Here is a 72089-nt window from a genome sequence, read left to right on the forward strand (position 1 = left end):
CTCGCTCGGTGTAACATAGTACGAATGAGCTTGCCAAATATATCAGAAGGGCTGGTAGTGGTACGAATGAGCTTGCCAAATATATGGGTTGAACAGGAATGGGTCAAGAGCGACCAGAAAGTTATTAAGCAGGCTCATGAAATACCCTCCCACCAGTTGGGAAGAAATTTACAATGCCTACTGCGCCGAGGTGAGAGCAGACGAGGATGACCTTAACGGTCTAACCCAACGGTTAACGTTGGTCCAAACAGAGTCGAGGAAAGACCGTCGTAATGATGGTCGAAGAGACCAATCAGGTCCACGCCTCAACCGGGACAGGCATCAACCCTATGTCAGAACAGCCATCCCACCATCTCCTCGCCATGCGGAAGGGCCGTCCAGGCCGCATACAGGGACTCAGCGAAACAAAAGAGGTATGCCTCCACTCTTATCTGCTCACAATTTTTGTGTTTCCCCTTCAAAAATAGTGTACGCACTAGAGAAGCTCGGCCCGAAGGTGAAGTGGCCACCACAGATGAAGTCCGACCCAAGTACCCAAAAGTCGAACGTCCTCTGTGAATTTCACCAGGAGCCGGGTCACAAAACCGAGGACTGCATAGCCCTACGGCAAGAACATGCTTCACCAAGGGCACCTAAGGGAGCTAATGAGCGACCGAGGAAGAGCCAACTTCGGCCGTGGATGAGAACAACACCAAGGCCCTCCAAAACCACTCTCCTCCCCCCACACCATCCAAATGATCATCGATGGGGGCGATGAAGCAGCAATCAACCATGTGAAGTTTACCACCACACATAAACTGAAGCGGTCGATCATCCACGAACGGTATGATGACCTCGAAGACAATATCATCTTCGATAAGTCAGATACCCACGGTTTGACCTTTCCTCACTTCGATACTCTTGTCATTACTTTACGTATTTCAGATACCGGTGTGAAAAGAATAATGGTAAGTGGCGCGTGCATTATTCCTCTCGAGTTCTAGCACAAATGAGACTCGAAGACAAGATAGTACCACGCTGTATAACACTAACAAGTTATAACAATGCAGTCGAGCGAACCTCAGGAGAGATAACACTGTCCGTTCTGGCCGGGGGCGTCACCCTAGAAAGAATGTTCCATGTCATGAACCAGGACACAGCTTACAACGCCATCATAGGACGACCATGGATACATGCCATGAGGGCCATCCCATCCAGCCTTTATCAGGTAATCAAGTTCCCTACTCCGTGGGAGATATTCAGTATCCGAGGCGAACAGCGCGCATCCCAAGAATGCTATCTCATCACCCAAGATTGTACATACACTCAACAGCTAAAGGGAACAGACTCAGAAGCATAGCGATTACCAAAGTCGGGATCCGAACGCAACGAACAAAAAGACGTCATCAAGGACCCCGACGTCGTTGAAGCCGCAGGGTAAGCGGTAGATGACCTTGACCCCATCCAACTAGACAACAGCAACAACAGCAAAAGGGATTACATAGGCCATAAACTCTCAGAACCAGGTAAATTTCATAAGCTTCTAATCAATAACGTCGATCTGTTTGCTTTCTCCCATGCAGATATGCCAGGTATCCCGAAAGATGTTGCCACGCACAAGTTGAACGTCGATCCACTCTACCCTCCAGTACGACAAGTAAGAAGAAAATTCAACGCCGCAATCAACGAGGCTATCAGTGATGAGGTGGATAAACTACTCGTTAGCGGCTCCATCCGAGAATCAAAATATCCCCAATGGGTCGCTAACGTAGTCATGGTGAAAAAGAAAAACGGGAAGTGGCGGATGTGCATGGATTTCACGGACCTAACTAAGGCCTGCCCGAAAGACTCTTTTCCGTTGCCTCACATCGACCAACTCATCGACGCAACGGCAGGGCACGAGCTATTGAGTTTCTTGGATGCCTACTCAGGTTACAACCAAATCCTCATGGAGGAGGAAGACCAGGAAAAGACTACTTTCATCACCCATCAAGGAACGTACTGATACAGAGTCATGCCATTCGAGTTAAAGAACGCAGGGGCGACTTATCAAAGGCTAGTCACCAAGATGTTCAAGGACCAACTCGGGAAAACAATAGAAGTTTACATAGACGATATGTTGGTCAAATCAAAAAGGAAAGAAGACCACATCAACCACCTGAAGGAAGCCTTCGGTATACTAAGGCAATAGGGTATGAAACTGAACCCCGAAAAGTGTGACTTCGGCGTAACTTCGGGCAAGTTCCTCGGCTTTCTGGTGTCACAAAGAGGCCTCGAGGTCAACCCCGACCAAATCAAAGCCACCCAGGGAATACCCGAAGTATTGACCAGCAAGAAACAGGTACAAAAACTGACAGGCCGTATAGCTGCCCTGTCGAGATTCATCTCACCATCCTCCGACAGATGCCACAAGTTCTTCAACGTGCTTAAAAAGGACAATGGACTCCAAAGGAATTCAAAATGCATCGAGACCTTAAGAGAACTAAAGGCATATTTGACCTCGCCCCCACTGCTCGCCACAGCGGAACCCGGCGAATGCCTCCTGATATACTCGGTCGTATCAGAGGTCGCAGTAAGTGCAGTACTGGTTCGTGAAAACAAAGGTACACAATCTCCAATCTATTACATTAGCAAAACCCTGGTCGATGCCGAAACAAGGTACCCCACCTCGAAAAATTAGCCTTGGCATTGGTCGTAGCTTCATGAAAGCTTAGACCCTATTTTCAATGCCACCCCATATCGGTGGTGACGACCTTCCTCCTAAGGAGCATCCTACATAAACCCGAACTGTCGGGGAGATTGGCCAAGTGGGCCATAGAATTGAGCGAGCACGATATAACATATCAGCCACGAACAACAATAAAATCGCAGGTACTCGCCGACTTCGTCGCCGATTTCAGTTCAAAAATAATGCCCGAGGTAGAGAAGGAAACTTCTCGTACCTCTCCCGGGCTACCCGACCTATGGGTCTTATACACCGATGGCGCTTTCAACGCGTCAGGATCTGGGCTGGGACTCGTACTTGAGGTCCCAACAGGCGAAGTCATCCGCCAATCCATACGGTGCCCCGATATGACTAACAATGAGGCCGAGTACGAGGCCGTAATTGCAGGACTAAAGCTAGCTCTCAAATATGGAGCACAACGAGTCGTTCTCAGATGCGACTCACAACTCGTTGTCAACCAAGTCACAGGGACTTTCCAAATCAAAGAGCAGAGGCTACAAAAGTACCAGGTAGCAATTCATAAAGTACTACCAAAATTCGACGAATGTCAACTCGACCAGATACCTCGAGCACAAAACATCGAGGCAGATGGCCTCGCCAAATTAGCAGCAACCACCAAGAACATTACAAAAGAAAACGTGGTTACCCTCCTCCACTCGTCAATATACCAACTTGAGGTACACTCTGTAAATTTGACTTGGGACTGGTGCAACCGTATTATAACATATTTGCAGGAGGGAGTACCCCTATCAGACAAAAAGGAAGCCAAAAAGCTTCAAATGCAGGCGGCCAGGTACAGCATCATAAACCATGACCTATACAAATGAACGTTTGGAGGCCCCTTAGCGAAATGCCTAGGGCCGAACCAAAAAAGACGCGTCTTCGAGGAAGTACACGAAGGCCACTAGGTGCCCATACCGGCAACCGAGCCCTCATTAGATGCCTCATACGAGCGGGTTATTATTGGCCCACCATGAAGAAGGAAGCTGCCGACTACGTCAAGAAGTGCGAGCAGTGCCAGAAATAAGCTCCTATGATACACCAAGCGGGCGAGCACCTCCACTCGGTCACATCGCCATGGCCGTTCATCAAATGGGGAATGGACATTGTCAGACCCCTTCCAGCAGGGCGAGGTAATATACGATTTCTTTTGGTTTTAACTGACTATTTTTCCAAGTGGGTAGAAGCAGGTGCATTCGCCCAAATACGGGAACAGGAAGTTATCACCTTCATATGGAGAAACATCATATGCCGCTTCGGCATCGCCAAAGAAATTACCTGTGACAATGGACCCCAATTCACCGAAAAAAAGACCGTCAAATTCTTCGAGAAATGGCACATCAAGCGAATACTATCCACGCCATATCACCCTGCCGGTAACAGCCAGGCCGAATCCTCCAACAAAACAATACTAAACATCTTGAAGAAAAAGCTTGAGGATGCCAAGGTACTGTGGCCGGAATTGCTACCAGAAGTGCTGTGATCATACCGCACCACACCAAAAACAAGCACAGGAGAAACGCCATATTCACTAGTCTATGGGACTGACGCCATGATATCGGTCGAGGTCGGGGAACCTAGTTTGAAATACTCCAATGAAAGCGGACCAAGCAACGACGAGAACAGGAAACAAGACCTCGACGAAGCAGAGGAGCGAAGAGACATGGCTTACATAAGAATGATAGCCCAAAAATAGCAAGCAGAACAATACTACAACAAAAAGGCCAAAGTACGGCCACCCAAAGTCGGAGACTATGTACTCAAGGCCAAAACACAAGCGAGCAATGACTCAAGAGAAGGTAAACTAGGAACCAATTGGGACGGGCCATACAAAATCACGGCAGCAGCAAACAAATGATCATTCCAACTAGAAACAATGGAGGGAAAGCTTCTACAAAACAATTGGAACGTCGCCCACCTCAAATACTTCAACTTCTAAAAGCGGACACCGTCCAAGTCGCACTCTTTTTCTCTCACCCGAGTTTTGTCCCAATCGGGTTTTCTTGGGGAGGTTTTTAATGAGGCGACGAAGGGGGCGTCTTAAAGTTCAAGTATAATTCATCGCTCCGCCTATCGACTACTTCTCCAGGCCGAACGATGAAGGGACTAGGTAGACTGGAACTTCTCCAATATATGTATGGAACAAACAGAAATATGTAATACTCTCAAATGAATGAAAATAAACAAAGCAGCATCTTTGCACAACTCCAGGTCATTTTACACTTTACATTCGACCTCGCTCAAATTACTTTACATTCGACCTCGCTCGAGTTACTTTACATTCGACCTCGCTCGAAGTACTTTGCGTTCGACCTCGCTCGAATTACTTTACGTTCGACCTCGCTCGAATTACTTTACGTTCAACTACGCCAAAACACTACATGCAAATGGCCGAAACCCCCCCCCCCCCCATAACAAACAAAACAAGGAAAGAGAAAAGAGAACGAGAATTCGGAAATACATAGCAAAAAGGCAATCGTTCCATTTCAATGAATTACAACTTTTTACAAAGGGCTCAAGAACGCCCTCACAAAAATAGCAAAAACAAAAAAAAACTAACTAACTAAGTACAAAAGCTTCACACCACATCGTCCCCACCAGCATACTCGTCATCATACCAAGGATCAGAGGCAAGCCCATCCGCGGCATCGTCATCATCATCCCCGCCGGGTGTACCAGGGTCGTAACCACAAGCTTCACCCGTAGTCCCCGTGTACGTGCCTTGACACGGACGCCCTCAAGATCCGCCTCGGAAACCTTCCCGGCAACCTACAAAGATTTGTACACGTCAAGTTGAGCCTCGGCATGGACCCACATTTCGTACAACTCCCATGACACACCGGGATCGGCAGAAGTACGAGATGTAAATGGCTGTGCCTGCTGTTGTATCTTCTCGGCCCTCAGGGAAACGACTTGCTCATTTAATTCAGATAGCTCAGCCTCCAAACCAATGATCCGCTCCAACCTCGCCACCTTGAGCGCCGACGTCTCCGCCTCATTAGTCCGCTCGGACCTACAAACACGGAGAGCATCATCTAGGGCCGTCGCTTCAGCCATAACGGCCATTCTACCTTTCTCGGCCCGGCCCAATTCTTCGATCTTGGCACTCAGCTCATCCTTCAGACCGACAGCCCTTGCCTCCCTCTACCCGAGTTCAGCCTTTAAGGACGCCACCTGCGCCTGAAGGTCAGCGTTCTCAGCCATCACCCCCTTACTCACCTCGAGCTCATCCTCCTTGGCCTTTAGTGCTGCCTCAAGATCGCTGCACCTACTGATGGCCCTCATGAGCTCATCGTCCCTCTCCCTCAGCTCTTCATCTTTCTTCGTCAGCTCATCATCCTTCTGTTTGAGCCCATTACGAAGTGACTGAAACTCGCCATCCTGGCTGAGGAAGTCGGCCAACGTTCGGTGCTTGGTACGGTACTCCTTGTACTTAAAGGTCACCTTCTTAAAAATGGTCGTCCTCCGCTCCTCCCGTTGGTCACGCTCAATCCCCATAATAAGAGTCTGGCATGCAAAAAAAGAGAGAAAGAGTCAGTGTAAGCATATTACACATACGAAACAAATCCTAACATGGAAAAGCACTCACTCGCAGGGCCATGCCAGATATACCCAATGACAGATCCACATCATTCATCGCCTGTAGAGTCGTATTCTCGGAAGTCGCGCACAGGGGAGCAAAGGCTGGCACCGCCCTTTCCGAGTTCGCCAAGAGGTCGTAGTCCGTGGGAATGACTATATGCCAATTAGGACCCTCCGTCCTTATCTCCACACGAGTAGTCCTCTCCATGAAGGTCCATACCTCCTCGGGGTCGATGTCCGAGCCAGAGTCGTCGTCCCCCACAGGGACAGCTCTATTTCCCCCAGACGCTGATGATGAGCCACCTTCTGCGGCCCGAGTAAGCTCCTCGCTACCACGAACCCCCTCAACCACAGAGGGTCTCCTCTCCATGACGACATCCGTCGTAGAAACGGTCTCAACGTCTGGTATAAGCACAGGTTCGGCTTCCAAAGCAACGAATCTTCCCGGCTCAACGTCAGCAACAATGGCCTTCCCGGTCTCCGCCGTACGTCTTTTCCTCGACGGTGTCTCCTCTCCATTAGATGGCTCGTCTACAAGGTGAAAGATAGGCTGGGAAGAGATTTCATCCTGCATGGCAACAGTTTGAGGGGCGGATTCCCTCATTGGCGGAACTTGAGTCCAACCTTCTCGAGCAGACTCAGCTAAAGCAAATTGCATTCCAGCCGACACAATAGCTTGGTGAAATGCAGGTACTGAAGCCTTCGCCTTTTTGGAAACTCACCGACCTATCACCAAAAGAAGGTCGCGTCAAAAGGCAAGAGTAAAACGGCAATAAGTTAAGGTAGAAATAACACTCACGGGACGGAATGTTGGGTCCAAAGCGCTTGTGAAAGGACGCCCAGTCACGAATTCGCACGTTGTGGGGTAACACGCGAGTCACACAATTTTAATATCAAAGACGGGAGAAGGTGCACGCCTCTCAGCTCAAAACAAGGAAGCCATGAGATTTGAAAACAAAAGAGAAAGAAAATAACGAACATACGGCAGGACGCTTACGATTATAATTCCATTGCTCGGGAAACCCGGTCGGATTCGCCACCAGGTGCTCGATCTTAATGAAGAAGTATTTACACCAGAATTGCCGACTCGTCTTATCATCCATCCCGACCACCAAACCCTTAACCCCACGATGGCGCAGATGTATCAACGTGCCTCTATAAAAGCTGGGCGAGAACAGATGCAGCAGATGGCAAATATTGACCTCGCAGCCGGCCAACTCTGCATACTTTGCCAACAATAGAAAAGCTTTGTACAGATAAGGGGAGAGCTGCGCCGGGCAAACGTTGTAAAAGCAGTAAAACTCCTCCGCTAATGGGGGAGAGGAAGAGAATAACCGATCAAGAACGGGTAAACATAAAAAGCACAATATCCAGGTCGGTGAACCTGTACTATGTCATCTCCCGCCGGGATAATCTCGACGTGATAGGGAATACTGTACTTGGACCGGAGGTCGGCTATTTGACGTAGCCCCGTCTCAGAAAGCTCTTGAACAGGAGCAGGAGCGGGTTCCTTTGGGAAATTGTGTCTAACTAAAGGATTCTTAGGAACCACCTCCTCCACGGTAGGAAAACTATCTTCCTCCTCAACCGCAGATTCCTCATCGCCGGGAGGAATGGCCACCGATAAAGGAGTGGCATCGGTGACTCCGTCGTGAATGTGAGGGGAATTTGACATATTTCAGTAGTAGAGTGTATACAGCAAAGTCGGAAAAAAAATATGTCAGCCAGAAAGGAAATCAGGGACTGATATTGAAGAAATTGCAAGAAAACAGAAGTGGAGATCCGAGAAGAAGATCAAAGAAAAATCGATATGCATGCAACAAGGGGAATGCTGAAAATTTCAAAAACGAAACCCCTCCTCTACTTATAGGGTTGGGTAACACCGGAATCACGAAGAAGAGCCGTCAAAGGCACCAAAACCGAAGCGACAGAAGCACAGACACTGCATTGGGAAGATGCGTAATAATGACGTGCGTGGCATGACGTTATCCTACGATAGCCACACCAACCGCAGCCCCGCCTCCAGTTCGACCTCGGCCGATTCGATTCAATCGTTACGACCAAATTTCCTCTAAACGGTTGCAGACAAGATCCGCTTATCAAGGACGTCCAAGATCACGACTTCAACAAGCGGAGGGACTAACTGTATTGGTCAAAATTTGGATTAGACTTAATAGCTGAAAATGGACGTGGTCGAGGATTAAGCCGACCACGGCATAAGGGCGGGAGTCGTCTTAAGAGAGATTAGCGCCGAGGTCGAGCAATGGGCGTATGAAAGCAACGGTAGGATAAGTTAGAATGGAAAGAAGGAACATTCTATTGAATATTCTTTCAGTTGTACTTTTTTTAGGGTTTTTCAGGGATTACCCCAATAAATAGGAAAAGATAAAGAACAAAAAGGGGATCTTCACCTTTTGATAAGAACACATTGTAAATGGTTGACTATAAGGAATATACAAAAGCTTGTCTTGATCACTGACTACACTGTTCAACATACGTTGTTCATTCTTTGTTTACAAGATCCAAAGATTCCTTATCTATCCCTACTTGTCATTATTCCACGTGCTGTCCGGAAGAAGAATCACCCAAGTCATCTAACATTTGGGTGATAAATACCTCCTTATTACATTTATTGCATGCTTCTATTACTATATTCATGGACAATCATTGAACAAATACTTGATATTTATTGCTCGAACACGGTCTCATCCCACTGATTCCCTACAATCTTAGATCTAGGATTTATTATGTTTAACTAGGATTCACCCTCTATTTCCTCATTAATTGGTTTAACAAAAAGCTTGACGCTTTTTGGTCAAACAACGACAGGGATATATTTGGACTCAAAGTATAACGAGGGGTAAATTTAAACCTTTTCTGATAGAAAAGTACAGTGATATAGTTAACACTTTTCCGTAGAATTAAAATAACTAAGATAATACTAAATCTACATGAGAAATATGTGTCGATCACAAAAGTCATGACTCTATAGACTATACAATGATCGTCAATTTTTTTGGTTATAATTTGCATCGTCGGAGGGATTTATTTTTGTTGCCTCACATTAGGACCTCCAGCCAATACCTTCGTTATATTTCGTCAAGCTAACATTTATCACTTGAATCAACTAATAGAAAACCAAAAAGGATAAAATGGGATAGACATTAGCTTAATTACAATAACCTAATTGTCGAAACTAAAACTTAAATTTAAGTCCAAAGGCTCTCTCTCCCTTTCTCTGTCTCTCACACACACATCCTTAAAGGATGGACGAATTATAGCTAAGGATAATCTATACGATATGCCCATAGAAAACATCAGTTTACACCATATATAATTAAAATATTTATTTTAATGAAGAGTACAATATTCAAACTAAACATGCCATAATATTCTAATTTGAAATATAATATTCAAACTAAATATACCACAATATTCTAATTTAGAAAATCCGAACCTAGCTTACCATAATTAATATTCTAATAAAGAATACAATTTCCAAACCAAACGTACCACATTATTGTAATGAAGAATATAATATTTAAATAAGATATACTATAATATTCTAATTTGGAATACATTATTCAAATTAAAAATCCACAATAGTCTCATTTGGAATACAGTATCCAAACGGAACATACCATAATATTCTAATTTGTAATATAGTATTCAAACCAAACACACCACAATATTCTAATTTGGAATACAATATTCTAACAAAACATAATGCAGTATTCTAATTTGGAATACAATATTCAAACCAAATATACTACAATATTCTAATTTAGAATACAGTACCAAACCAAACATACGATAATTTTTTAATTTGGAATACAATATTCAAACTAAACATGCTACAATATTCTAATTTGGAATACAATATCTAAACCAAATATTTGGAATATACAGTATTATATTTTAGAATACAGTAGGTATACATGGTAAAATAAATTTATAAAGTAGGTATACAGAGTAAAATAAATATTTTAATTGTATATGGTATAAAGTGATGTTTTTAATGGACATACCGCGTAGATTATCCTATCTATCTATTAAAGAGAAAAGGCTTGCTGGGCCGGGTGAGCGAGATTTGCGGATACCGTTTTTTGCTTGTTGCTAATTTTGTAACTATTTTACCGCTCCTTTTGTTTATTAAGTAATTGTGCCGGGCTTGTGTATTTAATTCTTAAATATTGCCCGAAACTGCCTCAATTAAAAATTGGTGTAATTTTAGCCATTTATTCAGCCTTAACAACACGAAGAAAACTTAGACCGAAAGAAAATTAGTGCAAGCAGCCTGATGAATGTAAATGAGAAATTCAATGGAATTACACAAACTGACCGCAAAGTCGAAGATGAATGTAAATGTGAAATGCAAAAGAATTACACAAATTGACCACAAAGCCGATCCTATCCACCTTAATACCATGACAGAATGAGAAAGTCGATGGAAACTCAAAATCACCGTGAGCACAAATGAGACAAAGTGGCTGTGGCTATGGGGTGTACAAACGAAACCGACAAATTGCACCAATCCGATAATCCGAGTCAAACTGAGAAAAAAATTCGATTATGGTTTGGTTTGATTTGGTTTGTGTTGGATTTTGTTATTGATAACAACAGAGGTGTGAATGCAAAATGGTGGGAAAAGAAATGGAGGGAAGTGAAATTTTGAATTAGTTCACTTTACTAATGCACTTTGTCCCTCATTGGAAGAAGGAAAGAAAATCTTTGTGTATATATAGAGAAGTTCATCTTTTAGCTCTTAAAGAGTTAAGAAGAAGGCAAGCCTCGCGTCGTCGTCGCTCGGCTTTGGCTTCGGCTTTGGTCAAAGATTGATTGATTAATCTTTTTGGACAAAATTCTTTTCAATTAATTAATTAATTAATTTAATTAATTAGCAAAAATTCAATCCATAATAACCCATGACCCGCGACCCGGTCCGGTCCGGTCCGTTTTCAGAAATAGTGCCAAATGGGCTATAAATATGCGTTGAATCCCAGAATTTTTACTTACTAAAATTATTTGATTATCTTCTTCTTCTTCTTCTGCACAATATTTTCCAGTGTGTTTTACGACCATTGAGTGGTTCGCCGTTCACCAGAGTTTTTTGTACCAATACGCTGGTGAGTTAAATCGTTCTATCCTGGGAGGATAATATTCTAACACCTCGGGTACTTGAGGGGAATAATTTTCTTAAGGACACACTGTGCATTTACTGGGCTCGATTTATTTCTATACTGTTTTTCAGAATTTATTTCGTTAAACTGGTTCTACTAATTTTCTGTTTCTGATTTTATTTCAGAAAGTTTAATGTTTTATTGGTTTTACAGCAATACAGATTGAATAACAATCTTAAGAAAATTATTTTATTATATTCTGTATTCTGTTTGTAGAGATTAAAACCTGTGTGGTTTTCTACTCCTTCTGAATTTTACTATTCTGATTTGAAGATATAAAAGCTTCATCAGAGTATTGAAATTCAGAAACGATTTGAAGAACATAAAAACTTCATCGTTTTCTGTGAAACAGTATATAAAAACTTCAGTTTTTATTTATCATACGTACTGTTTATTGATTACAGTATCGTTTACTGTTCTGGTTTTGCCATTAATTGAACTCTTCTATGTTGACAGTGAGAAATGGCACTTGATAACGCAAATTCTTCTGCGACTGTTGCTGCAACGACGATAGCCTCGTCAAGCCGCACTACTGTTCCTCCGACAGAGAAACCGGGAAAATTTTCTTGATCCAACTTCAAAGGATGGGAACAAAGGTTGTTCTTCTGGCATACCATACTTGGTATGCAGAAATCCACTAGTGAAGAGCCTCCAGTGCCTGCTGCGGACATGCTGGACAATGAGAAGTTCATGATTGTTCAGGCGTGGAAGCAGGCAGATTTTCTTTGCAAAGGCTATATCTTAAGCGCTTTAGAGGATGACTTGTACAATGTGTACAGTGCAATGAATACTTCGAAAGAATTATGGGACGCACTTGAGAAGAAGTACAAGACGGAAGATGGATGCTTGAAGAAGTTCGTGGTTGCCAAGTTTCTAGACTATAAAATGATAGATAGCAAAACTGTGGGAACCCAAGTTCAGGAGTTTCAACTTATTTTTCACGACCTTATTGCTGAAGGTATGGTCGTGAATGAAGCATTTCAAGTGGCTGCAATGATTGAAAAATTGCCTCCTTCGTGGAGAGATTTCAAGAACTATCTTAAGCACAAACGCAAAGAAATGAAGTTGGAAGATCTTGTTGTGCGTCTAAAGATTGAGGAAGACAACAAAACAGCCGAGAGGAAGTCTCATGGAAATTCAACGATCATGGGAGCTAATATCGTTGAGGAGACTGCTCAAAAAAGTAAGAAGAGGAAGAGGTCTTCTGGACAGACTAAGGAGCAGAACAAAAAGAAATTCAAGGGCAACTGCTACAATTGTGGAAGGGTTGGTCACAAAGCCCCTGATTGTCGTCTCCCAAAAAAGGATAAGAAGAAGGGACATGCCAACATGGTGGAGAAGAATGATGACATTGATAATCTTTGTGCAATGCTTTCGGAATGCAACCTAGTTGGAAATCCGAAAGAGTGGTGGATTGACTCTGGAGCCACTCGACATGTTTGTGCTGTCAAAGAAGCATTTGCGACTTACTCTACTGCTGGTCCCGAAGGAGAGATTTCCATGGGAAATAAAGCAACAGCCAAGATTGAAGGTTATGGGAAGATATTCCTGAAGAAGACTTCCGGCAAGATGTTAACGCTCAACAACGTTCTTCATGTTCCTACTATTAGGAAGAATTTAGTTTCTACTTCTTTACTTGTGAAGAATGGATTCAAATGTATATTTATTTCTGATAAAATTGTTGTAAGCAAGAATGAAATGTATGTTGGAAAAGGCTACCTCACGGAGGGCCTTTTCAAACTCAATGTAATGGGTATTGATTGTAAGAATAAAATTTCAGCTTCTTCTTATTTATTGGAGTCAAATGATTTATGGCATATTCGTTTAGGACATGTCAATTATAAAACCTCGCGGAAGTTAATTAATTTAGAAGTATTGCCTAAATTCGAGTGCAATAAATCAAAATATCAAATATGTGTTGAATCTAAGTTTGTAAAACATCCTTATAAGTCTGTTGAAAGGAATTCAAATCCTTTAGACTTAATTCATACTGAAATTTGCGATATGAAGTCGACACCATCTCGAGGTGGGAAAAAGTATTTTATTAATTTTATTGACTATTGCACTCGATATTGTTATGTTTATTTGCTTAATAGTAAGGATGAAGCAATTGAAGATTTAAGCAATACAAGAATGAAGTGGAGAATCAATTGAATAAAAAGATCAAAATGATTAGAAGTGATAGAGGTGGAGAATATGAATCTCCGTTTGCAGAAATATATTCGGAATATGGAATTATCCATCAAACTACTGCACCTTACACACCTCAATCCAACAGAATTACGGAAAGGAAAAATCGGACATAAAAGGAAATGATCAATTCTTTATTAATATGTTCCAGATTACCGCAAAGTTTGTGGGGGGAAGCTATCCTTACAGCTAACCGAATACTCAACAGAGTACCCCACAGCAAAACGCAATCTATTGCATATGAAAAAATGGAAAGGAAGAAAACCCAACTTGAAATATTTCAAATTGTGGGGGTGCCTAGCAAAGGTACAAGTTCCTTTACCTAAAAAGGTTAAAATCGGACCAAAAATAGTAGTTTGCGTTTTTATTGGATATGCTACAAACAGTAAAGCATGTCGGTTTTTGGTTCATAAATCCGATAATCCTGAGATTCATGTTAATACGATAATGGAATCAGATAATGCTGAATTCTTTGAAAGCATCTATCCGTATAAAACTGAATGTGAGTGGTTAAGTGAAAGGCCTAAACGACCTCGGGAAGAACCAAAGGAAAATACTCCAAGCATAGAAGATCCAAGGCGTAGCAAACGTCAAAGAACATCTACTTCCTTTGGACCAGGTTTTGTGACATTCTTGCTTGAAAATGAGCCTCAAACTTTTAAAGCAGCTATGTCGTCTTCTGATTCAGCATTTTAGAAAGAGGCAGTCAATAGTGAGATTGGATAACCATACATGGAAATTGGTTGATCTTCCTCCGGGAAATAAGCCTTTAGGTTCGAAATGGATCTTTAAACGAAAAATTAAAGCTGATGGCACTATTGACAAATATAAGGCAAGACTTGTTGTCACAGGTTATTGACAAAAGGAAGGCCTTGATTACTTTGACACTTACTCGCCAGTAACAAGGATAACATCTATTAGGGTGTTAGTGGCACTAGCGGTCGTGTATGGTCTTGAAATCCATCAAATGGATGTTAAGATAGCTTTCTTAAATGGAGAATTGGAGGAAGAGATTTACATGGAACAACCTGAGGGTTTTGTGGTTCCAGGTAAAGAAAAGAAAGTGTTCACTTGTTAAGTCGCTTTATGGACTTAAACAAGCACCCAAACAATGGCATGCAAAATTTGACCAAACAATGTTGGCAAGTGAATTTAAAATCAACGAGTGTGACAAATGTGTTTACATTAAAAATACTCCAGGCCATGAAGTCATTGTTTGTTTATATGTTGATGACATATTGATAATGAGCAAAAGTATGGTAGATATAAATGCTACAAAGTGTTGGCTAGCAAATTCGACATGAAAGACTTATGAGTTGCTGAAGTGATCTTAGGAATCAGAATTCACAAGACTCCACAAGGTCTAGCATTATCACAGTCTCACTACATTGAAAATGTACTTGACAAGTTCAAGTATTTGGATTTCAAAATTGCCAAGACTCCAATTGACGTGAGTTATGCACTTCAAAAGAATGAAGGTGAAAGTGACTCACAACTGGACTATGCAAGAGTATTGGGAAGTTTGATGTATATCATGAATTGTACGCGACCAGATATAGCATGTGCTATTAGCAAATTGAGTCGGTTTACAAGTAATCCCAATCAAATACATTGGATGGCAATGAAACGAGTTTGGGTTATCTGAAACATACCCAAAATTATGCTTTGCATTATAACAAATATCCCTCCGTGATCGAGGAATATAGTGATGCAAATTGGATCACCGAATCATTTGAAGTTAAATCCACGAGTGCATATGTTTTCACAATTGGGGGTGGTTCAGTGTCTTGGAAATCATCCAACTAAACGTGCATCGCCCGTTCTACAATGGAATCTGAATTTATAGCTTTAGATAAGGCTGGTGAAGAAGCTGAATGGCTCCGAAATTTCTTAGAAGATATTCCATTTTGGCCCAAACCTTTGGCACCTATTTGTATACATTGTGATAGTCAAGCGGCAATAGGAAGGGCAGGGAGCGTTATGTATAACGGAAAATCTCGTCATATATGACGGAGACACAATACCATTAGACAACTACTCTCTAGTGGTGTTATCACAATTGACTACGTAAAGTCAAGAGATAACGTGTCGGATCCACTTACAAAAGGCCTATCTAGAGAGGCAGTTGAAAGATCATCAAAGGGAATGGGGTTAAGGCCTAGGACAAGTCATCATGGCGGTAACTCTACCTAGCAGACTGGAGATCCCAAGATCTAGGTTCAAAGAGATCAAACAAAGTTATGAATGAATGTTCAACATTGTCAAATAACTCAACCCATTCTCGTGATGAAGACAATGTTCAAAAATTGAGGTAAAGCATTAAGGCTTTTTGATGAGTCAATAAAGCTTAAAGCTTTTTAATGATTTGCTAAGTCTGGCAGGATATGAGCAGATAGTGTGTCTTTAAGATTACACGTTTAGGAATCACATATGTGAGTGTCAAGGGGAATGAAAGTAAAGGCCCATTCTCTAAGCACTCATGAAACCAGGCGGTGTTCATGGCTGAAACGAACACAACCGTGAGAACCATAGATGGTTAAGAATTGATTGTGTGACTTATGTTGTCTAGGTATGCAACAAATCTCGACGGTTCAAAGATATCAAATCTACCGATTGACCGGGTATATCCGATATAAGTTCACTACGGAAAGTTCAAAGGGAAACCTACTTATCCAGATGCAATTATTTTTTGCATGTAAAACACACACGCGTCCGTGCATTCCTTTATTTTATAGCCATTCCCCATTCATGTGGGGGATTGTTGGGTTTAGTTATTAATAACAAAAGAGGTGTGAATGAAAATGGTGGGAAAAGAAATGGAGGGAAGTGAACTTTTGAATTAGTTCACTTTACTAATGCACTTTGTCTCTCATTGGAAGAAGGAAAGAAAATCTTTGTGTATATATAGAGAAGCTCATCTTTTAGCTCTTAAAGAGTTAAGAAGAAGGCAAGCCTCGCCTCGTCGTCGTCGTTGCTCGCTCGGCTCGGCTTCGGCTTGGCTTCGGCTTCGGCTTCGGCTTCGGCTTTGGATTTGGATTTGGATTTGGTCAAAGATTGATTGATTAATCTTTCTGGACAAAATTCTTTTCAATTATTTATTTAATTAATTAAATTAATTAACAAAAAATCAATCCGGAATAACCCATGACCTGCGACCCGATCCGATCCGGTCCTTTTTCTTTCCCGGATTATTTTAAATCCGTTTGTTGTTTCCCGCAATTTTTTTCCACCTGTTCCAACAGCTATGGCTGTTCTGAAAGGTTGCAAACCTTTTCAGAAACAGTGCCATATGGTCTATATAAATATGCCTTGAATCCCAGAATTTTTACTTACTAAAATTTTCTGATTATCTTCTCCTTCTTCTTCTGCACAATATTTTCCAGTGTGTTTTACGACCATTGAGTGGTTCGCCGTTCACCAGAGTTTTTGGTACCAATACGCTGGTGAGTTAATCGTTCTATCCTTGGAGGATAATATTCCAACACCTCGGGTACTTGATGTAATTTATAAATATTTCTTAAGCTTTTTCATAATTTTATCATTTAAGGTATTATTATTTCAAGGTTGGACTTAGAACTTTTGAATATTCCAATAAGTTTTATAGCCATTAATATTAGTAACTTAAATAATGCTAACAAAAGCCCAAACCAAAATCAAATCAATACTAATGCTAACAAAAGATATTCAATTCAATACTAGGAACGACAATGTATTGAATACCTATTTTTTTTAATTTGCAATGATTTAGATAAAAATGCATAACCTATTTTTATTTTTCTTTAGCGTTTAGTCATATAATTAATACTCCCTTATTAGTCTACTTATTTTAGCATGACTTAGTACTTTTAGATTATATTTATTTTTATTATGGATTTTTAGTTAGCAATATCTATATTACATAATTTTATTGTCTTTATTGTTGAATATTTTAGGATAATGCCATGACACATCTCATATTTTATAATTATTTTCTTGAAAAATACCTTATATAGTTGTATCTTACTAGGATTAAAGAAATATTTTGAGCACAAGTTATGTGCTACGAAGATTTTACTGGAAAAAAATCAAAAAAACCCAAATAACCCGAAAACCCGAGATTAAAAAACCCGAGTTTTATTGGTTTGGTTTGGTCTTTAGATTTAATAATCTGACACAATTGGTTTGGTTTGGTAATTGCAAAACCCGAACCAACCCGACCAATGTACGCCCCGCGCTGTGGCTATAATTTTTTTTAAAGTGTAATCAACTTTTAAATACAGGCACAAAAAAAAGGTGGCGATATTATAATCGCGCGTGGGCAGACGAGATGAAACGGTTCGGGCTGGTCAATGTAATGGACATAAAGCTGAGAGAAGAACCACCTGGTAGTAAATTTCGGTGCTCAGCTAGAACAACCATGGCTCAAGCCTCTTCCAACAATGGCGGAACCGATCAGGTGCAATACCAATGTGCTCTCAATACTCCAGTTCAAGTGTTCACTGGTTGTTTATTTAATTGTTTTTTGAAAAAAAAAAAAATTAATGTTACTTTTGGTTGTCAGGTTTTGGTGGAGGAGACATCATCAAGTGTTAGAACGTTCATATTAAACAGGCCTAACAAGCTCAATGCACTTTCTTATGAAATGGTATTCCAAATATGATGTCACTGAAAATGGTGTTTGAATGACTTGGATCAACAAAAAAAAAGAAAAGTTTTTAAAAAAAATATGATGTCACTATTATTTTGTTGGGCTACTTTTCATTCTTTTTGTTTCCTTTACAGTACTGTTCTCAAATAATTATATTGTCTATAGTTTGTGTTTCATTTAAATATTTAATAAATATCATCTTATTTCTTAAGTCCGATCTTAACTAGTTTGTTATTGAAGGTAGATCTAGGATTTTTAATATATGAGTGCACTATTTAAAAAAATGAGTAAAAAATGTACTAAGTGGAAATAGATCCCTTTTCCTTTTGGTAAATAACTCATCAATCTTTAACTAAGTGTACCATTCAACCTTCTTGGCCAATAATTAATATTATATTAATTTTAAAAAATATGCTAATAAAATATTTAATTTTACGGATAGAACATGGCGTCTTTCCCTGTAAATCCGCCCCCGCTGATATCTCAATAAAGCAGAGAAATAAAAGTTGATTTTACCCTAACTTTCATTATTAGAGTGTTTTTTTTTTTGGGGTGAAAATAGGTAACTATCTATCTATCATGAAAAAAAAGGAAGAAGAAAAGAACAGAAAATAGAAGATCGTATTCCTTCTTAGCTTGAGAATTTTTTCATTGCTATTGTTGATTTTTTTAAGGTGAAGTACAATTTTTTTCTGTCAGAATTGTATTTGCTTAAAAATGTGTAATTACCTCACTGATCAAAAAATAAAAATAAAACAGTGCAATTACTTCTTATTGATCGTCACTTTCACCCGTCCTAATGACATTGAGAGGGTGTTTGGCTAAGCTTATAAGCTGGTCAAACTAGCTTATAAGTACTTTTTGGCTTATTTATGCGTTTGGTAAGTTAAAAGTGCTTATAAGCCAGGTGCTTATAAGTCAAAAATAAGCCAAAAATCATAAGCTGGTCACCCGAAGCTTATAAATTTTTAGCTTATTAGCACTTTAAGTTTGACCAAGACTTTTACTATTTTATCCTTAAAATATTCCCTCAAGTATTTTTTCAACCTAACCCTCACCCCCCCCCCTCCCCTACCCCCCTTTCTCTTCAAATTTATAAATAAGGACATATCAAATTTTTTATGTATTGCTTTCTAAGTGTTGTGGTGATGAAGATAGTGTTTGTTTCTCTTCATATATTTTGTCCTATTAGGTTTATTTTTTATTGAGAAACTTTTGTTAGTTTATTAATTATTATAACTTATGATTATATGCTTATCATAAAATAAATTATATTTATTATAAAAATTATCTTATCTTAGCACGGTTGTATTTAAAATAAAATGACAAATAGAATATTTTGTATTTGAATCGATCTGAAATCTAAAATTTTGAAGAAATTATGCCTTATAAGTGTAAACAGCTCTAAGGTTATTTAAGTCATTTTAATAAAAAAAAGCTTTTCAATCAAATAGTGCAGCAACTTATTATCAATTTCAGCACTTGTATCCAAACGCTTTTTAGCACCTAATGAATACAAGCTAGTTCAAATCAATGGGCTCCGAATAAATGTGGAACTTGATAAAGCAAGCTCAACCAGTATTTATAGTTTTATGCTACAGGTAGAGTTGGGTAGATTAGACTCATGATAAGGATTGCTACAAAACTAATTTGATATTTGATTCGCGATCTTCTGTCTTCTCATGCAATTTCTGGATTAGGTTATTCTTATTATATATATTTACTTGGTGAACATGTGGGCTTTTCAATCATGCCCATCTGATGAAAATGATTTGGAGTGTAACGATATCTTATAGTAAGTGATATATAACTATCCTCTCAAACTTGTTTGTTTGTCCAGCTATCTCGGCTTTTGGAACTTTTCTATGCCAGTGAACAAGACTCTAATGTGAAGATGATTATATTAAAGGTATATTCAGTAGGAAGAGTAGGATCTTCTGTGATAATTAAAATGAATTCATAGCTTAACAGAGGGAATGTCGTATCTTGCCTGCAAGAATATTTACAAACTATGAGCGGGCAGGTTTGCTTAATTTTTGAGTTGCTTTGTTCAAATTATGAACAGCTGATCATTTTTCTTAATTTTGTTTGTAATGCGTCACGCTGCCTTTGGTTGTACGCTGCACAGTTCTATAAATGTACAAACATCAATGCACAAATATCTCAATTTTGTGTCAAGAAATCTAACTCCTTTCCTTGTATCAATATTTTCCAGGGAAATGGAAGGGCTTTCTGTGCTGGTGGTGATGTTACAGCTGTTGTTCCTCTTGCTCGCCAGGGTATGTGATTTGCTAAATTGGTGACAGCTTGGATAAATACAATCTTGAATGGAGCAATGCTAGACTACAAATATAATAGGCAAATAAGTGTATTAGTTGTTAAGGAAAACAACATGAATGAATTTGTTAGTTTTCTCTTAAATTATATATATATATATATATATATTTTCTTGCATTGCGCCTTTTTTTAACTAAAGCCCACACTTAAATTGCGCTTTGCGCTTAAAGCCCCAACTGACGTAGAGCACTTTTTAGAGCTTTTCGCCTTTGACAACACTGGTTAAACCAATTGATACACCTATCGATTCTAATGTCAATTGTATTAACTTCTTTTGAGAAATTTTGGACATATTTAATCTGTGGTTGCTTTTATCTTATGAATTTTTATGAGTGAGTCTGAGACTGGTGACAACTGTGATCTTTCTGGATGATATTTAAGTTTTTCAATAACTTAATAATTTTAAGTGCACATAGCTTAATGTCCCAAGTCATATATTTAATTATTTATTTATGCTTATCAGGTAACTGGAAATTTGGTGATAATTATTTCCAAGAGGGGTACATACTGAACTATGTTATGGCAACATATAGCAAACCCCAGGTTAAGCTAGGTTATGTGTTATTTTAGTTTTGTGATATAACTTTCTTTGATGTACTCCTTAATCTTATTTGGACTGCCCATTGAAGGTTTCCATTCTTAATGGAATCGTCATGGGAGGCGGGGCTGGTGTTTCTGTACCTGGTAGATTTCGAGTTGCAACAGAAAAGTCGGTATTGCCTCTACCTGAAGTAGATTTTATTTTGTTGTCTTCTTTCCCTTTGCCACATTCTTTGGCATTTGCTTGAAATTTGTCTCTTTGTGTCCTCTCTTATGGAGTGCAGCAATATATGAATGTTCCAGTGGAATAGCACTAGCCAAATAAGAGCAAAATCTTACAAACTGTATATTTTCATGAGCTTTAGTTGGTACCTCGGATTTGCATTGAAGATTACACATAACCCCTTTTCTAACATGATGTTGGTTGATGTGATACCAGAAATTTCATGTCCAACATATTCTTATGTTTGTTTGCCTGTAGGTTTTTGCAATGCCCGAAACAGCTTTGGGATTCTTTCCTGATATAGGTGCCTCTTACTGTTTATCAAGACTTCCAGGATTCTTTGGTAATTTCACTTGCCACATTGTTTATATTTCTGAAGGAATTTACTGCTGTTGATGTAATTCATTCAAGTTTTAGTGTGAAGTTATTTGCTACTTGTCGTTGGAAATTAAAAGTCACTACCTGGCTGCTCACTAGTTTAGACTATCTTAAGAGCAATAGTCTGCTCAGCTACTTTGCATTTAATGCTGCTTCTAATTCCCCGATATCCTTGAAATCAAAAGTAAGAAAGAGTCGGAAACAGTAAATCGATCCTTAGTTCCTGCAGAAGGGGTTCAAAAGGTTGTGATACACACCTTTTGGTGCATCTTCTCTTATAGTTTCCGAATTCTCTGGACATTCTTGTTTTCTGTTTTCCACCATTAGGCATTCATTGATCATGTGTTTCCTCATTTTAAAAGTAAGTTTGCACTCATTATTTAATCATACTTAGGTCAATCCTCTTCACATGAAAGTCTCCAAAATATATTTTCCCTACAAATATTTGGACAGTTAGCTGGATCTCAGCCTTAGTTTTCACGTGATGGCTGAATTTGTCAAGTTTAAATTATTACAAAAATCAGCCCTTGTTTTCATATGAATTTCTTAGGTCATTACAAATGTAAGATAGCCTTTGAAGACATGTAAAAATCGTGACATGTTTGAATGAATGATACCCGATTTTATCTAGAGATATGATCCTTTTCTTCCCTGATTTCCTTATTCTGATTATGTTGCTATTATTGGGGAAGGCTAATTTGTAGGTACAGATGTTAAGTCTCGTTCTTTCTCAACAAAAAAAAAAAAAAAGCGAATGTTAAGTCTCGTTTCCCCTTGGCTAATTTCTAATTTCTTGTACTCTTTGGCAGGGGAATATGCTGGTCTTACTGGTGCTAGGTTGGATGGTGCTGAAATGCTTGCTTGTGGCCTAGCAGCCCACTTTGTATCATCAGCGGTATAATACCTTAATTTTCAGCATGTTCTGTTTCGATTGCTTCTATAGGAAATCAATGTCTGTTACTAATATGCCTAAACTGATTGGATCGCGTCTATAGGAAATCTGTGTCTATTACTAATATGCCTAAACTGATAAGTATATAATTATAATGGCAACACTGATATTGCCCCCTTTGCATGTGATAACTAAATTGCCAATTGCCAGTCCACTGTCTGTTGGAAGATGTCAGGCTACGGTGTTAGGACGGTAATCTTATCTGCCACTTGTTATATAGGTTTGATTAATTGTTCTAGTTATTTTCTCTTAAGACATTTAATCTTATCCATGGGACCATGATTCTTAATCTTGGGTGTGCACTTTGCCCAAATATATTCTAGTTAAGGTATGTGGTCAATGTAACCTCCAACAGACTATACTGTTAGCTGCAATTTTTTTACGTAATTGGGTACCAACAAATATGACCTCAACATGCTTGGAGAAAAATTCTATGGGTCTTCTGAATTACAGTTTCTAGCAGTTCCAAGCTAATCATGCTTGTTGGGACTCTGGATGATGTCAACCATGCATCGAATAGTTCTTACATGGATTAGTGGGATCTCCATTTAGCCACTGGTACACTTTTAAGATATATTTTGCATTTCAGGGTGGTAGAAGGCCTTATGAACATTGACTCATCTATATGCATCAGATTGCATAGCATTTATATATTTGCTTAATTTCTTTCATATCTGATCTAATTTGAATGCTTTGTGTCTTCCTTTTGTTTGCAGAGATTGCCGCTTTTAGAACAAGCACTAGTAAAAGTCAGTACGAGTGATCCAGATGCGATATCTGCCATCATAAGTCGCTTCTCCCACGCACCAAAGTTGAAAAAAGAAAGTCCATATCACAAGTGAGTTCAATTAATATCTCTATTAGGGTGTTTACTTTCATGCTGATTTATTGGAAGCTTACCTTCTAAACACAGTCCCGTAGCCTAGGGGATTGTTTGAACCTATTAATAGCATAGTATTGATGGCATATCATTAAGTCATCGTCTATGCTCCTATTTGTTATTTTGCTCTTATGTTGTTCTTCTTCCTGTTTTTTAAGATGAATCTTTCCAAAATTTCCATTGACTCGACTCGAGGCAAAATGTTGTGATTTTCATGACCCCTTTCTCAACAGTGCACCAGTTTTATTTTCTGCAATTTTGTGCATGTAGGATGAAGATTATTAATCACTGTTTCTCTCGAAGAACAATTGAAGAAATCATATCTACTCTTGTAAGTTTGGGAGATGAATGGTCATTTGATGGACTTTTGCTTTTTGTGGTGAAATTACAGTGTGAAATCCTGATAATATATCAAAGTACTTGATAAGAACTTTGCATGAATCTTTTATAGGAGAATGAGGCTTTGGACAAGAAGGATGACTGGATCTCTTCGACCATTCAGTTGCTGAAGAAAGCTTCCCCAATAAGTCTTAAAATTTCCTTGAGATCAGTGAGTCATTCACTACTTTTGATACCATTACATTGTTACCTGAACTTCTGTATCCGTACTTCAGGTTGATCAGAAATTGGTCATGTAGGAAGAATGTAAACCTCATTTCTTTGATTGATAATTGGAGAAAGATATTTAGCTTGGTAGATATCAGGGAGGTTAATGCATATAATCCATACAGATTTTGCAGTCTTATGAGATAGTAACATAATGACATTGGTAGAACCACAATATAGGTCCACTCTTTGGCTCGCTCCCAAGCCCTGCGAAATTCAATTGAATTTTTTTTTTAAAATTATCAATGAAAACTTTTCTTTCTTTTAATAAGCTAATTTCGACAACTTATTAAAAATGGGGAACCTTCAACCTTGGGCCTGAATTTTTATTTGCTTAAGAACTGCCTCACCAGGAGGGTTATTTAGAATTTACACTTGGATTAAGATTATTTATGTTCAGCTTTTCAAATTGATACTAGATCAGAATTGCTGGGTTGCAAGTTCTTCAAATGAAAAATGTGATGTTGTCTGGTTTCACAACCACATGTTGTAATGCCTTGATTGGACCAACATTTCAACTGACGACTTCTTGAGTATTTGTAAATTGTTCACGTAAGTCCTTTTTCTGTTCCAGATAAGAGAAGGGAGGCTGCAAGGTATTGGTAGTTGCCTTATCCGAGAGTATAGGATTGTTTGTCATGTGTTGAGAGCAGAATTTAGCAAGGATTACTTTGAGGTAAAATATGTCATCTTTCAGCCACCCTTTTTACTGCATTAACGCGACTTACACCTGAATTTTATGGCAGGGTTGCAGAGCTATACTCGAGGACAAGGATAGAAATCCTAAGGTGGGTTACATTAATGTTCGACATCATTTGATCAAGGATAATCCTGAAATTTAATATATTTTGAGACCTTCTTTCATTCTTGTGCTCATCTTTTCGCATGTTTTCAGTGGGAGCCATCTAGACTGAACCTAATTAGAGATGATGACGTTGACCGTTACTTCTCCAAGATAGATGATGAAGATTGGGAAGACCTAAAGCTGCCTCCCAGATCATACTTGCCTCCGCATGCCATTGCCAAGCTTTAAAATTGACTTATGAAGTCCAATAATCAATAAAACTAGTATTACGTTTGTTGGGAAGTGGTACGCCATATAAAAGCACATCCCTCCATAATATGAGAACTTGCCAGGTAATAAGTTGTGTAAACAGAGAAGCACATCATTCCATTGCTCAGTTGTCAAACCTCAAACACAAGGAAAGATTGTACATTATTGAAGAATACTAGCCATATAGGTTTTGTTAATATGCAGAGAACTTCTATCGATCTTCAAGAACTTGTGGATTTATTTTGCTCTTATCTATTTCATTTACAAATAAATGTGCATCCTGTCTGGAAATAGAGCAGCACAACTTAATTATGATCAAACAATATTTTTATTTAAATGGTGGTGACTAGGTCAGTTTGTCCACACCTCGTATCCGCTGAGCACCTCATTGGGTAGCTCTGCTTACCAAGGCTTCAACAGAAAGATATCAATTCACTAGTTCCATCCATATCCTAGCATGCCGTTTTTATCCCTATCTTTTACTCGACTAAAATTGGACTTATTCTCTAAGCAATTAAAAACTTCCAATCTTGTCTTTAAAAATTTAGCAGTATAGATGCCGTGAACAGCACCAGCTTGTATGAAAATTTCCTCAGGTTCTTATGACTTGCGAGAATGCTAATATTTTTCCACTTTTTACAGTTTGGCTTTTAATACTAATCTAATTCATATGGTTTAATTTATCCTGGAGCTCACACGGTCGGTCTCAAAGAGGGCGGCTGCCGGCTTATGTATGAGCTTGTGCAAGTGGCATGGTGTCGATCTATTATATGTATGTTATTTTTAAAAAACAAAATATGAGTCAAATATATATTTATGAAACTTTTTCGATAAAGTGGTGTAAGATGACGCTCCTAATTGAAGAGTCTCTCGTCTCCACCACAGGTCAAAGACCAACACGGTTGCGAAGTGAAATATGAGTCAAATATATATTTATGAAACTTTTTCGATAAAGTGGTGTAAGATGACGCTCCTAATTGAAGAGTCTCTCGTCTCCACCACAGGTCAAAGACCAACACGGTTGCAAAGTGAAATATGAGTCAAATATATATTTATGAAACTTTTTCGATAAAGTGGTGTAAGATGACGCCCTGATTGAAGAGTCTCTCCACTACAGGTCAAAGACCAACACGGTTGTGGACTATGGAAGATAAAAATGATACCATGATCGCGTGCTCATGATTAACTACTCCTCTCTATAGTAAAAATGATGATGTTAAGTTGTTAGCCGATCTTATTATTCAATCAATACTAAATTTATATGGCAATTTTCAAGTCAAGACATTTTAAAATACTTCCTAACCTTGAATAAGAGGGGCAACACTCTGAATCCTTCATGCTTGCCGAAACGAAAGGATTAGAAAGAGACTTGGTTCTCTGTTTGTGTGTGTGTTGAGTTGGGGGGCGGGGAACTACCGGTAAGCCGGCCATAACAAATTATAGCCACATAAATATTACAAGTAACATGTTTAAGATCACAAGTTTTAAAATTTTTGTAACAACATGAACATTATGGTATGTTTAAGACTTCAAAATTTAAATAAAAATCTTTGTTCTTTCCTAAATTTTCTATCCAGTCAAACTATATCAAACAAATTGTAATTGGATAAAGCATTTTTCCTACACAACTTCCACAAACCATCAAAAGTCCAAACTAAAACAATCTAAGATTTAATATTAATGTGAATATGATACTTGAAAGGGAGCCTTTTGTCACACCCTTTTTTTACCTCTACAACTTCACTAACCCTCTTAAAATAATAAAAGTGATTTGTAAAGCTTGAAGGGGTTTTCAATTATGAAAGTGACAAATTTGTGTTCAAAAGAATTTTTCAGAGTCGCCACCTAACATTTGATTTCGGTGTGTCAGGGCACCGTTTTTAGAAATATTTTTCCTTTCAAAACACTTTGGACTCCAAAACTAAGTCTGCACCAGAGATTCAGGTAAGGGGGTTCATTTAACTCGGGGAGAAGGTATTAGGCATTCCCCGAGTCCCGTGAAAGTCACGGTTGCGTACTCGATCTAATTGGCTTTAAAATATTCAAATTGAGGTAAAATCACAAAACAAAACAAAAAGGAAAATAAACACAAAAGAGGCTCGAGGTCGTCCCTACCTATTAAAAGAAAGATGAAAAATAAAAATAAAAATAAAAATACTAAGAGTTCTACTTTTGGCTTCCAAATACAAATACTTCGGGACATACCCCGGATAAAAATATACAAATCTCGCAGGGCATTCCCCGGATGAATTCAACTATGGGGACGACCTCTCACCTCATATAAAAGAAAAGAAAAGGAAAATCCTAAAGTTTGCCTACCCGTGTAGCAACGGCCTAAGCATATTCTTAACTAAGCCCACCGTAAGCATGAATCAATAACTCAACGCATGTATTCCAAATCAAAGTATGCTTGAAATGTTTCCCCCAGCCCGTCATGAAAGTTCAATTTTATTTTCTTTCAATTCCAATTCTATTGCACCCAGATTCTCCTATCACACTCAAAATCCTAATGATCCAAGCTCATTTTTTAATTTAAAATCTCACTCCCATCTCACACCCACTACTTAATGACATATTCATTCACTTAGGTATCTAATTAAAATAGAGCAAAATCCTACTGTATTCTCCCAGACTATTTAACATACTCAAAATATCAAATCAACAAGTATATGATTGTCAGTATCAACATAATCTAGTCAATAACAAATCATAATTAACTCAATCAAATAACACCCAATTCACAAAAACTCATGCCATTTTCATTTCAGTTGAATAAAAGATTAAGACAAAGAGAGAATTGGACCTTCGCAATTGCTGAAAATTCCTCAAAAATGGACTAAGTGGGACGTTGACCGGGAACCTCTGTTGGAAATCAAACGAGACCGGAATCGTTGAGCCATGAACGGAAACCTCACTTATGGCTGAAAATGACAGTTTGTCTCCACAGATCAAGAGATAGAGTAGCGGACTGATGTTCTGTTTTGTAAATGGAAGAAACCGTGAAATTGCTCAAGGTTGGAAATTGGAGAATCTGAACTCAACTTTTTCTCCTAATTTAGTCTTGCTTATTGTGGCATGCTTCTGTTTTGCATTCTCTTAACATTTTCCTTGTTAACTTAGAAGTGATTGAAATCAGCAGTGAGCTCCCCAATCTAATTCACTAGTGGCCAAAATCAGTTCAACAATCTGAGCTTCTATGTGTTAAAGGATTCGAATGGTGTAGAACCAGAAATAGAAGATTTTTAATCGAGGAATTGGAGCTCAATAGGGGAAGGGGGTGTGGCCGTTGGTCTTGGTGGTGTAAGGGTGACGGAGTTGGGTCTATTAGGTTGAAGAAGATGAAGCAATGGCTGGTTTTTGGTGTTGGAAGTCGGAGAGTAGTTCAGGGGTCGTTTGGTGTGAGGTGATGGAGTTCGCTGATAGGGTTCTAGGTCTAGGGTTTTTTTTGTGTTAGTGTGTCTTAAAGTTGAAGAAGATCATATCACCTTATTTTGCGAATTGCTTTTGTGTTTGGCCAAAGTTTTTGAAAATTGCTTCTAAGTATATTTTTTTTAAAAGTGTTTCTCAGCTTTTTGGAGAGGAACTATTTTTTTCTACTTTTCCAAAACTGCTTTTACTTCTCCTCAAAAGCACTTCTTTTTCCTTCCAAAAGCTTGGCCAAACACCTCAATATTTAGCCAAAAGCAAAAAAAAAAGTACTTTTGACCAAAAAAAAAACTTGGCCAAATAGGCTATTAGTGTATGTGTAGGTTCAGATGATGAAAAACGGCTCGGAGGGTTTTTAGGTTCTAGGTTTTTTATGGGTTTAAGGATATTGGGCTTTTAAAATTGGACCATCTCTTGGACCTCTTGAATTAAGACCAAATAAAACTAGCGTCAAATTTCATATTCTTTCTTATAAAAATGATACAAATTTATAATATAAAATATATAAAAATAAAAATCCTAGTAAACTACAAAACATTAATGAAATTATTTTTTTTTTTGTAATTTTCGTTTTTATGATAAAATTAAAGTAAAAGAGTCAAACCTGGTTAAAATAACGATATTAAACCTAAATTAAATATTTGAACGCTAACATGTATAAAATCTCGGAGTAGAAATGGCATGGTGTAGCCACTATTTAAGGTGGTATTTATTTTTTATCCAGCAATTCTAATGTTGAGCAAAAATAGCCACTGCCCTATTAAAATTAATATGAAAAGACATTTTTACTCTTTCTTCCCTTGCTTTTCTTCCCAAACCCTTGCTTCTCTCTCTCCGTGCCTTCTCCATAACTGTTGCATTATGTTGAGGTGGCGGAGCCTATCTACACAGTCATTCTAATGCACATCGCTTGTAAGCATTCATTAAACGACAAAAGCTCTTTAACAGAACTTTTCAATATTCATGGTTCAAAAGTTAGTAACAGAACTTTGTAAGTAGGGTGTAGACCTTCTGCTCTCCTTGCATGGTTCAGTTGGAAAGCACAAAATAAAAGAAACAAAAATAATGATTTCAATTCATAGCCAAAGAATAATGTCGCAGACTCTCCCAAATTTAAATCTTTTAACTTTGATTTTCAAGTTCAAAAGTTAAGGACAGACATCAATTACAAGTTCAAAACTTAAGGACAATAGGTCCTTAACTTTGATTTCCAAGTTCTAAAGTTAAGGACGCTTGGTCTTGAAGTTTGAGTTCCAAGTTCAAAACTTAAGGACATGTAACCTTGAAGTCCTGAACTTAGAGTTTAAAGTTCAAAAGTTAAGGACAGACAGTCCTTAACTTACAGTTACACGTTCAAAAGTTAAGGACAAGCAGTACTTAACTTACGGTTACAAGTTCAAAAGTTAAGGACAATAGGTCCTTAACTTTGACTTACAAGTTCAAAAGTTAAGGACGCTTGGTCTTGAAGTTTGAGTTCCAAGTTCAAAACTTAAGGACATGTAGTTAAGTTCAAAAGTTAAGGACAGACATCCTTAACTTACAGTTACACGTTCAAAACTTAAGGACATGCAGTCCTTAAGTTATTGTTTCAAGTTCAAAACTTAAGGACATGCCGTCCTTAAGTTATTGTTTCAAGTTCAAAAGTTAAGGACAGGCAGTCCTTAACTTTGAGTTTCAGTTTCAAAAGTTAAGGACAGGCAGTCCTTAACTTATAGTTTCAAGTTCAAAACTTGTTTCAAGTTCAAAAGTTAAGGACATGCAGTCCTTAACTTTGAGTTTAAAGTTCAAAAGTTAAGGACAGACAGTCCTTAACTTACAGTTACACGTTCAAAAGTTAAGGACAAGCAGTACTTAACTTACGGTTACAAGTTCAAAAGTTAAGGACAATAGGTCCTTAACTTTGACTTACAAGTTCAAAAGTTAAGGACGCTTGGTCTTGAAGTTTGAGTTCCAAGTTCAAAACTTAAGGACATGTAACCTTGAAGTCCTGAACTTAGAGTTCCAAGTTCAAAAGTTAAGGACATGTAGTCCTGAAGTCCTGAACTTAGAGTTTCAAGTTCAAAAGATAAGGACATGTAGTCCTGAAGTCCTGAAGTTAAGGACATGAGCAGAAGGGTATTTTTGTCCGAGCAGTTAAAGTTTATTAAACCAGTGGCTAAAGACTAAAGACATTTAAAACGCTGGCTTTAAAATAAAGACATAAGCTGTTAGTGGCTATCTGTGCACATCGCCCAATCTCGGAGAGGGTCAAAAATTACATATTTACACCTTTAACGTGTAAGAATTGTTGCCGTTTAGTTACGGGTTCAAGCCGTAAAAACGACCTCTTGTGAAACTGCAAATTATAAAATAAGGTTGATTACAATAGATTTAACATGGTTGATCCGACTTTTTCCTGATCCTGCATATAACAAGATATCACCTATAGTATGAGTGATTAGTGAACGTCTGTGCATAGGAACGTCCAATTCATGTTGAGATCGGATTGGAGAGTCCACTTTGGAATAGAATAAGGACTCTATGTGCTTATCATGTCCGGGCAGAGAAAGGGGATTAAACATTCTAGTTATAACTAGAATAGTTACTGCAGCATGCATTTCATTGAAATGTATGACATGGAAAAGCTAATCATTTTAAAGTCACTTAAAATAAAAATGATGACTTTTGAATTGAAAATTCTACAGCTTTTATGTTTCACGTGATCAAGTCACGTAACAATAATTTTGGGATTTTACTTTAACATTCCATATGACCTTGACTCCATGAGCCGCTTCAAGTATACAAATATAAATACTTTAAGTGTAGTCTTCAAAAGTTTAAAACCTTGATGAGTCTTGAAGTATGGGGCATTTGTAGTCATATAAATTTTAATTAAATCCATAAAAGAATTTGGATTATATTGTACAATTCAAGATATAATGGTCCAAATAAATATTATGGGCTAATATAATTGAATTAATTATATAAGTCCAATGTATATGGATTAAATAAATAAGTCTTAATCCATTAGGCTAGCCCATTTAATTGGGCTAAAGTGATGAGCCCACTTTGTTAAGCCCAAGATGTCATCTTCCTAGAGGCCCAGTTTGGTGCCACGTGTCAAATGATGTGGCGCGCCAAGTCAAATGGAAAAGCCAATAGGATCTGAGAAGGCATGCCAAGTCACATTAAAAGGCTAATGAAATCGCGCCACGTGTGTAAGTGACATGTTCTGTCCAATCAAATGCGGTCATGTCACACTTTAATATGATTGATCGGAAAGAGTTTCTTATCATAACTCCTCCCTTGCAGTGTTTGCTCGTGGATCGAACACTGCAAATTCTTTCACAAGTTTCAAGCTTCAAGAACAAATCAAGGTCAAGTTCAAGCAATCAAGTTAAATCTGAAGAACAACTACATATTCAAGATCAAAATTAGAGGATTCATAGAGATTGTAACACTCAAATATTTAAAATAAAATACTATGATTGTTGCGATATTTTTTGATTTTGATTTTACTTTCTCGATCCAAATTTATTGTCTACACAAATTATAAGTTTAATTGTTTTCCAATGGGCATGTTAAACAAAAATGTGATCAACTTTTAAATTCCAGGCAAAAAAAGTGGCGATTACCATGATATAAGCCCGCCTGGGCAGACGAGACGAAACAGGTCGGGTCGGGTTGGTCAACGGACAAAAAGCTTAGAGAAAGCCACCTGGCAGTAAATTTCCGTGCTCAGCTAGAACAACCATGGCTGAAGCCTCTTCCAACGATGGCGGAACCGATCAGGTGCAATGCCAATGTGCTCTTAATACTCCAATTCAAGTGTTCACTGGTTGTTTATTTACTTTTTTGAAAAATAATAATTTAATTGTTACCTTTGGTTGTCAGATTTTGGTGGAGGAGACATCATCAAATGTTAGAACGTTCATATTAAACAGACCTGACAAGCTCAATGCACTTTCTTATGAAATGGTATTCCAAATATGATGTCACTATTATTTTGTTGGGCTACTTTTATTTTCTTTCTACTGTTTCCTTTACAGTACTGTCCTCAAATATATTATATTGTCTATAGTTTGTGTTCCATTAAAAAACTTTATTTGTTGATTATTATCCATATAATTTATTAAGCCCGACCTTAACTAGTTCGTGATTGAAGTGTTAGTTGTAGTCATAGCAGTAGTAGTAGCAGCAGTTGTTGTTGTTGTTGTCTTTTACACTATGTTTGGATGGTTGTTCCCCGTCGTTTTATAATGTATTGTATTGTATTGTACTGTACTGTATTGTATCGTTTTGATGGATACAACGTTTGGATAGACTGTACCATTTACTGTTGTTAAATAACATCTTTATTGTTTAGTTTGACTGTACTGTACTGAACTGCTAAATTTACTAAAATACCCTCAATTATTTTAAACAATATATACATATAGAAAGACAAATGTACGAACATACTAAAACAGATGTTCATGTAAATAATATTCTCCATTTTGTTTTCACATCCAAGACAAATACAATCCATTAGCAATCTGAAGTAGTTCAACATAAAACGATATGAAAGTGATGTAAAGTAGACAAATACATAATGATATGAAAGTGATAACAAGCAGACAAATACATAAAGTAGTTCAACGAAAGGAAAGTGATGTAAAAAGAGTCGCCATACGCAATGATGCAACAGAAATATTAATAATTGATAGCCGTAAACGATATTTATATTTCATATATTTACAAAAGTGAATTGACTACAACGATGACTCCACTCAACGAAAAGAGATGAAAGAGACGATACCGTCGTTGGAAAGAGACGATACCTGTAAAAAGTTTGTTGGAAAGAGACATACCGTGTTGACTAGTTGCACGAAAAAAGATGGAGACAAAGTACTTATTAGTTTGGTGAATATAATATAAATAATAGGGTAAAGGGTAAAATTGAAATATAGAATAATAAGTGTGGGCATAATTGGAAAGGAAAATACGGAACAATCCCACCACACCGATTTGGTTGTTTCATAAAATGGGGTTTTTCATTATTCCGGAGCAATGGATTTAACAATACGATACAATCAGTTTTATATTAACAATCAAAACAAACATTGTATCTGAGGTAACAATACAATACAATACAACTGGAAACAACCATCCAAACAACACGTTAATTGAAGTCTGACTTAGTTGAGTTATTTATTTATTTATTTTTAACACGAGGACTTGATTTCTATGCTTACATGAGTTTGTTTGGGGATGATGGTGCTTCCAATGAATGCTCAAATTTCTGGCTTCAGCTCAGACATCCCATAAATGCAAGCTAAGCCTTAAGCATTACTGGTCACCTTCTGCGCATTAATTCATTGTATGAGGGAAAAAATCAAGATTTGATTTGCTTTCTTATCATAATCATTGTTTTCCTGTGTCTCAATAAAGCAGAGAAATAAAAGTTGATTTTACCCTAAATTTCATTATTAGAGTGTTTTTTGTGAAAATAGGTACTATCTATCTATCATGAAAAAAAAGGAAGAAGAAATGAATAGAAAAAAGATCATATTCCTTCTTAGCTTGAGAACTATTGTTGATCTTCGTAATGCGAAGGAGAATTTTTTTTTCTCTCGACTTGTATTTGCTTAAAAATGTGTAGTTACCTCACTGATCAAAAACTAAAAATAAAACTACGCAGTTACTTCTTATTGGCCGTCATTTTCACCTTTCCTTCAATCTGAAATTATCACTTCGTTGTTGAAAATATGTGTAAACACAACGGTGAGAGAACTTATGCTTCATGTCTAAAGGCTTGCACCTCGCCTTGACGATATTAAGATGCCTAGCCTTGCATCTTCTCCTTGGAAACACTGCATATCAAGTAATGACGTGCAACTTTGTTATGCAATCTTCATTAAGTTAGTCCTATGATGTTTTGCTTCTTCTGTTTGCCTATTAACCATATATCTTTTATATATAGTATTAAAGCAAAAAAGTATCCTAATAACACTGAATGAATATGGAACTTGAAAAAGCATGCATGAATGTGTTGCTTGCTCAACCAGTATTTAAGGTTTTATGCAACAAAGTTGGGTAGATTAGAGTCATGATAATGATTGCTACAAAACTAAGTTGATATTTGATTCGAGTTCTTCTGTCTTCTCATGCGATCTCTGGAATAGGTTATTCTTATTATTTTTACTTGGTGAACATGTGGGCTTTTCAATCATGCCATCTTCATCACACGATGGTTGAGTAAATTGCCGATCTCCTGATGAAAATGATTTGGAGTGTAACAATATCTTATAAGTGATAACTATCCTCTCAAACTTGTTTGTTTGTCCAGATATCTCGGCTTTTGGAACTTTTCTATGCCAGTGAAGAAGACTCTAACGTGAAGATGATTATATTAAAGGTATATTCAGTAGGAAGAGTAGGATCTTCTGTGATAATTAAAATGAATTCATAGCTTAACAGAGGGAATGTTGTATCTTGCCTGCAAGAATATTTGCAAACTATGAGCGGGCAGATCTGCTTGATTTTTGAGTTGCTTTGTTCAAATTATGAACAGCTCATTTTTTCTTAATTTTGTTTCTTCGTTCAATTTTGTAATGCGTCACGCTGCCTTTGGTTGTACGCTGCAGAGTTCTATAAATGTCCCAGTATACTATACAAATATCAATGCACAAATATCTCAATGTCTGTCAAGAAATCTTACTCCATTCCTTGTATCAATATTTTCTAGGGAAATGGAAGGGCTTTCTGTGCTGGTGGTGATGTTACAGCTGTTGTTCCTCTTGCTCGCCGGGGTACGTAATCTGCTAAATTGGTGATAGCTTGGTAAATACAGTCTTTAGATGATATTTAAAATTGGATCCGTGAAGGTGAAATTTACTTCCTCCAATGTCTATCACAATTTGATTAACATAGATTAATTTTATTTTCATTACATTTCAAAGTTTAACTCCTCAAGTAATTATTTCAATCACATAATCTCAGATGTAAGCCAAGGCCATATCTTTGTACTCAGCTTTGCTCTCTATTTTTTCTTTTTTTGATGAAGTAAGATGTTGTATATTGCCGTATCAAGAAGTTGCAATGATTATAAAAGAGAGATGTTAGCTCCATTACATCATGTTCTATAATAAGTACAAGGAGCAAACCAAAAGAAAAACAAAAGCAGGCTGTCAAGCCAGGGTAAGAGAGCTGATAAAGTCTGTGAAAGGAATAACATTATTTACAAGGGCTAGATTACTCCAACTAAAGATATTTAGTAACATCGCTTTCAGGGAGTAGTTGGAAAGAAAAGGACCGCCTTTGGAAAAAAAAGGAACTCCCTAGGCCTCCCGAACAAATGCGATTCTGTTCATGCTTCAGACGATCTGGCTGATTCTATATACAACTATCTAATTTTCTTCTTTTATATATAAAGGCATAAGGGCGAAGGCCTATTTAGTGCCTTTCCTTAGGAGTTGAAATGCCATTAAAACATCTGCTCTCATCAGTAATTTCACTTGGTGTTTTCTCAGCTTGCACAGCTTGCTGTATAGGGCACTGCAGTATTTGCGCAGCATCTAAATAGGATCTGGTTTGCAAGTAGAGTGTTTTCTGTATTTGTGGTTGGAAGCTTCCCCCAAAAATTGTAATATCTTCTTTGCTATACCTCCCCATCCCTGTTGTAATCAGCCTCCGGTATGATAACTGCTGATTTCTGATTTCCTATCCCCAAGCCAAGTTTCAACTCTGATATATCTGCCGTAGCTGTGCAGTTCTGGAAAACTCTGTAAATGTAAGCTTGAATCTTCCTCCCCCACTTTCTGTATAAATTTCCATATCCATGTGAAGCTTTTCACATTTGTTCACACACCCACCACAGATTCTCCTCGTCCGTTTTGATTCAGCTCGTGAATCTACTACCACTTTCTATCCATATGAACCATCTATCGAAATCCTCTCTAATATCAATTAATTCGAAGGATTTATCACCTTAAATGAAAAAGATGTCTCCTATGGTAAAGAAGGATACACCGGAGGGAGAACTCGCCGGAAAGAGTCGGAGAGAGAAAGTAAAGGGAGCACATTTCCCAAGTCAAAGCTCATTTTTGGGCTTTTTCTGGAATCCCTTATAATACATAGCTAGTGACTTAACATCAATGAAGTAAATAATCACTTTGTACTCGGCTTTGCTCTTAACTTCAACATGTATATAAGTCCGTGACCTGAATTACTCTTGATATGTTGAAGGATGCATACAACTGGATCCCAGTGACTATCATAATGATTTTGCATAACTAACTGACAGCACTAACAATAACGAAACATTCGGACTTGTCATGATAAGATACTTCAACGTACCAAACAATCTCCCTATAACGGCTTGGATTTGTTAAGGTGACCCTCTCTTGGAAGTAATCTGACATTAAGATCTATAGGTGAGTCAATTGATTTGATGGTCATTCATGTTTCTGTAAGGCATTACTGGTTGTTAAACCAATTGACTCACTTATAGATGCTAATATCGCTTGCTTTTCCCATGAGAACTAGAGCGAAAGCATTACTGATAGTTAAATCAATTGATACACCTACAGATTCTAATGTCAATTTTACTAACTTGTAGTTTAGAAATCTTGGGCATATTTAATCCGTGCTTGCTTGTATCTTATGAATGCTCATGAATGAGTCTGAGACTGGTGACAACTGTGATCTTTCTGGATGATATTTAAGTTTTTCAATAACTATTTTAAGTGCACATAGCTTAATGTACCCAGTCACATATTTATTTATTTATCTATTTATTCTTATCAGGTAACTGGAGATTCGGTGCTAATTATTTCCAAGAGGAGTACACACTGAACTATGTTATGGCAACATATAGCAAACCCCAGGTTAAGCTAGGTTATGTGTTATGCTAGTTCTGTGATATAACCTTCTTTGATGCATTCCTTAATCTTGTTTGGACTGCCCACTGAAGGTCTCCATCCTTAATGGAATTGTCATGGGAGGCGGAGCTGGTGTTTCTGTACATGGTAGATTTCGAGTTGCAACAGAAAAGTCGGTATTGCCTCTGCTTGAGTAGTAGATTTTATCTTGTTATCTTCTTTCCCTTTTACATTTGATCTTTGCCACATTTTCTGGCATTTGCTTGAAACTTCTGTCTTTATATTTTCTCTCTTATGGAATGCAGCAATATATGAATGTTCCAGTGGAATAACACTAGCAAAATTAGAGCAAAATAAGAGGAAAACCTCACAAACTCTATATTTTCATGAGCTTTAGTTGGTACCTCAGATTTGCATTGAGGTTTTTCTTTTGGCAGTAATATGTAACCCTTTTTCTAACTTGATGTTTGGTTGCTATGTGTAATTGATAGCAGAAACTTCATGTCCAGCATATTCTTATGTACGTTAGCCTGTAGGTTTTTGCTATGCCCGAAACAGCTTTGGGACTCTTTCCTGATGTAGGTGCTTCTTACTGTTTATCAAGACTTCCAGGATTCTTTGGTAATTTCACTTGCCATATTGTTCATATTTATGAAGGAATTTACCGCTGTTGATGTAATTCATTCAAGTTCAGTGTGAAGTTGTTTGCTACTTGTCATCGTTTGAAATTAAAAGTCACTACCTGGCTGCTCACTTGTTGAGGCTATCTTAAGAGCAATGGTGAAGTCAGCTACTTTGCATTTAATGCTGCTTCTTCTTCCCCGATATCCTTGAAATCAAAAGTAAAAAAGAGTCAGAAACAGAAAATCAGTCCTTAACTCCTGCAGAAGGTGTTCAAAAGCTTGCATACACACTATTTGGTGCATCTTCTCTTATAGTTTCAAAATTTTCCGGACGTTCTTTTTATCTGTTTTCCGCCATTCGTCATTCATTGATCATGTGTTTCCTCATTTTAAAAATAATTTTACACTCATTATATAATCATGATTAGGTTGATCCTCTTCACATGAAAGTCTTCAAAAAATATTTTCCCTACAAATATTTGAGCAGTTAGCTGGATGCCAGCCTTAGTTTTCATGGTGATGGCTGAATTTGTCAAGCTTAAGTTATTACAAAAATCAGCCCTAGTTTTCATTCTGATAGCTGAATTTCTTTTGATCATTACAAATGTAAGATAGCCTTTGAAGACATGTGAAAATTGCTGACATGTTTTAATGAATGATACCCGAGTTTATTTAGAGATATGACCCTTCCTTTTCTTCCCTTATTTTCTTTATTCTGATTATGTTGCTATTATTGGAGAAGACTAATTCCTGTTTTGTCATGATACACAGAGAATTTGTAGGTATAAATGTTAAGTCTCGTTCCCCTTGGCTAATTTCTTCTTTGGCAGGGGAATATGCTGGTCTTACTGGTGCTAGGTTGGATGGTGCTGAAATGCTTGCTTGAAGGTCTAGCAACCCACTTTGTATCATCGGAGGTATAATGCCTCAATTTTTAGCATGTTCTGTCCATTTTCAATTGCTTCTACAGGAAATCAATATCTTTTACCAATATGCCTAAACTGATATGATTGCTTCTATAGGAAATCTATGTCTGTTACTTATATGCCTAAACTGATGAGTATATAGTTATAATGGCAACACTGATATTGCCCCCTTACATAACAACAACAACAACAAACCCAGTGTATTCCCATAAATGGGGTATGGGGAGGGTTGTGTTTACGCAGACCGTACCCCTACCTTATAGAGATAGAGAGGTTGTTTCCGATAGACCCTCGGTTCAAGGAACAATGGAGATAACGCAACAAGTAGCAAGCAATAGTAACAACAATGTATTATGGTTACGGTGCGAATGACACAACAAATAATAGTAAAGAACCATGAATAAGATAATACAAAAATAGTCGTAGTTCTTCTGGTAAGCCTAGGAGGAACACACTACTATCTATCAATCTACAACCCTAGTCCTCGACCTCCACACCTTTCTATCCTAGGTCATATCCTCGGTAAGTTGGAGCAATGTCATGTCTTGCCTAACTACCTCTCCCCAATACTTCTTAGGCCTACCCCTTCCCTTCCTCAGACCCGCCATGGACAACCTTTCACACCTCCTGACCGGAGCATCTATGTCTCTCCTCTTCACGTGCCCGAACCATCTCAACCTCTATTCCCGCAACTTGTCCTCCACATATGCCACTCCTACCTTGTCCCTAATAACTTCATTCCTAATCTTGTCCTTCCTGGTATGTCCACACATCCATCTCAACATCCTCATTTCGGTAACTTTCAACTTCTGGACATGGGACTTCTTGACGAGCCAGCACTCAACCCCATACAACATAGTCGTTCTAACCACCACTCTGTATAACTTGCCCGTAAGTCCAGGTGGCACATTCTTATCACACAAAACCCCCAGGCGAGCCTCCATCTCATCCACCCCGCTCCAATACGAAGAGTAACTTCCTCGTCAATTTCTCTGTTGCCTTGAACAATAGACCCAAGATACTTGAAACTATGTCTTTGGGGACGACTTGAGTACCAATCTTCACTTCCACTCCTTCTTCATGCATCCCATCGTTGAACTTGCACTCCAAGTACTTAGTTTTTGACCTACTCAACTTGAAACCCTTAGACTCCAGCGTCTGTCTCCAAACTTCCAACCTAGCGTTAACTCGGTCTCGCGTCCGTCAATCAGGACTATGTCATCAGCAAAGAGCATACACCATGGGGCAAACAAAAACGACTATGTCATCCCCCTTATATGTGTCGCCTCACAACCTCTAACGCTAAGGCAAACAAAAACGGGCTAAGAGCCAATCCCTGATGCAACCCCATCTCCACTGGAAAATGATCTGAGTCTCCTCTCACAGTCCTCACCCGAGTCTTTGCTCCCTCGTACATGTCCTTAATCACTCTAATGTACGCCACTGGAACACCGCTAGCCTCCATACATCTCCATAGGACCTCTCTCGGGACTTTATCATAGGCCTTCTCTAGGTCTATGAATACCATATGCAAGTCATTCTTCCTCTCCCTATACTGCTTCACTAATCTCCTCACAAGGTGAATGACTTCTGTAGTAGACCGTCCTGGCATAAATCCTAACTGGTTCTTGGAAATAGTAACACTACGTCGCACCCACCTCTCCACCACCCTCCCCCAAATTTTCATAGTATGACTCAGCAGTTTGATATCCCTATAGTTGTTGCAGTCCTGGATATCACCTTTGTTTTTATACACCAGAATCATCAAACTCTACTGCCAATCTTCGGGCATCTTTCGTCCTGAAAGTGACATTAAACAACCCAGTAAGCCGCTCCAAGCCTGCCCAATCCACTTCCTTCCTAAATTCTATTGGAATCTCGTCAGGCCCAGTCGCTTTACTCCTAGCCATCTTCCGCATTGCCCCCTCAACCTCTTCGCTCCTAATACACCTACAAAATCCAAATCCCTCTGACTCCCTGAGTTTTCCAACTCACCTAGCGCGATGTTCCTGTCCCTTCCCTCGTTCAAGAGTCTATGGAAGTACTCCTGCCATCTACGCCTGATAAACGCCTCTTCCACCAGAACTTTTCCGTCTTCGTCTTTGATGCACCGCACTTGGTCTAGGTCTCGAACCTTCCTCTCCCTAATCTTGGCTAACCTATATAGCTTCCTGTCTCCTCCTTTGCCGCCAAGATCCTCATACAATCGCTCAAAAGGTGCAGTCTTAGCCACCGTAACTGCCAATTTTGCCTCTTTCCTTGCCTTCTTATAACGCTCCCTACACGTCCTCTTCTCCTCCTCATCCGTGCTCCCCACTAGCTATATGCCGCTTTCTTAGCTTCCACTTTTCTTTGGACCTCCTCATTCCACCATCAGTCCCCGTTGTGGCTTCCCGAATAACCCTTCATTACCCCTAACACCTCTCTAGCGGTGTTATTCCGTGTTGCCCCCTTTACATGTAATAACAAAATTGCCAGTCCACTGTCTGTTGGAAGATGTCAGGCTTATGGTGTTAGGACGATAATCTTATCTGCCACTTGTTATATAGGTTTGTTTAATCGTTTTATTTTTATTCTCTTATGACATTTAATCTTATCCCTGGGACCATGATTCTTAATCTTGGGTGTACACTTTGGCCCAAATGTATTCTAGTTAAGGTATGTGGTCAATGTAACCTCCAATAGACTATGCTGTTAACTGCAAATTAGTCTACTTGGCTTTCTTGTAGCAACAGCAAGTTCAGTAGTTTCATGCCTGTAATAAGTAATCTTTTGGTGTTTCTTTTCTTAAATAACAATTAATATAGCTTTATAGATGCATCATGCAGAGTACAGTGTGCACATTGAAATATTTTCACACGTAATTGGGTACCAACAAATATGACTTCGACATACCTGGAGAAAAATGCTATGGGTCTTCTGAATTACCCTTTCCAGCAGTTCCAAGCTAAACATGCTTGTTGGGAATCTGGATTTTGTCAATCATGCATCGAATGGTTCTTACATGGATTTGTCGGATCTTCGTTTAGCCACTGGTACACTTTTGATTTATATTTTGCATTTCGGGGTGGTAGAAGGCTTTATGAACATTGACACATCTAATATGTGGTTCATTGATTTCTATATGCATCAGATTCCATAGCATTTATCTATTTATTTTATTCCTCTCATCTCTTATCTAATTTGAATGCTTTTTCTCTTCCTTTTGTTTGCAGAGATTGCCACTTCTAGAACAAGCATTAGTTAAAGTCAGTATGAGTGATCCAGATGCCATATCTGCTATCATAAGTCGCTTCTCCCACGTACCAAAGTTGAAAAAAGAAAGTACATATCACAAGTGAGTTCATTTAATATGTCTATTATGGTGTTTGTTTTCCTGCTGATTTATTGGAAGCTTGCCTTCTAAACACAGTCCCAGAGCCTAGGAGATTGTTTGAACTTGCCAATAGCATAGTATTGATGGCATCTAAGTTGCTCCGGCACGGCAGTTTAAGTACCGCACCCGTGTCGACACGACACTAGTATGGGTGTGGGTATGGGATCCGTACTGGATCTGGCCAAACGATTTTGGGTACTTTGACCACGACAGACAGAAAAATTCGAGACGAGATACAATTTGATTCCCGAAATCAGAACCAAAACTAGGGTAAATTTGAAGAAAATAGCATACCTTATCTAGGAAATCAATCCTTTACTTATATACAACTTGAGAATAAAAAAGAAATCCACACTTTACAAGCTATACGTAAGTATTCCATAAAATTTCTCATAATTTAGAGATTTTCTTATTTTACTTTTAGACGGATCCCCGCACCCGTATCCGTACTAGGATCCGTATCCCCGAATCTTAGAATTTACATCTCGAAGGATCCGACCTCTAGATCCGCACCCGTGTCGTACACCCGCACCGGTGTCCCGAGCAACTTAGGATGGCATATCATTAAGTCATCATCTATGCTCTTATTTGTTAATTTTTGGTATCATGTTGTTCTTCTTCCTATTTTTATTAAGATGGATAGCATTCTAAAATTTCCATTGAATCGAGGGAAAATATTGTGATTTTATGACTTCTCAACAGTGCACCAGTTTTATTTTCTGCAATTTTGTGCTTGTAGGGTGAAGATTATTAACCGCTGTTTCTCTCGAAGAACAATTGAAGAAATCATATCTACTCTTGTAAGTTTGGAAGATGAGTGGTCATTTGATGGACTTTTGCTTTTTATGGTGAAATTACTGTGTGAAATCCTGATAATATATCAAAGTACTTGATAAGAACTTTGCATGAAGCTTTTATAGGAAAATGAGGCTTTGGACAAGAAGGATGACTGGATCTCTTCGACCATTCAATTGCTGAAGAAAGCTTCCCCAATAAGTCTTAAAATTTCCTTGAGATCAGTGAGTCATTCACTACTTTGTGATACCATTACATTGTTACCTGAACTTCTGTACCCGTACTTCAGGTTGATTAGAAATTGGTCATGTAGGAAGAATGTAAACCTCATTTCTTTGTTGATAGTTAGGGAAGGATATTTAGCTTGGTAGATATCAGGGAGGTTAATGCATATAATCCATACAGACTTTGCAGTCTTATGAGATAGTAACATAATAATGACATTGGCATATAGTTTTTGTATATATGCAGAGAACTTATATCTATCTTCAAGAACTTGTGGATTTATTTTGCTCTTATCTATTTAATTCACAAATAAATGTGCATCCTGTCTGGAAAAAGAGCAGCATATCTTAATTATGATCGAACAATATTTTCATTTAAACGGTGGTGACTAGGTCAGTTTGTTCGCACCTCGACTATCCACCGAACACCATTGGGTAGCTCTGCTTACCCAAGCTTCAGCAGAAAGATATCAATTCACTAGTTCCATCTACAGCTCGACCGTATCCTAGCATGCCGTTTTTATCCCTATCTTTTACTCGACTGAAATTGAACTTATTTTCTAAGCAATTAAAAACTTTCAATCTTGTCTTTAAAAATCTAGCAGTATAGATTCCGTGAACAACATCAACTTGTATGAAAATTTCCTCAGGTTCTTATGACTTGTTTAACCTTGTGATGACCTAAAAGGTCATCACTTGCTTTTAAATTAAACTCTGTGTTTTCGAGGCCTTAAAAACCTCTTTTATCTTCACCTCGATTTGCGTGCGCAGTCCGGGCGTGTAGCCGGAAAGCTGTTATGTGAAAAATCTGTGAAATATTGAAATTTTGACTTAAAAATGCATCTAAGTTGACTTCAGTCAACATTTTTGGTAAACGGACCCGGACCGTGATTTGACGGTCCCAGAGGGTCCGTAGGAAAATAAGGGACTTGGGCGTATGCCCCGAATCAAATTCCGAGGTCCCAAGCCCGATAAATGAATTTTTAAAGAAAATTATTTTCTGAAATTGTTAAAAGGATTTTGAAATGAAATTTGATTAGAACATGATGGTATCGGGCCCGTATTTTGGTTCCGGTACGGTCTTATATATGATTTAAGATGATTCTGTGAAATTTGGTGAAAAACGGAATCCGTTTGACGTGATTCGGACTTAAAATCGAAAATTTGATGCTTTATGAAGTTTGAGAAAAATTCTTTGATTTTGAGGTTTAATTCGTTGTTTGAGAGGTTATGTTGGCGATTTGATCGCATGGATAAGTTTGTATGATGTTGTTGAGTTAGTACGTGTGTTTGGTTAGGAGCCCCGAGGGCTCGGGTGTGTTTCGGATGTGTTTTGGGAAGTTTTGGACTTAAGAAAAGTTGCAGAAACAGCTGTTCTGGTGTAACCGCACCTGCGGTTCTTGGGCCGCAGATGCGGACTCGCAGGTGCGAGAAGTACATCGCAGGAGCGGGTGCTTTCTTGCAGGTGCGGCCCCAGCGGGGCCTAGCCATTTTCGCAGAAGCGACAATTTTTCCGCACATGCGGTTGCGCAGATGCGACCCCTGAGCCGCTGATGCGGAAGTCGGGCAGTGAGTCTTTTTAAAAACATAACTTCAGCGATTTTCGTTCAAACTTTCACAAAAAAAAAGGAAGAACTAGGGCGATTTTCTCAAGAGATTTTCTTCCCAAATCACAAGTAAGCACTCACTAACTGATTTCTTTCAATTATCTAATGTTTTTCATCAACTTTTATCAATAATCTTAGGGTTTTAATGGTAGAAAATTGGGAAATTGGGTAGAGTTAGGGCTTTTTGATTATTTGGGAATTTGACCTCGTTTAGGGATCGGATTTCAAAACAAATGATATATTCGGACTCGTGGGTGAGTGGGTGATCGGGTTTTGGTCCGAACCTCGTGTTTTGACCAAGCGGGCGCGGGGTCAATTTTTGGGTTTTTGGGAAGAATGATTAAAAAGCTATAATTGAGAATTGGAATTGGATTGTTTAGCATTTATTGATGTTATTAAGTCGATTATGTATAGATACGATTGTGTTGGAGCCAAATTCGAAAGGAAAGGCGGTATTTGAGTATTGAGTTGGCCGTGGATGTTTGAGGTAAGTGTCCGGTCTAACCTTAGCTTGAGGGATTAGGAGTTGTGTCCTATTTGCTAATTGCTTCTTGTTGAGTACGACGTATAAGCATGGTGACGAGTATCTATACGTTGGTGTCTAGCATGACCGTGAGTCTTGAATTGATAGATGTTGTGTTCTTAAATGTTACTACGGATGCTTTAATTGATGATTCTCGATATTGAGCAAAGATTTAGTTTATTTTCGTGGATTTTATTATGATTGAGTGTTGATACTAATTGAGCTGAGTAGGAGTTGAGTTAGGATTGGTTATAGTTGATTCTCCCTTGCCGGGATGTTTGTCTTGATATTGTTGCTCCCTTGCCGGGAAGATATTATATTGCTTTTTTGTTTCCTTGCCGGGAAGTTATTAAATTGCTTTTGTTCCCTTGCCAGGATTCCTTGTGATTTTGTGTTGGCTTGTAAATGGGATGGGGTGGTACGCCTACCACGAGATATAATGAAATGGGATCGGGTGGTACGCCTACCACGAGATATAATGAAATGGGATCGGGTGGTACGCCTACCACGATATATGATGAAAAGGGATCGGGTGGTACATCTACCACGAGATATATTGAAATGGGATCGGGTGGTACGCCTACCACGAGATATGATGAAATGGGAGCGGGTGGTACGCCTACCACAAGATATGAGAAATGGGTTCGGGTTGCACGCCTGCAACGAGATGTGAACCGAAAGTGTACGTAAATTGCCTTTGTTTTCCTTATCCTTGATAGGAGTTGAATTTTTGGTTTCTTGATAATTTTCTTGAGATTCTGTTTTATCTGTTATTCCCCAAAGCATGTTTCCCCTTCCCAGCTTTAAATTGTTTGTTCTATTTTATTTTCCGCTGTATATATATAAACTGCACAGGTTTATTTTGAGTCTGGTCCTAGCCTCGTCACTACCTCGCCGGGGTTTGGCCAGGCACTTACCAGCACATGGGGTCGGTTGTGCTGATGCTACACTCTGCACTCTGTGCAGATACCGGAGCAGTACTGGGTCAGCAGCAGTAGCTTGGGAGCCAGTCTTCAGTCTAGAGATCTCGAGGTAGTCCTGCAGGCGTCCACAGGCCCGACGTCTATTCTATCTACTATTATGTTCTGTTATCATTGTATCCGAGACAGACTGAGTTCTTTCTTTCAGACATTTGTATGTAGTAATCATAGACAGTCCGTGAATGTTGTGACACCGGTTTCTGGGTAGAGACATATGTTGGCTATTCGTATCGATTTTGGTATTATATTTATCTAAGTCTTCCGCTTAATTTCATTTTTCGCTATTGTTTAAATGTTGATCACCTGTTGTTACAAGTAGTTAAAAGTGTTAAAAATGAAAAGGTTAAAGATTTCTAAATTTCGTGGCTTGCCTAACTTCTACGAGTAGGCGCCATCACGACTCCCGAGGGTGGGAAATCCGGGTCGTGACAAATCTGGAGCTCACACGGTCCGCCTCAAAGAGGGCGATTGCCGGCTTATGTATGAGCTTGTGCAAGTGGTGTAAGATGATCTATTATATATGTTATATTTTAAAAAATATTAGTCAAATATATATTTAGGAAACTTTTTCGATAAGTCTCTCGTCTCCACCACCACCACAGGTCAAAGACCAACACGGTCGTGGACTATGGAAGATAATGGATGCCTATATTTCATGGTTAAGTGGCTAGGAAAGCTTAGAAATAGTTAGACCAACAAGGTACGGTGAGATTTTGGCCACCAAAATAGGTGTTTTCTTCAATAGTGCAACTTGGAAAATGCCTTATGGCAGAGGCAATTGTGTACGTACGTCTTCATGTGAATGGTTTCTAAAGTATGTTTATCTTCTGACATAAGAAAAACTTCTTATTTCTTTCACCTATACAAGGTGCACCTTTTAACTACATAAATGCAGCTACTTCATTTTTCTAAAGTCGGCAAGACTGCAAACTTTTTATTTTAAATTTATATTACGTCCTTTGACCTTAGACTATCCAAATTTTCAAAATATTCCGAAGACCAATCTAATTCATCTTGATTTTTAAATATGCCCGTTCAGATGAGCTTTAGTTAGTGTTAATAATGAGGGTTGAGCTCAATTGTTCAGTGGTTGAACTAAGCTTCAGCTTCATTTTTTAATTTGCCTCTTGTTTTATAATTTTAAATTTTATTCATAACTATCAAAACCATGAGCTACTTGATAGCTATAGCTAACTTCTACTTGGTCTAAATTTTCACTTGTTGAAATAAAATAGGAAAGATCATTTCGTGTTATTTATTTGAAACGTCAGTTTCAAAGGGTTTACTTTGCATCTATTATAGCACGATATACTATGATCGTGCTCATGATTAACTACTTCCTCTCTATAGTAAAAATGATGATGTTAAGTTGTTAGCCGATCTTATTATTCTCTCAATACTAAATTTATATGGCAATTTTCAAGTCAAGACATTTTAAAATACTTCCTAACCTCGAATAAGAGGGGCAACACTTTGGATCCTTCATGCTTGCAGAAACGAAAGGATTAGAAAGAGGTTTAATTCTCTATTTTTTTTTTGGTGAGGTGTGGGTGGGGTGGGGGGAGGGGGGATAGTGAAGGGTTGAAGGCCATAAGAGAAGATTGCCTTCATTCTTTCTTAAATTTCCTATCGAGTCAAACTATATCAAAATTGGATAAAGTATAATTTTCCTACACAACTTTCACAAACCATCAAAAGTCCTAACTAGAACTATCTAAGATTTAATATTAATGTGAATATGATATTTTGAAGGGGAGCCTTTAACGTGTAAGAATTATTGTCGTTTAATACGGAGGTGATGGGTTCAAGCTGTAAAAACAGCCTCTTGTGGAACTGCAAATTGCAAAATAAGGTTGAGTACAATAGATTTAATATGGTTGATCCGACTTTTCTCACATTCTGCACATAACTAGAATTCAATGCATCGAATTGCCTCCTCACATCAGAGGGCAAGTACTGCAAGACCAATTGGGTACTCCAGCCTTCAGTCACAAGAGAACCAGAAGAATTATGGTTCCTCCACATCATGCTAGTCCCTCCAACTCTCATGGTTATGGTTGATAGCAGAATACAAAAAGGGCCACACAAGAAGGTCACAGCCATGAAAAATGGCAACACAAACAACACCAGCACCAGCACCAGTTTACTGGGGCTGGCCTGGAAGGTTTTACTAACTTTGTTAGTTCTTTTGCAGGTGACAACCTCTTATGAATTACCTATTCCTTTGCTGATGGTTCAGAGTATGGTATTAACCTTATGGTTCATTCTCCTGAAACTTCAACAAGGAATAGAAGTAGTTTATAAAAGGCAGGAAAGCAATCCTAATGGTGAAACCTATACCCCTGTGACCTCTCTACATTGGCATAGGGCAAGGGTCCACACACACACACATCATGGACAAGCACACTACCATCACACCACATATACCACCATTGAAACACTCCCAGAGATCCAAACTTCCATGCAACAAATCACCATAAATAGCAAAAGTCCCACACAGCTGGGGAACTGTTGTGCCAAGTACAACCCAGTAGAAACAACCACAACAATCAACCCAGTTCAAGTCCTATCAACCCTCTTCTTCTGGCACCCAACCCCTGCACAACCCTATGATCCCTTCAAACAAAACAGTCCTAAAAAACTGGCCAGAAATGCTCACCTGTACACTAACTTCATTTTCTGTTTTGCATGTCCCCTCTTTCTATCATTGATCAATCAATTGGAATGGTTTCTGGGAGTGGTATCAACATCATTGATGTTCATTCTCCTAGAAACAAACCAGTTGATACTCAAACATCATCCCCACAGCAGCAGCATCCCACAGATACACCAGAAAGTGCAGAAATCAGCACCTTCAGGTGCAGAAAATGCAGGACTCTTTCCTCATCAATGTTGCAGGGTCTCTCATGCATGCAACCATGACTTCTCAAGTCAGCTTCATCTACACAATATGAGCGACAATAATACAGCTGATTGCAGTGATCACAAGAACCTGCAATCAGCTCTTTATTGCTCAGGGATCCCAATTGCTCCCCTGCCCCCAGACTCATCTCCAGTTAACACAAGAACCTGGAGATTGAGCTCCCCTTCACTAACAGGTTTCTTATGTTTTGCAGGTACTGGGAGTACACTTGATCAATTGGTGCTTTTTCAGCTAGTGGTATTAGCATCCCTGATGCTCATTCTGCTGAAAATGTACCAGTTAATTCAAGTCTCTCCACCCATCCACAAATACATAGGTTCACAGGGCTCAATGAAGATCCAACAGCAGCACCATTTCTGCAACTTTAAGGCAGGTCTGCAGGAACAGTGGTGCACTCAATATAGAGCCACACATGATCCTCAAGCTCAACCATGCACACTGTCAGCTACTCTCACAGGCTGGGTTAATGTAACAGGAAAAGGCCTCCTTGGCTCACCCTTTTCTGTCAGATATGCAAGACAACAACAGCACAGTTCAGCTTCTCCTGAATTATTTTTGCCAACTATCTTCCATTTAGCTTTCCCTGACTTCAAGGTCAAAGCAAAATGGAAGATAGTCCTCCTCTCTGATTCCATCTATGTGCCATTCTTACTAGAATTTGCACTAAAGTGTAATATATGTAGAACTCATTGTACAGGGAAGGAATCCTTCCAACATTTCTACTTAGCATATTTAGGTTTACATGTACTTTTTTGTATAGTTGACCTAGGCTTACCACATTTGTATTTTGCAGCTCCAATTTGTTGGGTGTGCGAACAAAGTCCCACATTGGTAGCTGAAAAGATTGGGAGTCTACATATAAGGTGTAGGGATCTCTTAATGGTGTGAGGCCTTTTGGGAAAAACCGTGCGGGCTTGGCCCAAAGCGGACAATATCACACCATGTTAAGAGTATATTTGGGCTATATAGCCCAACAACTGGTATCAGAGCGCAGGTTCAGCGGAACGAGTATGGAGATGGCGGAGTAATGGTGCAGGGCGATGCACACACAAGAAGAAGCTAGTTGCGGGCTTCGGTTGCCATAATACTCTAACAATGTGGGTGGTACACAGTGAATCTCGAAAATTGACCCGTGGATCGTGGTAGTGGGCCACGTGGAACTTAGTTCGAGGGGGAGATTGTTGGGTGTGCGAACAAAGTCCCACATTGGTAGCTGAAAAGATTAGGAGTTTACATATAAGGTGTAGGGATCTCTTAATGGTGTGAGGCCTTTTGGGAAAAACCGTGCGGGCTTGGCCCAAAGAGGACAATATCACACCATGTTAAGAGTGTATTTGGGCTAGTATAGCCCAACACAATTGACTATCATTGTTGGATAGTTAATTGGACCATCTTCATAGGTCTAACTCGCCATAGGGTACAGATGTCAGTAGGTTACCAAATGTGGTTGACCAAGTGCATTTTCATCTTAATTGTGGAGGTAAGATTCAGGTCCCCCTCCACTTTTGTTGTAACCTTTTATATATATATAAAAATTAACCCTAGGCACAGTGCCTAGTGGATTCAGTTAAAAAAAATGCATCGAATTGCATTTTTTACATTCATTTTAAGAAAATTTTATATATTGCTCAAAATAACTTTCACAGCCCTTCAAGAATATAGATAAAGTATACAAATCTAAAGGTTAATGTGATATAGAGAAATGTTTTTCGCAACAATTACTACAGTAATAAAATATAGAGAAATCTATATTTTTTTGCCACTCCCAAAAATGTGTATTATATACAAAAAATATATATATTTTATACACTTTTTTGCTAGCGAATGGAATTAGTTTCGCTCAATTTCGTATTTTGCCCAAAAATATATGTCAAATTAAGCTTAATAATATGCTTTAACAAAACTGGAAGAAACGATGAAGCCTGCAACGTTCTCTCTCCTTTTTCTTTTTAGTGGAAATATAGCAAAAGATGATGAATATGAAAGGTTAAACGGTGACCTCCCTATTTTTTTTAAAGAAAAATCATTATCTAACTCTGCCTTACTAAAGTTCTGCCTACATTTCCAAATGCATTCGTCATGTTCGATCACATTTTTATAATTGATAAAAACCAATTGCATTGATATTTGAGATGTTCAAAACTGACTATCAAGTTAAAGTAATCTTTAGTTTGATGTTAATTATTTATTGTCGAAATATGAAGTTACGTTATACGCTTACACTTGATATTGCATTTTTATGTTGGTCATTACCATAATTCTTTTTTCCCTTCGGAGGCACATCTAATGTGTAACCTGCTCACTGTATAATAGCTCGTAAATCATACAGAAAATGTAAATTGCACTATGTAAGTTTGGTGCGACGAGCTCTGACTGAAACGGCTGTTGATGATTAAAGAGAATCAATCTCAGGTCTCTCCAATTGAAACCACTCACCCAACCAACACAATCAACCCTTTCTCACCTTATCATAATTCTTTGTTGTGGTAAATAAAATAAGAAAAATTAGTCGTGGTGTGCCAGTAAGATAAAATATTATCACCAATAATATAATCTGGGCATACGATATATAGGCAAAAGTCAACTTCACTGTTGGAAGAAGCAAGAAACATGACGTATAAATGTGGTAATATATGTGTTATATTCCCATTAAAACCGTTGAACTTATAATTTATTAGTTCCATCAAAATCTTTAGACAATGTCAAATTTAGACTTTCTTTCTATTTCCTAGTATTTATTTCGATCATCTTTGAACAATACTTGTAACGTGATTTACTAGATAAGAAAACTTCAAAAAGAAATTAATTAGCTGGGGTCAAAATTTAATAATCAGTTACAAAAATTATAAAGTTTTACTTGGCTGACCAAGCATTTAATGAGGAAGTTCAACTATCTAGTATCTACAATATTTTTCTTTTTTCCATACAATGGGGACTGATTCATTTTTTTTTTCATACACGTTTGGGAAGAGTAGACTTAAAAAGAAATTGAATGTGTTTTTTTATTTTTTTAACCAATCGGTATTTGATTTGCATAGAATCAGTAGATCCACAAATAAAGGAGTAAAGCGCTCTTGTATTAGACACTACCATAAATTCGGCCAAAACCAACCCCGGTCGACCGATCGGCTTCGGTCGGTCCAAAAACCGGTCAGTCAGTCGATTTTTCAAAATATATTATTTTTTAATTTTTTTTAACGAAATCGACCAACTTTGATCGGTTTTTTGGTTATTTTTTAATAAAACCGACCTACATTGGTCGGTTATTTTCACGCGAAAAATTAAAGAGTATAAATGAAATAAAAGACACTCTTAAAACTAAAGCACTAATGGTCTAGTGGTAGAATAGTATCTTGTCATAGTTTGGACCTCGGTTCGATTCCCAGGTGGTGTATTTTTTAATTACATGGTTAAAATACAAACCGACCTTGGTCGGTTTTTCCGGCAATTTTTTTATTTTTTGGAATTTTATTGACCGACAGAAATCGATCGAAAAATACCGACTGAAGTCGGTCAGTTGACTCTACTGACCATACGATTACGGCCGCCATGAATCGATCGGTTTTCGATCGATTGTTGCTAATTACTGACAAACATCCGTCGGTTTTGGTAGTCGATTTTTTCCTTTTTTTTTAGTGGTGAGAAGAGGAAAAAAACACCTTATATATAGCCCCAAACCATACCGGAATGTATATCTACATTATATTTTATGAGACACAAAGCAAGAATGCAATAACAATTAAGGTAAACTGAAATTTCTATAAGCATTGGTTTCGTCCAAGACACATATGAAATGTATAAAAAATTACATCAAAAAATAAAACTATTGGGGATGTTTACCGTTAAACAATCTGGCATACCCAACAGATCACAAAAATTCAAATGATTAATTCAACACTCTTTGGACATAATTAACCTAACAAACTTTCTTCTATTTCAACAAATTTCTTTACAAGTATCTGACTTTCATATTAACTCTTTTTTGAACCCTTAATTTTAGAAAGAATCACTTCCCAACCCCAAATAATTCTTGAGCTCATAAGGAAAACATGGATTTTTCTTCCATTTATCACCATGCAACTTGAAAATCTTGAGAACTCTATCTTTTGTTGATGAAGAGCCACCAATATGTAACAAAGTAACCAACTTTTTCACTGCTCCATACATCAACATGTCCTCTAAAACCTTCTCTGTGGGGTTAGAATTGCAAATCAATGAAAGAATTTTCGCCCCAATTTTTGTGGCTATATTTGAAATATTCAATATTTTCTTGGATATGACTGCAATTCCTAGCCCGTGTTCTATGAATCCCATTCTTCCATCAGCACATTCACACAATAACTTGATCAAGTACATTATTTTCTCACATTTTGATTTGTTTGAATCAGGAAGTATTTCAATGAGTGTGCAAATAGCACCAGCCTCAATAGCTTTCAATCTTGATTTTTTCGATTTTTCGAGTATATCTATCAACACTTGTAATGCACAAGAACTTGCCTTACTGCAAATTTCATCAGATAAAATCTCCAACAAAGACTTGAAGAATTCAATCCCTTGATCTTCAATCACAATATTCCAATTACAATCAGCTTTTGTGATCCTTTGGAATATCGAAACGGTGCAAAATCTTGCATCTGCACTTCCCCTTTGTAGCATTATGGCCATGGATTTCATGCACCCTGGCTGTAACAAAATCTTGATTGTCTCCTCTTCTTCTAATACAAATGGCAATTTAATCAAAAGACTAAGAGCCTCTTCACAAGCTCTAAACGTGACAAAATCCGAGCTTTCGATTAAAATTTGTTGAATAATCCTAACAAGAATCTCAACACCACCACATGTTTTGAAATCATCCTTCACATCATGATCACCTACTTCAACAATTGACTTGAGTTTCTTTAAAGAACTTACCTTAAAAGGGCTCGATTCTATCGTATTGAGCAACGAAACGAGCTCATCGTGTTTGTTGGAGAATGAAGAAGATGAATTTGATTGAGATTTCCCATTTTGCCAAGCAAGAATGAGTCTCTTGAGGGTGTGATTTGGAGTCATGTCAAAGCTATGAATTGCTTGCATTGTAGCAGGACAAGTTTTTTTCTTGTAAGTATAGAACCATTTTTCTACATTTTTTCTCTCATATGTAACACCAGTGGATATTGTAACAGGATCTTTCATAAGCTCCATGGAAATGGGGCATCTAAAATGTTGAGGAAAATCCATAGACAGATGATTTAGATTTTCTTGATTATAAGCTGAAAGAAGAAGTGGGGTAGACATAATCCTAGGCTTTTTATACGTGTTGGTAATAATGTGTATGTATTTATGAAGTAAGATAGAGATATGTGTGGAAGTCTAAAGAAGGAATAAATCAAAGTCAAAGAACTCTATTTTAATTGGTTGGCATTAGAAGTATGCAAGCTGTGTAACTGTTGACATCAAAGCAAAAAAGATGTGCCTCTTGGAAAGTGCTGAATTTAGTTTGAATAGTCTATTTAATTGAATATTGAAATTGCTCTTTTGTCATCACACCCCCTATTTTGGGTAAATATGAACTTGAACCCTAAAATATCTAACATGGAAGTCTATTTATCAACAACAACAAAAAAAACATTAGGTTTAACTAATATCACTTGACTGTAAAGAATTTTACAAGTCATTATAATTTACTTATTATAGCACATTATTTATCTTATTTTTCAGGTTATAAACTTCACTTTTACTGATAGTTATTTTCTAAGTAAACTGATAGTGTAAAAAATATTTTACATCGTAATGTATAAAGGTTTAAATTCATTCGTACTGTGAAATGGTAATTTTGATGTTCTAAGCATCTCACTCTGCATGACCTTGTGTTGTACCTTTTTAATGATTTCACGACAGATAAAAATTACATTTGTAAATTTTTTAATTCTATCAAAGATACAGCAACAACAACAACAACCCAGTAAAATCCACTAGTGGGGCCTGGAGAGTGTAGTGTGTACGCAGTCCTTACCCCTACCCCGAAGGAGTAGAGAAGCTGTTTCCGAAAGACCCTCGGCTCAAGAAAATAAAAAGACAAAGACAAAGGAGACAATATCAGTATCACCAAGATAAATAAATAATGTTGAATTAATTTTAATCATAGACAAAAACTTATTTTGAAAATTCTAAATATATGATTTTATTTATCCAATATAATGTTTCCCTGTCAAGGACGATTGCATTCGTAAGTTAAGAAGTGAATATCAATAGCTTTACGAAGAAATTACAAGTCCATTAATTCATATTTGATGTTCTTCACCTAAGTCTAAATTAAGATATTTGGCTATACCTAATGTATCTTTCAACAATAAAAAGGCTTTGGTTATCCTTGTTCATTTAATGGCATGAAGACGATAATATGGATGTTCAATTGGAAATACAAAGAGAAGTAGAGAGGCGAAAATGACATTATAATTTCTTATAGAAGGTTTTTGCGGACCGAATTGGGAGTTGACTTTAAGAAGAGTATAGGAACTGTTAAATAAAGATTAGATCTAAACTTGCGCAAGACATGCAATAGATAATTGGTATTATTTTAATTAAGGGTTACAGTCCTATAAATAAAATAAAAATATACAACAATTTAACTATATATATTTCTATTCAAACATCAGTTTGCATAACACCGCCGAGGACTGCGATATCTCAACACGTTATTCCCTCTTTGCTTCTCCTTGGCTGTTGAGCTGCCCTCTCTGACTCTCTTTCCTTTCTCTCTCCAAAAAAAAAAAAAAAAATACTAATAAAAGATCATATAAAATTACTTACACAATCATGTCAGAAGAAATGTAATTACACATAACTTTGTAAGTGGTATACATTTTAATGGCTTAGTATAATTTGTCTTCGTAGACTTTTTAAATAGGTAGTAGTAGCATATTACAACGGCTAAATTTCGCAACTTTATCTTGTATTGATCAGGAGGAGGATGACTAGTGGTGGATGTATATTCGCGATCACACAAACATTATTTTAATTTGTTCGTCTCAAATCATATATAATTATAAAAAATAGGGAAAAAAGAGTTTACACATGCTGCATAGCATCGATACATTGTGACACAATGATGAATGGGTGCAGTAATATTACGTACTCAATTAACTTAAAATCCTAGATTAGCGTAAAGGTGTTAAATAGGTCAAAGGAACAGAAAATAAATGGAAGATGCATAATATAAGTTCGAAGTAGCAGGAAGTCTTTACAATTATTTTCTTTAATTAGTAGTACATGGAAGGCAATAAGGAACAACATATTTAAATCACAGGTCTTAAATCATGTACTGTTTGACTTAAGCATTTGAAGTCTAAAATTACGTCTAACTGATATATATATTTTTTTAATTTCAAATTGAGAGACTTTTGAGCATGACCCGGCCGGTCGTTTCGAGAGTTATAGCCCCGTTGCCCCATTTCCTGCTCCTTTTGTGTTCTTAAGCTGTATTATGACTTATCGGGTTAGTCGGTTCGGGTCCGGAGAGGTTTTGGAGTGAATTGAGACACTTAGTCTCTTAGGAAAAGGTTTAAGTTGGAAAAGTTGACCGGATGTCGACTTATGTGTGAACGACTTCGGATTTGAAATTTGATGGTTCCGTTAGCTCCTTTAGGTGATTTTGGACTTAGGAGCGCGTCCGGAATGTGATATGGAGGTCCGTAGTAGAATTAGGCTTGAATTGGCGAAAGTTGGAATTTTGGCGATTTTGGTCGGCAGTGAAAATTTTGATATCGGGGTCGGATTGGATTTCCGGAAGTTGAAGCAGGTTCGTGGTGTCATTTCTGACTTGTGTGCGAAATTTGAGGTCATTCGGACGTGTTTTGGCAGGTTTCGACATCGTTTGTGGAATTCAGAAGTTTAGAAGTTCTTAGGCTTGAATCCAAGTGTAATTTGGTGTTTCGATGTTGTTTTGAGTGATTCAAAGATTCGACTAAGCTTGTATGTTGATATATGACTTGTTGGTATGTTTGGTTGAGGTCCCGAGGGGCTCGGGGTGATTCCGGATGGCTAACAGGGAGTTTGGAATTTGAAAAATGCAGCTGAAGCTGCAGCTGTTGGTGTTTTCGCACCTGCGGAGTGGGAACCGCAGGTGCAAGGTCGCAGGTGCACTTGGGGAGCCGCAGATGCGGACAAAGAGGACCTGGGCTGGAATCGCAGGTGCGTAAGAGAGGTCGCATCTGCGAGCCCGCAGATGCAGAAGTGAGGAGTTTGGCATTTTCCGCTGAAGTGGAGGGAAATGCGCATGTGCTCACCTGCAGGTGCGAAAGGTTGGCCGCAGATGCGGACTTGGTGTATTAAGTGAGTTCCGCACCTGAGATGGAAATTTCCGCAGGTGCGGTGTCGTAGAAGAGGACAAGTGGACCGCAGGTGCGGTTTCACTGATCAGAAGGTATAAAAAGGGGACTTCGTGATTTTGCTCATTTCCATCATTTTCAATTCGGACTTTGGAGCTTTTGGGGAGATTTTTGAAAGGGATTCAAGGATATTCACTGAGGTAAGTTGCTTGAGCTCTAATATCACTAGCAATGGTGTTTTCCTGTTGATTTCTCGCCTAATTAGTAGGATTTTTGAAGTGAGATAAGGGGTTAGGGCTTGGGATTCTAGAGAGAGTAATTTGGGGATTTGAGTGACCAAATGATGTCGGATTTTGATGAAAATGGTATGGGTAGACTCGTGAGTGAATGGACTTTCTAGTTTTGTGATTTTTGTCAGATTTCGAGACGTGGGCTCGGGGGCCGGGTTTGAGTGAATTTCAGGATTTGGCCTATAATTTGGTATTTTTGTGGAATTGGTTCCTTTAGCCTATATTGATCGTATTGTATTGCTTGTGGCTAGATTCGGGGCATTCAGAGGCCGAGTCGAGAGGCAAGGGCATTGCGGAGTAAGATTTTGCTCGGTTTGAGGTAAGTAACTCTTTCAAACTTGGTTCCGAGGGTTCGAAACCCGGAACTACGTGTTATGTGGTTAGTATTGAGGTGACGCACATGCCAAGTGACGGGCGTGCGACCGTGCACCGTGAGAATCGTGACCTGGTTCATTCCATGGCACCGTTTAATGACGCTTTCTTGTCGATATCCGTGTTTCCATTATGTGATAAAGTAATTAAGCTGTAAACATGCTAGAAATCATGTTAGGGCTTCACGCAGATACTGTTGGGACCCTAGTGGTCGTTTCTTGCTGTCATTTCACTGATTTCACTGTTATTTTGTACTCAGTCAAATTCATGCATTCATATTATATCTCAGTCTCAGTTGTTATTATTGGCATAGCATATCATTGTTACCAGGCTAGTTTTTTGAAATTGTGAGCCCGTGGTGAGACTGGAGAGTGATGACTGAGTGAGGCCGAGAGCCTGATTATGAGTGACAGTTATGGGGTCGAGCTGCACGTCGCAGCAGTTATATTGATTATGATAGCGCTTGGGCCGTAGGAGCCCCTACGGAGTCTACACACCCACAGTGGGCGCGGATGATATTATTGAGGGATGGATTTTTCTGGACATAGATTTGTCCGAATTATTGATATCTGGAGATGGATTTCTCCACAGGGTTGGATTACCCTTGTTCCTCGGTACCAGGTGACTTATAGTCAGTGATGAGTATGTTCCGGGATGGATTTCCTTGGGCCGGATGGCCATATACGGTACCGAGTGGTTGAGAATTTATATATCTACTTGGAGATGGATTTTTCCACAGGGTTGGATTGCCCTGGTTTCCCCGGTACTGAGTGACTTACAATCAGTGTTGTATATATTCCGGGATGGATTTCCCTGGGCCGGATGTCCATATTCAGTACCGAGGGGTTGAGCACTTGAGAGTGGGAGTACACTGTGCATTTCATACAATTAATGGCATCGACATGTAGAGGCAGTTGAGTTATATATTTTAAACTGTTCAGATCTGTATTTACCTTATTACTTTGAGCTAGGGGTGTTCAAAATCGATCCGAAACCGAAAACCGAACCGAAATCGAAGCTTAATGGCTTATTGGTATCGAGTTAACGGTTTAACGGATAGGGAGTAGATTAAAATTTTTTTATTAATGGCTTATCCGTTTGGGGGCGGATTATTCAATTTTCTTGAAGGATAATCCGTTAACCCGTTATGAATATATATATATAATTTATTTCTGAATAATCCATCAAAGTCAGCAAAGTTATCTACTCTATTACTAGGAGTTAGATCATCAGCCAATGCTTATGCTATACGGATTAATGACACCGAATTAATGACACGTTATGGGAAATCTTAGCTCATGAATCTTTATTAGTTAACCAATGTATTCCCTTCTGTAATCAGAAGACAAATAATCACCCCCTAGCAAAATGTATAAATCTCCAGCCCCCCACTACACCAAAGAAACAAAATAACTAGTCTAATTTTTTTTCTTTGTTTTCCCTTAGTTGTTGTGCGGGAAAATTGGCTATAAACATATCTGTCATAAGATAAAAGATGGGATCGAGAGGGATCAAAATTTGCATGGCTTTAGTTGCAGTAGTGAGCATGATTTCAACAGGGGCAATGGCTCAATCCAACTGCATGAATGCGTTCTTTAACATGTATTCATGCCTTAGCTATGTCACTGGAAGTTCAAGAATGAGGTGATTGGACATAAAATTTCGATTTCTGAATTTGTATGCTAGGCTGTTAGCAAACAATTAATGGCATCGACATGTAGAGGCAGTTGAGTTATATATTTTAAACTGTTCAGATCTGTATTTACCTTATTACTTTGAGCTAGGGGTGTTCAAAATCGATCCGAAACCGAAAACCGAACCGAAATCGAAGCTTAATGGCTTATTGGTATCGAGTTAACGGTTTAACGGATAGGGAGTAGATTAAAATTTTTTTATTAACAGCTTATCGGTTTGGGGGCGGATTATTCAATTTTCTTGAAGGATAATCCGTTAACCCGTTATGAATATATATATAAAATTTATTTCTGAATAATCCATCAAAGTCAGCAAAGTTATCTACTCTATTACTAGGAGTTAGATCATCAGCCAATGCTTATGCTATACGGATTAATGACACCAAATTAATGACACGTTATGGGAAATCTTAGCTCATGAATCTTTATTAGTTAACCAATGTATTCCCTTCTGTAATCAGAAGACATATAATCACCCCCTAGCAAAATGTATAAATCTCCATCCCCCCACTACACCAAAGAAACAAAACAACTAGTCTAATTTTTTTTCTTTGTTTTCCCTTAGTTGTTGTGCGGGAAAATTGGCTATAAACATATCTGTCACAAGATAAAAGATGGGATCGAGAGGGATCAAAATTTGCATGGCTTTAGTTGCAGTAGTGAGCATGATTTCAACAGGGGCAATGGCTCAATCCAACTGCATGAATGCGTTCTTTAACATGTATTCTGCCTTAGCTATGTCACTGGAAGTTCAAGAATGAGGTGATTGGACATAAAATTTCGATTTCTGAATTTGTATGCTAGGCTGTTAGCAAACAATTAATGCACGCAATATAGATTGAGTTAGGCCGATAAACCGCCCGATAAGAGCTAAACCGATACCAATCCGCCTGATATCTTATCGGGTGGCTAGCGGATTAATACATTTAAAAGCCGATAACCGATAAGCCAAACTGTTAAGAGTAAATAACCGCCCAATCCGCCTGATAAGCAACCCTACTTTGAGTTGTCTATTTATTGAAAGCATGCCTACGTTTCTGTATGTTATTTCTATTATATCTGTTGAGGTTGAGTTCGTCACTACCATTCCGTCCATAGTTTGGACTCGCTACTTACTGAGTTGGTGTACTCACGTTACCCCAGCACCTTGTGTATAGATTCAGGCACTTTTGGACCCAGTGACGGTTGTTGATCGAGGCTTCAGGCTTGGAGATTATTGAGGTATCCGTACGACGTTCCCAGGCCTTGGCTCTCCTTCTTATTCTCCAGTTGTATTTCAGTTGATTCTTTAGACATTGTAATAGACTATGTATTTTCCCTAGACGCTCATGCACTCAGTGACACTCTGATTTTGGGCTGGATTGTATCTTATCTGGAATTTCTTATGCTTTAAATAGTTTCTTTAAATGTTAAAAGCTTCCGTTAAATGTTTTCAAATTTATTGTTGTTGTGTTGGTTTGTTGAGTTGAGGCTCGCCTAGTTCCACGATAGGCGTCATCACGACGGGTTGAATTTTGGGTCGTGACAAGTTGGTATCTGAGCCTAGGTTACATAGGTCTCACGAGTCATGAGCGGGTTTAGTAGAGTCTTGCAGATCGGTACGGAGATGTCTGTACTTATCTTTGAGAGGCTACAGAACCCTTAGGAAACTTCATATTATTGAATCCTTATCGTGCGAATCTGTTTATACTGGTAACTAAACTTCTGTTATTCTATTCTCTCACAGATGGCAAGGACACGTGCTACTGGTCAGGACGGACAGCCACCAACACCATCAGTTGGGGCCGCAAAGGGTCGAGGTCGCGGTCGAGGCCGTGGTAGGGGTAGGGGTGTAGGCTGCACAACAGCTAGGGCAGCAGCTGCAGATCCACCAGTTGCCCCAGTACAGGATCTGGTCCCTGTTGTGGATGCACCAGCGGGACCAGCTCAGGCACCAGCCGTCCCGTTCGTGATTCCAGGTTTTCAGGAGACCTTAGCTCAGATTTTGACCGTGTGCACCGGTCTTGCTCAGGCAGTCTCTGTTTCTACTATAGCAGCCACTTCCGAGGCTGGGGAGGCACTCAGACTCCCGCCGCCCGCACACCCGAGCAGGTTGTTCAGGGACTTCAAACACCGGGGCAACCACTAGCCCAGCCGGTTGCAGCTGCTCAGGACTATGTGGTTCCTGCCATGCCTGATGATGAGCATCACAGATTAGAGAGGTTTGGTGGACTTCAGCCTCCGACTTTCAGCGGTGCAGAGGGCGAGAGTGCCTAGGGTTTCTTGGATAAGTGTTAGAGGATTCTTCGTACAGTAGGTATTTTGGAGACCAGTGGGGTCTCATTCACTACTTTTCAGTTCTTTGGAGCTGCCTTCACTTGGTGGGAGGCTTAGGAGAGGCGTAGGCCTGTTGGTGCAGCGCCCTTTACATGGCAGCATTTCTCCATTCTCTTCCTAAATATGTGCTGCAGTCCCATAGAGAGGAGCTGCACAGGCAGTTTGAGCAGTTGCGTCAGGATGGTATGATTGTGATGCAGTATGAGATGAGATTCTCTGAGTTGGCCTGTCATGCTATCTGGTTGGTTCCCACAGATAGGAAGAGGATCAAGAGGTTCATTGATGGCATCACATATCAGCTGTGGATTCTTCTAACTAGAGAGAGAGTGTCTGGTGCTTCTTTTTAGGAGGTTGTTGACATTGCTCGGGATATAGAGTCGGTTCGCTGCCAAGAGCAAGTAGAGAGAGAGGCTAAGAGGCCTCGTGGATCCGGTAGTTTTGGTGGTGTTCCTTTGGGAGGTCAGTTTCACCACGGCAGGGGTCGTCCCGTCACGCATGCTCAGACGACTCGTCCAGTTCACCGTGGCGTATTATCTGGCCATGGTTCTCACAGTTTTAAGCAGGGCCACTCATCTCTCAGTGCCCTTCAATCTCAGAGTTCGTCTCATGCACCATCAGCTCAGAGTTCATCTATGCCTGGTCCTTCTAGGGGGTATCCCGATGCTCGGGGCTCCCTTCAGTCCCCACTGCCAGTGGCCGGTAGAGGTTGCTTTGAGTATGGAGATTTGGGTCATATTAAGAGGTTCTGTCCCAGCCTTACGGGAGGTTCATCCCAGCAGAGGAGTCAACCTTCGGCTTCAGCACCAGTTACTTCACCACCCGCCCAGCTAGCTCGGGATAGAGGTCAGTCAGCTAGGGGTTGCCTTAGAGGGGGAGGCCGATCAGGTGGCGGTCAGGCCTGTTTCTATGCACTCCTCGCCAGACTAGATGATATTGCTTCAGATGCTGTGATCACATGTATTATCTCAGTTTGCCACAAGAATGCCTCTATATTATTTGATCCTGGTTCCACTTTTTCATATGTGTCGTCGTATTTTGCTCATTATTTGGATACGCCCCACGAGTCTTTTGTTTTATCTGTTCATGTATCTACACCGGTGGGCGATACTATTGTTATGGACCGTTTATATCGGTCATGTGTGTTGACTATTGGAGGACTAGAGTGGATCTGTTGCTGCTTAGTATGGTTGACTTTGATGTGATATTGGGCATGGATTGGTTGTCTCTGTGTCATACTATTCCGGACTGTCACGCTAAGACGGTGATGTTGGTTATGCCGGGAGTGCCACGAATTGAGTGGCGAGGTTTGTGAGATTATGTTCCCAGTAAGTGATTTCATTCTTGAAAGCCCAGCGGATGGTTGGGAAAGGTTATCTTTCTTACCTGGCTTTTGTAAGGGACATCAGTGTAGAGACTCCTACTATTGATCCAGTTCCGGTGGTGAGGGACTTCCCGGATGTGTTCCCTGTAGACCTGCCGGACATGCAGCTGGACAGGGATATTGACTTCGGTATTGATTTGGTGCTAGGCACTCAGCCCATTTATATTCCACCGTATCGTATGGAACCAGCAGAGTTAAAGGAATTGAAGGAACAACTTCAGGAACTCTTTGATAAGGGGTTTATTCGGCCTAGTGTGTTACCTTGGGGTGCACCAGTTCTATTTGTGAAGAAGAAGGATGGCACCATGGGAAGGTGCATTGATTACAGGAAATTGAACAAAGTCATAATCAAGAACAAGTATCCCTTACCTCGTATTGATGATTTATTTGACTAGCTTCAGGGAGCGAGGGTGTTCTCTAAGATTGATTATTAGGGACTCGGACATTCTTAAGACAGCTTTCAGGATCCGATATGGTCATTATGAGTTCGTTGTGATGTCTTTTGGGCTAACCAATGCCCTAGCAGCGTTCATGCATATGATGAACAGTGTGTTCCATCCTTATCCCGGCTTATTTTTTATTGTATTCGTTGATGATATCCTGGTATACTCTCGTAGCCAGGAAGAGCGCGCACGGCATTTGCGGATTGTGTTGTAGCGGTTGAGGGAGGAGAAGCTTTATGCTAAGTTCTCTAAGTGTGAGTTTTTGCTCAGTTCAGTGGCGTTCTTGGGGCACATGGTGTCCAGTGAGCATGCCCAGCATTTGCGGATTGTGTTGTAGCGGTTGAGGGAGGAGAAACTTTATGCTAAGTTCTCCATGTGTGAGTTTTGGCTCAGTTCAGTGGCGTTCTTGGGGCACGTGGTGTCCAGTAAAAGTATTCAGGTGGATCCAAAAAAGATAGAGGCGGCCTAGTGTTGGCCCAGACCGTCCTCAGCCACGGAGATTCGGTGCTTTCTTGGTTTGGCAGGTTATTACCGCCGGTTCGTTCAAGGTTTTTTGTCTATTGAATCACCCTTGACCAAATTAACCCAAAAGGGTGCTCCTTTCAGGTGGTCGAATGAGTGTGAGGCGAGCTTTCAGAAGCTCAAGATTGCGTTGCCCACAACTCTAGTGTTAGTTCTGCTGTCAGCTTCTGGGCCTTATTCACTATATTGTGATGCCTCTCGGATCGGTATCGGGTGTGTTTTGATGCAGGAAGGTAGAGTGATTGCTTATGCTTTGCGTCAGTTGAAGCCCCATGAGAAGAACTACCCTGTTCATGATTTGGAGTTGGCTGCCATTGTTCACGCGTTAAAGATTTGGAGGCATTATCTCTATGGTGTGTCTTGTGAGGTTGATGGGCTTAAGATCTTTTAGTATTATGTTTTGATGATCTAACAAACTTTCTGTATAGAACCAGATAAAGGACCTGTTGCATGCCTGATACAATCATTCAACAATGGACTCAAGATAATCTGGGCAGTGGATTTGGATTCACAAGAACCAGTTTAGGGACCTGATCCCTTGGTGTTTCTCTGACAGACGTACAAGTCAACTCTACAGCTGGAAAGTAATTGCAGAAAGTGACTGCCTGCAACTGTACACGCTAACAGTGTAGCAAACACTTCCCATTGGGAAGAGGTGTGTACCAACCAAGAATAGACATCATCCTTGGGATGTCTTTTGAAGTATAAGAACATGATGTAAGGCAAAAAATATTCACTTGAGCATTTAGTGATATTCCCTCAAGCATTAAAGATCTGATCCAGCATTGAAGTTACAAGTGTATCAAGAACAAGAAGACAAGTCCACTACGGACCAGTTCCACTAAGAGTCTATGTGTGTCCTTAGTTGAGTTGTAATCTTGTTTTTCTGTTCTTCATTGCAACTCCTATCTTGTTTTCTTAGAAGCTTTGTTTTAGGAAACTCAAAATCACAAACCATCTGAGTTTGTGTTGTGACTAGAGTTAGTCATAGGTTGAAGTCTTTGTAACTAGTGAGTGACAAAGTGGCTTGTGATAAGTGTATTACAAGTTAGAGTGATTGAAGTCTTTGTAATAGAGTCATTACAAAGTGGCTTATAATAGTGTTGTTACAAGTTAGTGAAGTTGAAATCCTACCAGTGTAGGTCGTGGTTTTTGTCCCCTTGTGTTGGGATTTTCCACGTAAAAATCCTGTGTCTTATTTACATACTGCTTCAGTAGTTAGCATTGAGGGAATTGATATAGGACCAGGTCTCTATTCAGTTGGTGGACTCATATAAATTATCAATTGGTATCAGAGCGGGTTCTTTCTAAAAGGTTAACACCTAGAAAGGATCTCAATGGCTACTCCACCAAACTTTGAGGAAGGATAATCAACCTACAGACCTCCTAAATTCAATGGGCAGTATTATGGCTGGTGGAAGACTCGTATGCATGATTTTATAATGGCTGAAGACTCCAAGCTGTGGGACGTCATTTGTGATGGTCCATATGTTCCTATGAAGAAGGTTGGAGAATCTGGAGTGTTGGTGCCGAAAACCAGAAAAGAATACAACGATATTGACAGAAAAGCTGTTGAGAAGAACTTTCGTGCCAAGAAGATCTTGGTATGTGGTATAGGACTTGATGAGTACAATATAATCTCAGCCTGTCAATCTGCCAAGAAAATATGGGAAGCATTGCAAATGGCACATGAAGGAACAACTCAGGTTAAACAGTCCAAAATTGACATGCTCACCACTGAGTATGAGATTTTCAGGATGAAAGATGATGAGTCTGTATAAGATATGCACACTAGATTCACATATATCGTAAATGAGCTTCATTCACTTGGAGAAATTATTCATAGAAACAAGCTTGTGAGGAAGGTTCTTAGTGTTCTACCTAACTCTTGGGAGAGTAAGGTGAATGCCATCAGTGAAGCTAAAGATTTACAAACTCTAACCATGGATGAGCTGATTGGAAATCTGAAGACATACGAGATGAAAAGAAAGAAAGACAGTGAAAGAAGAGAGCCAAAGAAGGAGAAGAACCTGGTGCTCAAGGCTGAAACCAATGACTCAAGTGAAAGAAGATAGTGATATGGCCTATCTCACTAAAAGATTTCAAATGATGGTTCGAAGAAATGGTGGTATACCAAAGAGGGCCAGTTCAAGTAAACCAAGGAACTGCGATCTCTATCACAAGTGCTGAAAGCCAGGGCATTTCATCAAAGACTGCCCACTTCTGAAACAAGAGCATTACAAACACAACTCTGACAAAGCAGCAAAAAGGAACCCGGTTTCTGACAAACGATTCAGCCAAAAAAGTGCAGCTGACAATTTGTGAAGCAAGCTTTTGCTGCATGGGGAGACTCCTCCAGTGATTCAGAAGGAGAACCAGATGTAGGAAACAGTTTTATGATGGCAATTGAAAATGAAGCAAAGGAATATGATTCACTATTTGCATTGATGACTCAGTCAGATGATGATGAAGAGGATGACAATGATGAGGTAAATTTTAGGGATGTTAAGAGAAATCTGAAGTCCTACTCTTCTAAAAAATTGATGTTATTGGCAAATGTTCTAATCGATGCATACTATAATCTCGTTAATGATAAGGATGCCTTGACCATAGAACTAGGGATGCTGAACAATCTAGAGATGATTTGGTGGTCTGTGTGGTTGATTTAAAGGAGACCATAGGCAATCTTGAAAAATAAAAGGAAGTTCTAACTGAAAAAATAAATAGTGTAGAAAATGAGAGAGATGACTTGATAGTAGTGGCTGTTGATTTAAAGGAGACTATCAACAACCTTGAAAAAGAAAAATGAGTGTTAGCTGGAAAGATTAATAGTGTAGAAAATAAGAGAGATGATCTGATGGTAGTGGTTGTTGACTTGAAGGAAACCATAGAGAACCTTAGCAAAGAAAACAATACTCTAGCAGAGAGAATTGCAGATACTGAGCAAGAAAGGGATGACTTTTTGGTGGTAATCACAGACCTAGAGGAAAATATTGAGGGACTCAAATCAGAACATAGACGTGTAAGTACTGAGAAAGGGAAGGAAGTAGCTAGTGAGACACAACTCAAGCTTGAAAAGGAATTAAATGATGTAAAAACTAGTTTATGTGGTGAACTCGAAAAAAAATAAGCAACTTCAAGCTGAATTAGAGAAAGTAAAAATTGATCTTGAAAAATCTCTTAAGTGGACCCGGTCCTCAGATGCTGTCACAGCCATGTACTTCAACAACAGTGGAAACAGGTAGGGAATCGGGTTCCAAAAGGAGAAAATTCCTTACAACCCTCATAGTAAGTACGTCACTATTCCTGATAACTAGCTTTGTACCCACTGCGGGAACAATGAGCACTTCAAGGAAAATTGCTAGGCCAGGGTTCAATCTGTTCAGAAAAATAAAGTGTTTGCTGAAAAAGTGATTACTAAAAGGGACCAGGTACCACTCGCAAAAATCGCATCTTGCCTGCATGGATTAGAAGAGCTCTTATTCACCCTTTTCCTCACTACAAGGGACCCAAACTAGTTTGGGTTCCTAAATCTAACCCATAATTTATATGTGCATGGAACAGTGAGAGAAAGCGGACTGCAATGGATCAAGGACAGTGGATGCTCAAAGCACATGACTGGAAATACCATGAATTTTCTCTCACTAAAAGCCCTGCATGGAGGGAATGTATCCTTTGGAAATGGAAAAAAGGGGTACATTCTTGGTGTCGGAAAGGTTAGAAAGTATCTTTCACACTCAATTGAGAACATGTAGCGGATGGCCTGAAGTACAGTCTCTTGAGTGTGTCTCAAATCTGTGATAAGGGGAACAAAGTAGAGTTCTTGTCTAAAGTGTGCACAATTACTAATCTGGTAACTAGTGAAGTGGTTCTAATAGCCAAAAGATACAAGAACATGTATGTTGCTGATTTTGAATCTCTACAAGCTGGTGATTTGATGCAGAACTGTGGCATAGAAGATTGGGTCATGCAAGCTTCTCACTTCTGAATAAATTGATACAGAAGGACCTGGTTCGTGGTCTGCCAAACTCAAAGTTCAAGGAGCACAGAGTGTGTGATGCATGTGCTAGAGGAAAACATGTGAAATCATCTTTTAAGCCAAAGAAGAATGTTAGCACATCAAAACCACTCGAACTCCTTCATATGGATCTGTGTGGTCCCATGAGAATACCAAGCAGAGGTGGAAAGAAGTATATTTTTGTGATTGTGGACGACTATTCTAGGTTCACTTGGACGCTGTTTCTTAGAAAAAAAGATGAGACCTTTGAGGTATTTGTGGCCTTTGTCAAGAAAATCCAAGTGAAGATGGAATTGGGAGTGGCCTGCATCAGATCTGACCATGGGACCGAATTCGACAATGCCAAATTTGATGAATTTTGCAATGAAAATGGGATTACTCACAACTTCTCAGCCCCAAGGACTCCACAACAGAATGGTGTTGTTGAAAGGAAGAATAGAACTCTAGAAGACATGGCACAGAAAATTCTTATTGACAATGGAATTGCCAAATATTTTTGGGCAGAAGCAATAAACATGGTGTGCTACTTGGTGAACAGGTGCATGATCAGGTCCTTCCTGAATAAAACCCCTTATGAGCTACTCAATGGAAGAAAACCAAAGATAACTCATCTGAGAACCTTTGGATACAAATGTTATGTTCTCAACAATGGAAAGGAACAACTTGGGAAGTTTGATGCAAAAAGTGATGAAGGAATCTTTTTGGGATATTCCTCTCAAAGCAAAGCTTACAAGGTCTACAACAAAAGGACACAATGTGTGGAAGAAAGTGTTCATGTGATATTTAACGAGTCACCCTTTTCTAGCAAGGAAGGAAACAATGATGATCAGGAAAATGAACCACTTTTGGTTCCTGGGAAAATATCCGATGTTTCAAATGGCAAGGCTGATATGATGAGCCAGATGAAGGAGGCAAGTGAAGACAGTGCAACTTCCTCCTCCACTTCTCAAGAGGAACTTGGTACTCCAATCACTACTACCGAAGCTGAAGAAAGAGTTGGAGATGCAGTGCAAGGCACTCCACAGATAGCAGAACAAGGAGTGGAGGGAAATCCATTCAACTTGCCTAGTTCCTCTACCAATCAAACTTCAGTTCCAAACTGGAAATACAAGAGCTCCCATCCACTTGATAATATAATCACCCCTTGATTCTGGAGTTCAAACAAGATCAAAAACCAGAAATTCCCTAGCCTTCTCAGCATTTCTATCCCAAATAGAACCCAAAAATATCAAGGAAGCCTTGAAGGATGCAGACTGGATTACGGCAATGCAAGAGGAACTACATCAATTTGAAAGAAACAAGGTATGACACCTGGTACCTAGACCCCTAGACAGAGCCATCATAGGGACCATGTGGGTATTTAGGAATAAGCTGGATGAACATGGAAATACTACAAAGAACAAAGCAAGGCTTGCTGTCCAAGGATACAATCAGGAGGAAATGATCGGCTATGATGAGACTTTTGCCCCAGTTGCTCGCATGGAAGCTATTAGGATCCTCATTGCTTTTGCATCACATATGGAATTCACCTTATTCCAAATAGATGTGAAGAGTGCCTTCTTAAATGGTTTTCTGAAGGAAGAAGTCTATGTCAAGCAACCTCCAGGCTTTGAATTTCATGTACATCCTGAACATATATTCAAATTGGATAAGGCACTGTACGGATAGAAGCAGGCTCCTAGAGCCTGGTATGAGAGGCTATCCAAGTTTCTCTTGGAAAATGGTTTCACAAGAGGAAAGATTGACAATACTTTGTTTTTGAAGAAACGGGGAAGGAACCTGCTCATTGTTCAGGTTTATGTGGATGATATCATATTTGGGGCTACAGCACATTCATTATGTGAAGAATTTGCCAAGCTCATGGGAAGTGAGTTTGAAATGAGTATGATAGGGGAACTGAACTTCTTCCTGGGTCTTCAAGTGAAGCAGTCCATAAAGGGAATGTGCATCAGTCAGTAGAATTACATCAAAGAACTTCTGAAAAGGTTTGGTATGGAAGCATCAAAGGTGATCGATACCCCTATTGCTACTGCTACTAAGCTAGACATGGATGAATCTGGATCACCTATAAATCAAATAATGTATCGGGGAATCATTGGATCTCTACTCTATCTCACTGCTAGCAGGCCAGACATTGTATTTAGTGTGGGATTGTGTGCAAGGTTTCAATCAAATCTTAAGAAATCTCATCTGAAGGCTGCTAAGAGAATTTTGAGATATCTTAAGGGCACACAGGACCTGGTTCTGTATTATCCTTCAGGTCACAATTTCAACCTTATCGGTTATGCTAACGCTGATTATGCAGGTTATCTGGTGGACAGGAAAAGCACATCTGGAATGGATCATTTCCTTGGATCATGTCTAATCTCATGGGGTACAAGGAAACAAAACTCAGTGGCTCTCTCAACAGCTGAAGTAGAATATGTTGCAGCTGCTTCGTTCTGTGCTCAGTTACTGTGGATGAAGCAACAATTGGAGGACTTTGGGGTATACATTGATTGTGTACCGCTTCTATGTGACAACACCAGTGCTCTCAACATGGCAACGAACCCGGTTCAACATAAGAGGACCAAACACATTGATGTCAGACACCACTTTCTCAGAGACAATGTGGAAAAGGGACTTATTTGTATGAGATTTTGCTGCACGAAAGATCAAATTGCAGATATCTTCACCAAAGCTCTGAGAAGGGAACACTTTGAGAGAAATAGGGTGGCACTGGGATTAATTAAACCTAATTGAGAACCTGGTTCTGATCATATGGCTCAGGTAAAACTAGCTAAAAGTGTTTTCTGAGTAGGCCTAACTCACATCTATACCGTTGCAGGTAAACACGCATGATGATTATAGAATCTAAAGGTATAGTGTTGTGTTGCGAAAGAGAGCTGGAAAGCCCATTTACAAAAAAAAACATGTCAGGAGTCTGGTTCCTGTACCACAGGTTAGTAGTAATGTGTTTTTCTCATGCTTTTTCAAAAGACAACAAAATTAATTCAACTGCCACATCATCCGACTTTTCTGAGCCTGTATAACACGTCTTGTCTCTCAAATCTCTTCACTTCCTCTGCATGTTACGTATTCCCACAAACCTACCGTCGTTTTGAATTCCTTCAGTACCCGTTCCTCTTCCCTCTCATTATTAGCCCGTCTTTCCATAAACCCTCTCATTCCTATCAGTTCTGAACCATTATCTCCCATTGCATCTCTATCATTCTTTCTCTTCAGAATCCTCTACCTGTTTTCTCACA

The 72089-nt window shown here is 38.9% G+C and overlaps 2 protein-coding genes and 1 pseudogene across 4 annotated transcripts; 2 read left to right on the top strand and 1 right to left on the bottom strand.

The window, feature by feature from the left end:
* The first annotated feature begins 17940 nt into the window (after positions 1-17940).
* LOC109237814 (3-hydroxyisobutyryl-CoA hydrolase 1-like) lies at positions 17941-25471 on the top strand. Of its 3 annotated transcripts, XM_019404200.1 has the most exons (14): positions 17941-18091; positions 18197-18280; positions 20124-20192; positions 20499-20562; positions 21084-21163; positions 21250-21333; positions 21642-21726; positions 22571-22656; positions 23430-23551; positions 23864-23924; positions 24045-24143; positions 24774-24875; positions 24946-24987; positions 25095-25471. In XM_019404200.1, exons 1-14 carry the CDS (start codon positions 17963-17965, stop codon positions 25230-25232), a joined length of 1245 nt encoding a protein of 414 aa, XP_019259745.1. In that variant the 5' UTR covers positions 17941-17962; the 3' UTR covers positions 25233-25471. The 3 variants fall into 3 exon arrangements, with proteins under 3 accessions (XP_019259745.1, XP_019259746.1, XP_019259747.1); XM_019404201.1 differs by lacking the exon at positions 20124-20192; XM_019404202.1 differs by lacking the exons at positions 17941-18091; positions 18197-18280 and adding an exon at positions 19807-19884.
* Positions 25472-33901: 8430 nt separating this feature from the next.
* LOC109237815 lies at positions 33902-43750 on the top strand (annotated as a pseudogene).
* Positions 43751-53492: 9742 nt separating this feature from the next.
* LOC109237804 (E3 ubiquitin-protein ligase PUB23-like) lies at positions 53493-54680 on the bottom strand. Its single transcript, XM_019404183.1, has one exon. It carries the CDS (start codon positions 54678-54680, stop codon positions 53493-53495), a length of 1188 nt encoding a protein of 395 aa, XP_019259728.1.
* Positions 54681-72089: the final 17409 nt, after the last annotated feature.

The sequence above is a fragment of the Nicotiana attenuata genome, unplaced genomic scaffold, assembly GCF_001879085.1.
Source record: "Nicotiana attenuata strain UT unplaced genomic scaffold, NIATTr2, whole genome shotgun sequence".
NCBI lineage: Eukaryota > Viridiplantae > Streptophyta > Magnoliopsida > Solanales > Solanaceae > Nicotiana > Nicotiana attenuata.

What these genes read in the sequence shown, in the direction of transcription:
- LOC109237814 (XM_019404200.1), top strand. Translation starts at nt 17,963, where the DNA reads ATGAAACGGTTCGGGCTGGTCAATGTAATGGACATAAAGCTGAGAGAA. An exon ending in TGTTCCTCTTGCTCGCCAGG is followed by an intron (nt 20,563 to 21,083) that starts GTATGTGATTTG and finishes TATGCTTATCAG; the next exon opens with GTAACTGGAAATTTGGTGAT. An exon ending in AAGAAATCATATCTACTCTT is followed by an intron (nt 23,925 to 24,044) that starts GTAAGTTTGGGA and finishes AATCTTTTATAG; the next exon opens with GAGAATGAGGCTTTGGACAA.
- LOC109237804 (XM_019404183.1), bottom strand. Translation starts at nt 54,680, where the DNA reads ATGGAGCTTATGAAAGATCCTGTTACAATATCCACTGGTGTTACATAT.